The sequence below is a fragment of the Micromys minutus genome, assembly GCF_963924665.1.
Source record: "Micromys minutus genome assembly, chromosome: 11".
NCBI classification, from domain to species: Eukaryota; Metazoa; Chordata; class Mammalia; order Rodentia; family Muridae; genus Micromys; species Micromys minutus.
This window is the reverse complement of record NC_137980.1, coordinates 35,599,653-35,664,161: the sequence shown is the minus strand read 5'-3', so window position 1 is coordinate 35,664,161 and position 64,509 is coordinate 35,599,653. Positions and strand designations below refer to the sequence as shown.

At 46.5% G+C, this 64,509-nt stretch overlaps 1 protein-coding gene across 1 annotated transcript; it reads right to left on the bottom strand.

The window, feature by feature from the left end:
• Window positions 1-6,185: 6,185 nt before the first annotated feature.
• On the bottom strand, window positions 6,186-57,100 carry APCDD1L (APC down-regulated 1 like; the record flags this gene model as incomplete). Its single annotated transcript, XM_080925532.1, has 5 exons — window positions 56,999-57,100; window positions 56,687-56,839; window positions 14,792-14,930; window positions 11,236-11,788; window positions 6,186-6,950 (listed from the first exon to the last, which is right to left on the bottom strand). Exons 2-5 carry the CDS (start codon window positions 56,721-56,723, stop codon window positions 6,186-6,188), a joined length of 1,494 nt encoding a protein of 497 aa, XP_080781658.1. The 5' UTR covers window positions 56,724-56,839; window positions 56,999-57,100.
• Between the last annotated feature and the right edge of the window lie 7,409 nt (window positions 57,101-64,509).

The window sequence follows — 64,509 nt, the reverse complement described above, 5'->3', positions numbered from 1 at the left end:
TTGCTGTCATTAGTAAATCTCCTTTGCTTTCTTTCTATTTGGATTTCTTCTTTTTTAGGTCTTCTCTTCATTCTCCTTTTCTAACTTATTTAATATTTCCTTACTGTATTTTTTGAAAAATAAAATGGCTTTATTCTAATCGACTAAATGAAAACAGTGCCCAGTAGGTCTAAGGAATCCTCTCAAACATTTTCCCAAGCTCCATGCTTCTTAGCGAATTTCTGGACAATTATCACAGCCATTCTGAAGCCAGGAGCTTCACTTGGGGTTTTACACTTCCAATATCAATTACATTTTTATTCATTTATGCAACACATGCACGTGCACACACACACACACACACACACACACACACACACGAGTGTATTAACTGAATTGAGATGAGAAAAAAATAGCTTATATTGTCTATCAGAACACATGTGTCCATTTTTTATACTCTGTCCTTTCTCATCTCTTGTTATTAGCCCCTTGGTCTCCTTTCTAATTTTTGAAGTATTTCCATACTTGTACCCATTTACATATAAACATATATACAATTTAGGTTAGGATTTGCATAAGAGGGAGACCATACATTTCTTTCACCTTGGTTAATGAGCTTTCTAGGTCCATTCATTTTCCTGTAGACTTCACAATTTCATTTTTCTTTACAGCTGAACAATATTCCACTGCATATATACACCATGTTTTTATTATCTATTCATCTGTCGATGAACATGTAAGTTGATGACATTTTAAAACTATTTAATTAATTAATTAGTTAATTTTTGTATAGTAAATAATACAGCAGTAAATATGGATGTGCAAATTTTCCCAACACACAATATGAAGTTCTTTGGGTAAGTGCCAAGGAGTGGAATAGCTAGGTCTTTCTTCTTTTACTCCTTTTGTAAAAGCACATCCCTTACCAGGTCTTTTTGAAAGGCATATGTAGGACATAATTTTTCTGAGAAAAATACAGGGAACTGTCCCATTCTGTCCTCACACTTGATTGGATAGTTGTACTAGGTATAAAACTTCCTGTGGGGATTTTGAAGATATCATTTCTTTCTAATGGTCCCCTTAAAAATATGTCACCCCAAATTCTGCTGTTTATTTCTGAGGAACTTTTCAACTCTAATTTACAATCTTTTGACTTTTCTGCTTTTTTTTTTTTTTTTTTTTTTTTTTTTTTTTTTTTGAGAAAAGTCTCACAATATAACCATGGCTGGCCTGGATCCCTCTGTATAGACCAGATTGGTCTCCTACTCAGATATCCACCTGCCTCTGCCTCCTACGTATTATAATTTTCAAGATTTCTTTCCCACTTTGTATTTGTGAATGGCAACTGCTTCTTGAACAGTCTCTCTCTCTCTCTCTCTCTCTCTCTCTCTCTCTCTCTCTCTCACACACACACACACACACACACACACACACACACATCATTAGCTATAGTATATACATTTGAGTTGTGTGTGTGTGTTTAGTGTTTTGGAATTATTTATAGAGATAGCATCTCCTGTGATCCAAGTTAATATCCAATTTACTGCAAGGTTGAGGCTGGCCTTGAACTCCTGCCCCTCCTCTTAGCAGATGTATATCATTTTTCCTCTAGGGATATAATTGTTCTTTGTTACTGTTACATGTTCATTTGTTTTTTCCTGCCAAAGGAACTGGGAAAGGCAGTGGGTTTTTTGTTTTCCCCTGTTTTATGTGGTGCTTAGGGTCAAACACGAAGTTTTGTGTGGTCTAGCAGACCTGTGCATATTTAAAGGGTTAAAATCTTCTACCTGCTACCTGGCTGCATGCTCTTGCTCATTTCCCCTACGGAAGCCATGAACAGCAGGATGTGGAGCACCTTCTAACACTAGGGTTTTAGTCACAGCCCGTGTGTTTTTCAGCATGATATTTATTCTGTTCCTGGTTGTCACTGAATCCAAAGTATTGAATGTTTGGTTCTCTGGCTCTAGTGGGTGCAGCTCCTTTTCCACAGGTAGAAGCACTGCAAAGGTGCCCTGTGCCTAGTGATGGGCAGGCAGCCAGATCTCTAAGCCAGACCTGTGACACATGAGTTTGCTCCTGGGCCTCACCCTGACCACCTAGGAACTCAACTCTCCAGGGCCTACTGTGGGGGGGGGGGGGGGACTATCCCAGGCACAGTCTCAATCCCACCTTGCTGGCCACAGTCTCTTCTCTGTTTTTATGGAGGGAGAGAAACATGGCCACGACTCTCTTCAGCTCAGAGTCAGAGAGCCGGACTTCCTCCTGAGGTGCCTTGCATTTCTTTTAACAAACAAGGCCTCCTTTGCTTGTTATTTTCCCCCTTCAGCTAAGAGATTAAAAAGATACCCCAGGACAAAAGTATTGATTACTAAATGCCCCTAGGAAGTGCCACACACTAGGAGGAGGCCCTCTTCAACAGGTCTGCACATAGTTGGTAAGTGCTTTGTAGGTCATTTTCTAACTGGGGACTGGATGGCCCTCTGCCAGTCACCTGCTGTGGGGCGGGGCTTCAGGGCCAGTTAGGAGGCTTGTTGGACCTATGGCTCCTTCATAGGGCTCAGGGCCTCTCAGTCCCTTGGAGTGCCTGAGACAGTGCCAGATCCCGTGGCCTCTCGATCTGAGGCAGGAATTACCCTCAATGCTCTAAAAACAACTACCTCAAGAGAGCCAAGTGTGACACCATGTCTGGGTTTGGCTCTGTCCATTCTTTGTGAAAAAGAAGTATGAAGACTTCTTGAAGCCAGCGTGTGGAGAGGCCTAGATAGAGGCGTGGATACTTAATAGCTACATCCTGAGCATCCAGACTGGACACCGCATTTACCCTTTCAGTCTGGGTTTGGCAAGCTCCCGCCTGCAGGGCCAGGTGACACTGCACACCGGAGGCCCAGCAGGGACCCTGACGGGAGGTCTGCTGTTCTGTAGCTCGGCTGTGAATAAACAGGATGTTGTTGATGATGGAGATGTAGGGGGCGAACACCCAACTGGGCAGGGGCTGGAGGAGCCGGAAGGTGTGGGCTGAACGCGGTGGGGGAAACAGGGGTGGCCACAGAACTGGCTGTCTGGACGGTAGGAAAGTTCCCCAGTGTGGAAGGATGGTTTCTGTCCTTTGTGGAAGTGGGTCTTCCATCTCTTCAGGTAGTCACCTGAGCAGACGGCAGGTGGATGTCTGCCACCCAAAACCCACCTCTGTAAGTGGGAATAACCCCTGCCTTCAGCCCTCATCAGTGACTAATGGCCCTGCACCGGCCCCTGCTAGGGCCCTAATGCAATTCCACCTGCGTCAGAGGCTCCAGCCAGCGCCTGAGTCACCCTGGCTCCCAGGAGAGGACACACCGAGAGGCCGCGCGTCAGCAGCACACGCTGCTTCTCGGCTGGGTGGTACCGCTGGGAGATTAAACACATTCGCTTAGAGAAAAGCAAAGAAACAACGTCTTCTGCTAGGCAGAGTCTGGTAGCTAATGGGCCTCCGAGAGCTGTGTACAATCTAAACTTTTTATTAAAAAGAAAAAAAAAAGCTCTTTTGCTCTCCTGGGACTTGCACTGTGAAATTATCAACCGCACGAGCTTTGCCGCCCTTTCAACGTGACTGCACATACAGTGGAGAACATTAATTTTATTTTGTTTTGCTCACAGCCAAGACTAGGCTCTTCCCTTCTGCCAAGGAGAATGCTCCTGGGTCTCTCTCTGCCAGGGTGGCAGGGCCTGGGGGTTCTGAGTCTCTGGCCTATGCCCACCGCTCCTCTCCTCGCTGAAAGAGACATTTTTTTTTCAGTCGGGTACCTCCATAGTGGGCATAGCTAATGCAGCCCAGTGCAAAAACACCCTCTGATTCACCTAATCCGGTGGCTCAGGACCTGCTGAGACATTTCAAATGACCTTCCTTCCCCATTACAGCAACAGACCCCTTATATTTCCCCCCTAGAAACCTCTGACCTCTGGATCCAGCTGACCCATGCCTTTGCTTATCCTGAAACCTCATGCCAACCCCCTCTATCTGCTCCCATGTCTCCATGTGGAAGCTCCAGAGAAACTGCTTCGATTTTCCCTGCCCAGGGAGGCCACAAGTGGCCTTTGGCTTTTCCCAGTCTCTGTACCCTCAAGAGTCATGTTGGTTCTGAGGCTCTCTCCACTAGGCACGAGGTACTCCCAACCCCACAGGGAGATGTCGGGCTGGGTTTACATTCTCTAGAGAATAGACGTAAATGCACTGAAAGCTTTTCTAACACTGATCAACATATGACAGTGGCAGATAGAGGAGAGAAAGGGGTGATGGGTTTTTGGGGGGGCACTAATGCTGGTCTTCTGGAGATGATGTTCAGTCTGAGACATGAATGGAAGGAAGAGCTTAAGGGAGAACGTGTAGCAAACCTCTCCAGCCAGCCAGCCCCCACCCCACCCCCCTTAATCAAGAAACAGAGGCAGATGCAGCTGGGGTGTGGGGGAGCTGTGACTGAACTCTGCGGAGAGCCTGAGCAGCAGCTCCGAGCACAGGAGACACAAAGGAGGGGTGAGGGGGCAGGCATTGGGAGGGCATAGCAGGCTGGGCCTCACCTCTGCTTTGTTCTTCTCTCCCACGTGTCTTTTCTTTGGAACTATAGTCCCGTTGGTTGACTTTAATAACCAGTGAGAACATTTTTCAGGCTGTTTAACTTTATTAAAAGATTTAAATTTGATGATGAATGTCGGCATGGTTGCTTCAAGCCTCAGATAGAGGCTCGCTCAGCCGTGGCTGTGTCCTCGACACCTACTGCCATCCTCACAGGGATAACCTCCCTCCCCACTGCCATGTAGTCCAAGACTGTAAATAATCTAATTATTTCTTGTACTTTGGTAAATATGCCAGGAACACTCGTAGCTGTCTGAGACCCGCAGAGAATATTAACTTGGTGCCTTTTTTTTTTTTTCCTCAAGAAGAATGGATAATAAGTTAGAGCAGTCTCCTTGGGTCTGATTGAACTCTAGTCTCGGAGAGGCCAAGGGCTTTCCTCTGCATGCATCATTAGCCTCATATAGGATTGTTCAAGATCTGTGATAAGAGACATGGGTGGGAGGAGGCAGAGGGGCTGGGAACAAGTGTCTCACAGTCCTGAAAACCCTTGAGCCCACTAGGACACCAGTTAATCTCGCAGTGTGCAGATGAGGCCTAAACCTACGAGCAGGGTCCCCACCGTGATGACAGCCCCCTGAGTGGATGAGAACTCGACATATTAGTATTGCAGTGTGGGGACTTTGGGAGGCCAGGCTTACTGGGTCCTGCCTCCAGATGTTGCTAGGCAGCCTTTGTGGCCCTGACCTCCCGCTGGGGCAGTCCGGAAGATGCTTGCTGTGTTCCTCCTGTCTGTTGACAGCAGCAGATTCTGGAAGAAGATGCGGGGCTAATTACAGGGCACATTGTGCTGCAGCTATCATCAGTATTAATTAGTTTCCAAAGGCAGAAATGCACTTTCCTCCGTGGACCATGCCCCGCTTGGCTAGCCCTAAGCCTGTGAGCGCTAAGCGTGGGCGAGGGAGACTTCGAGGCCTCAGCCTGCGGGGAGAGGCCAAGGTATCAGCTCAGATCAAGCCCTCTTTCCATGCTCTGTGGCCCTGGAGGACCGGATTTATCCATGTGCCGTGTTACCAGCTTAGGGTCTGACTTACAGAAGCAAAGCCAGATGCCTAAAGATGCCAACAGGCAGAACCCCGAGAAAGCTGGCTGGCCCCAGAGAGACAAGCCCTTTGCCAGAGATCGAGAGGTACTGAAAGACCCAAGTGGCATCTTTAATTCATGCCCTGGCTGAGTTTGTATTGCTAAATTCAAATTAATGATCTCTACACCGCAATCCGGAACCTGGCCAAGCGGCAGAAAGCACTTTGGGTACCTCATAGGATGCTCTCTAGGTCTCAGTACCCAAGGCGAGGAAGGGCCAGGAGAGTGACACCAACCACAACGACGGGATTAAAACTAGCAGTAGGGTTTTAGAAACAGCGTTTAACAGCCATATCCGTGTCTGTGGCCTGCACCCCGGGCTTTGCTAGTGCTTTTGAGCCCTGTGGGATTATAGGCTAGACTAGAGGTGGCAGAGCCATATGTTCATCCAAGACAGAGCAATGGAAAAGAGCTGTGTTTCCCCCATAATGCTCTGACAACACAGAGCCAGGTGGGTATCTATCTGTAGGAGGACCACACAGTGTTCAAGGGGCCACCCGGAAGTTAAAGGCTGATATCATAGCCATTCAGAGAAGGCCAGTCCTTGAGTCAGGAGTACCACTGGGAGAGAGATGTCAGGAAGATATGGTGCTCGCCCAATGGGGAGCCTCTGCATTGGAGGCCTTGAAGGCCTAGGGGCTCCTTGGGCCTGCCTCTTGCAGAGCAGCAGGGGGGCCTGGAAGCTGGTAGGACGTTTCTCAGGAGTGTCAGGACTGGACCCATCTGTGGGCCTCTGTCCAACGAAGAGCAGGCTTTGCCCGTGGGGGTCTTGTTCTATCTTGAACAGTTCATACTCTACATGTGGGACCCTGATGCCCAAGGGCAGGCACCCGTTGGTGGCAGTGACATCCCTCTCAGTACCTACTGACCAGACTCCCGGGCCACCGCAGCTGCTTGGTCTGGAGAAGTTGAGTATTTCTGTAGTGACCTGGTCCATGGGGGTCACATGGGCCCGTGTAACCTCAAACATCAGCTCAGTGCTTCCGTGGACTCTAGAGGATGGGGTGCCTCTAGAGTAGTGGCCAGCTGCAAACACGGTGAAGGTAGGCTGGCGGCAGGCAGGGTCTGAGAAATGGTGGTAGTACCCTTCCCAGGAGCGTTTGTGGTCATCAAAGCTGAAGTGCCGTGTGAGGAACAGCACCGCAGGCCTTGCTTCACAGTCCACGCTGACCCAGTGGCCACTGAGGCACAGCGGTAGGGTTGGCCGGGATGGCAGCACAGGTGGGTGGTGCTCGTCGGAGTGGGCGATCAGACTGCAAGCCCGGCAGGGACGAGTGTGGTGCTGCCAAAGTTGAAAGAGTGATCAGGCAGAAGGGAGAGACAGGCGTCAGCTGGAATGATCTCCCAGTCTAGGGACCCATGACTGGTCAGGTGCACGTGAGACCCACTTACGTCATGAGTGTTCTTGGACTTAGTAAAGTTACCCTCTTCCCTGGAGGCCTGAACCCAACAAAGGCCTGAAGTTTATAAAGCAGCCTCAAGACCTGTCCCTTCACCTCCTCATATATGCCTTTCCCTCCCTCTTTCCCTTCTGCACTGGACAGGAAGTGGCAAAAACTCTCTAGGCTGAGGTGCTGACATCCCCAATCCCCAGGTTTCTCCATAAACACACACTTTCTGAATGAACAGGAAACCTGCTGAAGTCTAGGTGGGATAGGGCCCCAGATTTAGAAGACGCCTTGCCCAGGTTGTTTGCCGAGGTTATGCTGAGCCCCTCCTGCAGCCGTTCGACAGAGTACAGTGGAACTCAGAGGCTGGGTGGCCTGCCACAGTTGTCTACAGTTGCACACATCCCTGCAGGACCTGTCACAGAGCTGCACTACAGTTTGCACATCCTCCGTAAAGAGGACACCAGTGCAGGCATGATTGATTTTATGTATGACATATGTGTGTGTGGGGGGGGGGTGAGGGTTTATGTTCCTATGTGTGCAGGCACATGTGGAGGCTTCACGTTGACAAGGGGAGTCTTCCTCTCATCAAGTATCACCTTATTGTGCGGCAAAGTCTCTTAGTTGAACCCCATCTCGTCAACAGGACTCATCTTCCTGGCCTGCCGGCCCTGACCTCTGCTTGACCTTGCTTTGTAGCTCAAGCTAGCCATATACTCCTGATTCTTCTTCTAGCTCTCTGGTGTGCTGCATTTAAGAGCACGTACCACCATGCCCTGCCTCTAACATCATCACAGCAGACAAAACCAGTTGCACTGAAGGCCTGGGGTTTGCAGGACCTCTCCCTTCTGGCTTTTGATTACTTTAAGTCAGCCCTGGCTTGGCTTTGCTGAGGTGAGTAAACTCCCATCAACAAGAAATACTAAATCGAATGGCGTGGAAGTGGCCGTCTATATTCTGGAGTGGAAAAGTTTAGTAGAGGCTGAAAAGGAACCAGACAGAGCATCCCATCTCCCCCACCCCTTCACTTCTTCTTCAGAAATCAGTGCAGAGCCTTCTCTGAAAACGTGATGTCCTGGGACAGTCACTACTCAGTGCTGACACGAGAGCTGGCAGACAACCCTCTTGCCGACGTTCTTGGAGGAACAGAACCGAGGCCTGAGCAGGAAAGGCAAGAGGGAGGACTTTTTTTTTTTTTTTTTTTTTTTTTTTTTTCTTGGATTGCTACCCTTTCAAAGCTCTTACTATTAATATCTGTTCCTTCGAGGGGGCTGAAGTTCTATTTCTGTAGCACATGACCCTATATGAAGTCTTATTTCTGGATATTATTCTTATTCTTATTGTCTCTCATTATTATTTTGAGAAGCCTTGCTGTGTAGTTGAGGCTGAGTTCAAACTCCAGATGGTCCTTTCTGCCTCAGCTTCCGCAGGGCTCGGATAACGAGTGAGCACCATCAGGTTTAGCTGCTATTTGGGGGATTCTGACCCGGAGGACGGGAAGGCACTTTGAAACACAGGTAAATGGTGACAGACTTGTTTGTGACGGAGGAGGCAATGGCAGTTAGCCAGAGTGTTGGTAATTGGGAGGCTGGCTGATAAGAGTTCCCTCTAATTTAGGCCTTTTAACCTACATTCTGAACTGTGCTCACACTAATGTGTATTGACAGGGCCAAATGCACAGCATTGGAATAATACAGAGTAGCTCTTTCCTGCCACACTCATGGGGACACATACGTGACCTCACATGTGCATGATCCCTGTGCAGAGGGACATTGCAGGGGCTGACTGGTCATTTGGAACAAGTGATTTGGGACAGAGCAGGTGGGTGAGGGGACAGGGAAGGCATTTCCTGTTCAGAGGCAGTTAAAGAACACAGCACAATGCTCCTGTCCCCCATGGAACATCTCTAGGGTGTCCTCAACAGAGGCCTATGTGTTAACAGACAAAGCCCCCTGTCTCACACTTGCCAACTTCACACTGATGTGGGCCCATTCCACCAAGCCATTGCTCCTATAGCACGTACCACTTTCTAATTAAGCCCCAGAGGTGATGCCTGCCTTGATGGCTGTGGTGGAGCACAGGCTGATTGATTAGTATTCTATATCCAGGCGATAAATTTGGGGATCAAATTGGTTTTAAATTAACTTCTAAAAATGTTCAGTGTTTACCATCTGGTTTGGGTCGTGGGCAAGGCTCAGGCCCCCGAGAGCAGAGGCGCTATTTGGGGATTTGACTGCAGCATTTCCTTTTCTCAAACGATCTTCCCCCCCTCTCCCCAGGAGGGGGGTTGCCGAGCAGACCTTTAATTTAATGTCTCTGCATCTGGCGCTGGTCTTCAATGACATCTTTCTATGTGTCTTGTTTCTCAATCACTTTTCCAGCTTGTGGAGGCCACCGGGACTGGCCAGGTGGCAGGAAGGGAAGGGTTAGTGGCCCCTGAGTTCCTCCTAGGAGAGAGGAACTGGTCAGCCTTCACTGTGTCTCTTGGAAAAAGGAGGTGGGGGCTGGTAATCAACTCACCTCCTCTGGACTAAGGCCTAGAAGCATTGGCAAATGTTGAAAGGGATTCATTTTGAAAGAACCTTGAGTGTCTCTTTCTGCTCAGGAGTGTGTTCCTTCTCTGCCTCCAGATCCTGGGTTTTGGGGACACTTAGAAAGTGTAAGGAAGGCAGGTGGGTTTGTATTCTTCTCACTAATGCTCACCCCCTGGGATTCTGACAAGCAGTTACCATGGGGGATTAGAAGTTGCCCCAGCTGGCTTTGTAACCTTGTACAGTACACAGTAGGCACTCAATATATGCTTCATGATGGCTGGATAGCTCTTGAGAGATGGCTGAATTCATTCTCCCTCTGTCCATTTGTTTGTGCTTTGTTGTTCTGTTGGATTTTGAGAACTCCCAGCCTCTGTCTCCGAAGCGCTAAGGTTACAGATGTGAGCTGTAATCTGATTACCAGGAAAGAAATTCGAGCTACACTGGTCAGGAGCTCCTGACCCAGAATCCTAACCTGCCTTCATCTCCACTCAGAATAAGCAGTGCTCTCCCGGGGTTCCAGACACTGCTTGGACTTGGGAGTGAAGAAAGAATTCCTGTTCCCGGTCACCTGATGTCACAGCTTCATTTCTGAAAGCTATCTTAGCAGGAGCGGCTCCCATTTTATATTTTAGTTTTGTTTTCTTTCATTTCCTTCTCCTCTTTCTCCTCTACCTTCTCCCTCCCCACTCTCCTCCCCTCCTCTTCTTTTGTTTTTTTCCCTCCCCCCTGCTTTGGTTTCTTTGAGATCGAGTTTCTCTGTGTAGCCTTGGCTGTCCTAGAACTCACTCTCTAGACCAGGTTAGCCTCAAACCAAAGATCCTCCTGCCTCTGTCCCGAGTGCTGGATTTAAAGGCCCGCATCACCACTGCCTGGTGCCTCTTAAAATTTTAAAAAGATTTTTCTCAGTGTTTTTCTGAGGAGGATACTCAGGCATTACCAGCTACCAGAGAGGGTCTCGGCATTGAAAACTCTACCAATCCCACTCTTAAACTGACAGCCCCATCCTTTTAAAGTCTAGGGACAGCATGGTGCTTCCTTACAGCTGAAATTGTATGGCTGTCATAGGGTTGCTTTGGTCCCCCTAGGCTCCTGAAGGATGTCACTAAGAGAATACCACAGCCCCAACAGTGTTTTCAATGCACGTGCCAACACTATGCTGCCTTTATCCAGTTGTGAGATCCCCATGCTGGGTAGTGCCACAGAACTCCCTTGAAGAAGTGCTTTGTGCCTGGAAGGAGGAGACAGGCAAGGTCCCTGACAGCAGGGTATGCAGGGTGTTAGGAAAGTATGCAGAGTAGGGAACAGAGGGAGCAGCTAAACAGGACCAAACAAGGAGAAACCTGCTTGAGCCATTTTGCCCTGTGGGGACAGGTATGGGGTCTTGCAAGAATCATGCAGACCAAATCCAGGAGATGCATGCTGAGAATGACTAGGCTAGGGAGGGTAAACTATGTTGTTCTTGATGAAATGAATCTAGCCTTTTAGAAGCTGAGATGAGAAGGCTCGGGCAGAGGTAACAGAATGTGCTAATGTCCTGAGGTTAGCTGGCCAGGGCTTAGGGGAGTGGGACAGACCCATAGCAGGACCAAACTATTGGACCTGCTGGGTTGGGTACCAGAGCATCATCCCAAGGCTCCATACTCACCAGAACACTTTGCAGGGATCTCTGGTAGCCGGTGGGACGGTAATGCTGTCTCTCTGCCCAGTCAGTGTGGACATCCCCAAGGAACAACTCCTTGACCAGATGAGGTGCCATTCCAGGCTGCTGTTGAATGTGACGTTTCAGGTGCAGCAGGCTGAGTTCGTGCATGCTGAAGCCTAGTGCCACCATGCAGTCACTTGGGACCCGGGAGCTCAGCAGCTCATATAGTGTCTCTGGCAACCAGACCTGGCCCGGGGGTAGCCGTCCTATACAGTCCTGGCCAGCCTGCGTCTGGTTGAGGCGCCTGGTAATGCCAAGCAGGGCATGGTGGCTGTGAAAGACTATACCCACCTTGTGCAGATGGTAGTCAGCCTCGGTGGCACCCTGGGTGACCCAGGAGGCCTGGCGCAAATGAACCTTGCCCTTGATGAGCAGTGAGTGGGTAGGGTCCTGGCAGGAGGAGTCCCTGTAGTAAAACTGGTAGGCTCGGAAGAGATGGTTGGAGTAGAAGGTGTAGGAGCGGGTGAGGAATTCTGGTCCTGGACGGACCTCGCAGCTGCCAGGGAGGAGATGTGTGTTGAACAGAGAAATGAAAACCTACCTGGGTGCTCCCCTTTCTGAGCTGAGTTTTCACTCAAGCCTGGGCCCTGTAGCCTGTTTCCCCAGAAGGTTGTTGGTGGGAAGACTTCTCCATCTTGTGATCTTCATGAAAGCTCTCCAGTTCTCCTTCTGGTCAATCCCGATGGTCCTAACTATTTTTGCTTTTGCCACTGTCTACCACTCGATGTACGTACTCTCTTCCCCACTGAGTGCCAGGCCCTGGTTCTGACCTGTATTTCCTACTGAGGGAAGGGCAGAGAAGTTGAGCGGAGGGATATCTCCCAAGTGTCTCCCCCTGACAAGCTGCCCCCTCTTCCTGGTTCATTCCTCCAATAACCAGCTGTTTCCAGGGTGCAACAACATATACTCTAGGGGTTGCAGGCTACTGGGGGATCTGTGCCAGCCACCCTGCATTGCTGTAGGGTGGAAATGACCGCACCAAAACAAGACTAGAAAGATAGCTCAGTGGATCCAGTAATGCCCCCGAGTTTCAACTTCATTGTCTATGCAGTGAAAATCAATTGTGGTGTGTGCCTACAATCCTAGCTCTGGGATAGAGACAGGAGGATCGCTAAGGCTGGAGAGTCCCAGGTCCCAGTGAGACACTGTATGTCAAAATTAAGATTGAGAATGATTGAGGAAGACAACTTACCTCTATACCACACACATACCCTCATACACACATACACATACACACTCATACACATACATAAACTCACACACACACTCACACACTCACTCATACACACACACACTCATACACACACTCACATACACTCATGCACACACACTCATACATTCACACACATTCATACACACACACTCATACACACTCATACATACTCACATATATACTCACACACATACACACACTCATACACTCACACACATTCATGCACACACTCACTCACATGCACAAACTCACACACTCATACACACATACACACTCACATACACTCACACACATTCATACACACATTCACACAAACTCATATACTCATACACTCGCACACACTCATACACACACTCACTCACATGCACAAACTCACACACTCATACACACATACACACTCACACACACACATTCATACACACATTCACACAAACTCACACACTCATACACAAACACACACACATTCATACAAACTCAGAAATTCATATACAAACACACACACATACTCACACAGAGACAGAGACAGAGAGACACAAAGAGACAGAGAGAGAGGTGGTCAGCTGACCTGGTCTCAGGCTCTTGTCTGTCAACAGTGTAGACAGGTCCTGGGGTGTACAGAAGGAAAGGAACAAACTGACCCCTGGCCCCAGCCATGGATAGAAAACATTCCCAAGGGCTCATTGTTGGGGAGGGCACTCCCCCTTTCCCTGGTGCCCACCTGGATTGCCATCTTAATATGGATTTCATACTTAAGTTGATATCATCCAAGCAAAAAATGGCTCTCATTTTTCCTTCAGGCTCTCTGCTAACATGAAGGAGAAAGCCTCCGCCGAGACCTAATGAGTCTTAAGCCCCAGCTCCCCTTTCTCCCAGAGAGAGCAGACGCTGAGGCTGAGATGGGCCGTGAATCTAGAGAGAACCCAATTATGTGGTTTTGTTTCACTGGGTCTCCTCACAGTTACTTCTTATTTATGGCGAGTGGCTGTTCTCCGCATCCACAGCGGTGTTAGGCATCCTTTAAAAATAATTATATTACACTATAAACGTGTACTGTTTACTGCCTGCCAATTATACCCCAATAAGGCTGTAAAAATGCATGAATATGTTTAAGTAAATAAAAGTAAGTTGGTCCAAAGAAGAATCGTAAGTGGCTAATAGGCCAGGTGGTGGTTGCAGTGAGGGAAGTCACCCTGTACACTTGAGAACCTCAGAGGAGGACTGCAGTATGAAATGGCTGTCCTTAGGCATCCCACAGTCGGAACCTACTGACCCCTTTCTACACGCCTCTCAGAAAGCAGCAAGGCCTACTTGGAGAGTACAGTGGGAATTTCTAGGAAGAAAGTTCTAGAAATTTCTTAGAACTGCTTTGGAAGTGTTACTGCAGGCAGGAGCGGACAACACAGCGTTCCCTCTCTGTGCCCTCAGTGACCCTGCTAGGAGCTGCCTAGGTCCCAGTTGGGCTGCATGAGGTAGGGCTGCAGCCCAGAGCCTGGGAAAAGTGCTAGGAACAATTTGGAGAGCCAGCGCCCACCCCCTCCCGGCACCCAAAGCGCTAGCAGATGTTTGGCAGGCAGATTTCTTCATGAGCTCAGGAGGCATGTGGAGGACAGGGAAAGTTCAGTCCTTGACCCCAGAATGGAATGGGCTGAGAAGGAGATGAGGGTGGGGGGTTGAGGTTGGGGGGAGCAAGAGAAGCCACACTCCCCCTCAGCTCCCATCCAAGGTGACCATAGACGAGGGTCTCAGCTGCCCCTGCAGGGACTTGGCTACAAGGTTAGAACTGGGTGGGAACCTTGGGTTCTCTCTGCCCAGTTACTTCCTGTCTCTGTTCTTTAAACCAGTTGTACTCTCTGCTTGACCCATCTTCCTGTGGATCTCAGAATGGGGACTTCTCTCAACCAGATGTCACCATCTTCTGGAACGCTCCAGGACGTTCATTGTCATACCCTGGGTTTCTGCTTCACAGCACAGTTCAGTGTCATGTTAAACACTTCTACATTACACACATCCCCATTTTCCTCTTTAGCACACACACCCTACTGTGCGCCCAGTGTACCAGCTCACAAGAAGCAAGCCTGAGAATGTGTGTGCGTGCACGTGTGTGTGTGTGTGTGTGTGTGTGTGTGTGATTCAGTTTATCCTTGTTGGCTGGACCTGATGCTTGACAGTTCCCAGCTCTAGATGCCACTTCCAGAGGGAAGGCTGTCAGGCAGCCTTCGGGACCCAGGAGCATTGTATCAACTTCACAGAGGTCAGCGTATAGTTGGGAGCTTAAGAGAGACTTACCCAGTTGAGATCCAAGGTCCAGTGAGGTGTGAGAGTGGGACTATAGTGATGGGCATGTCATTCGGCACTGGCTGCTGACACTGGGGCTCCCTGTGTAGACAGCCACCTCTTGAAGTCCCAGCTGTTTCTGTGGTGCTAGCTGTAAAGGAAAAAGAACATGGTCAGAGACCCACAGGCACCATGTGCACTGTCTGGCCCAGCTGCTCTCCCTGTATTGGGGGGGGGGCGGTTCATAGCCCACCTTAGGCTCCAGAAACCCAGATGTTTGTTGACTGCATACAGCAGACTTGCCATTGTCCCCTTCTCTGTACTGGGACACAGACCAGCATCTAACCCAGTTAGTACCCAGTCAGCGTTCACTGAGTGCATGGCAGGAGACAAGAACCTTAACAGGAGAGCAGCACATAGACCGTATCCCACCAGACCCTCCTACGTAAGCCTGGCCAGGAACCAGCGCCACATGGAGTGAGGTGTCTGAGGATGAACTAAGCAATACGGGTTCTTCCGGTGACCCCAGGATAGGCTGGCAAGGGTGTGGGGCAGCTCCCCCACAGCTCCTAGCTGCTGCTCAGAATTGAGTAGTAAGACTTCAAATAAGGAGCTGTAATCCCCTCAGGGCTGTCATCTCCAACTTAGGACAACTGATAGAGCCCAGATGGCAGGATGCTAGTGTGAGCAGCGTCCAAGTCTTACAGCAGTGACTGTCCTCACAGTGGCCTCTGACCCTGACTGCTAGCCACAGTATCAGGCTTGCCAACCCAGCCCTTCCCACTGAGCCTGGGGCCCAAGTGGATCGGGAGGGGCTCAGAGAGCCTTGGCCAGCCAGGGCCTCCAGGGAAGGCTGCGGATGGGGTAGAGAAACTCTCCCACGGTATGTTCCCATCCCTTCTCCACTGCAGGTTTACAGGTTCCCAGCTGGGCTCTGCGGGAAGGCCAGGGGTACCCCATTTTACTCCTCAGAGCTCTATCTGCTATAGATAGACTTGGACCCCACATTCTCTGTGCCCAGCAGTCTCTCAGGAAAGCTGTGTTCCTGGGATTCTGGAGTCACATGCAGAGTCTCTGGGGACCCTCTCGCTAACTGAGAAGGCCGAGTGGAGTAGTCGGTGGTGATGGTAATGGTACCATGGATCTAGGAGGGTCCAGGTGGTTTTATGGTATGTCCTGCAATCTGTGTCACTTTACTAAGAAAAGCCAGAACTGGAGTCCAGTTTGTCAGATTCAAGTCTGACAGGGTGATTGTTCCTTATCTGGGTCACCAGTGAGTGTGATTTGGAGACACAGGGTCACCAGTGAGGGAAGTGGGAGCCGGTTTGGAGACACAGAGTGCAGGAAACACGTGCGAAGAGTAAAGATCCAAGTGTGGCCATTGGTCCTACAGATCAATCAATTTGTTGATCATGGTCAGACAAGTAGGAGAAACGAAACCAAACAGCTAACCGAGGCAAGGTGTCTTAATGTGGGCATACCGTCACTTGGGAAAGCAGGGGATGGGGTTTTCAGAATTAACCTGGTACATTATCCATATGACCTGAACCCAGATCACTGTGGTCAGTACATGGGCATCCCCATTGAGCCCACCAGTCCCGAACTGACACAGACTTGTCTAAGCTGTCAAGTCAGAGCAGACTGTGGCGCTTCTGAGCTACAGTCATGGTCGGAAGCTGCTGGATTCTCTGGATTCAATTCTGCAGGTTAATTTGAACATCACCGGTGTCAATGAAACCTGTCGCCAAGTGTTGATTTGGTGGACAGATGGGAGCAGAGAAGAATCCGGAGGGGTCAGCCTTATTTGCCTGGTTGGGAAATGAAGCTTACATTTCACAGTGAAATAGCACACGGGCTCTGAAAATTAGAGAGTTGTTGTCTCCATGAATCTCTGGTCCTTGAAGAGATGCTGTCTCTGGTGGGAAGGAAGCCATCACACCCTCCCTGAAGGCACGGAGAAGAGATGTCACGCTCTGTCACAGAGCTTCAGATGCTATTTCTTCTAAGTGTGTTCTCATTTATGTTATTTTTCTGTGAGAAGTTGGGATTTAATTATGTTAGAAGACTATAATATATAGTCAGACCTCTTTGTCTTCAGAACACGAATACACGCACAAAGCCCAGCACAATGGAGGCCTTTGTGAAGAAAGCCCCAGAGGCCAGCCATGTTAGTTTCCCATAACCTCAATGTAAAGGTTGTTAAAAAAAATCAACCACCAACCCAACTAATAGTTAAAAAAAAAGTCTCACGATGTTGCCCCTTCACAGCTTTGGGACAGACCTCGATTTTCTTTTCTTTCTACACCCCGTTTTTTCTTCTCCCCACAGGAAAGTCTTAACTAGATGAACCACTACTGGCAGATGGGGCCATGGCTGGGTCATGTAACTCTTTGCAGGGACCCAAATGCAAGGACCAAATTGATTTTTATCAACCATGGATTTTTAATTAACAGTGGTGTCCACTTTACCGCCATTCAGTATTTACTGTTTACCCCACTAATTAAAAATTATGCTGCTTTTGCATGCATAAGAGGGGGGACATTTGAAATTAGATAGCATCGTTCAAATTACCTACAGAATTAAATTTACAGTACCCAATTGCTCGGACCAGACTCCCAGAGCTGAAAATATGATCTGCCGTGGCCCGATGTGTTAACAGGAGCTAGAACACTAGGGACAGACCACATGCACAGACACCATATGGGGTATGTTTGTGCCTGTGGATGCTGTTGAGTTCCTGACTGTGGGGCTCTAGAGATGACCTGAGGTCCTCACATCCACAGAGCCCATTCCTTGGGAGCTGCCTTGGTTGGAGGTTAGATCTATGTCATGCTGTGTGGCACTCCAAAGCCCTGGCGGACACATCTTCTGCCTGTCCATAGCTGGGGACTGCCCCCTTGCAGTCTGCATGGCCATTTGGAGTTCAGGACCATCCTCTTCCCCATCCTATAGTTGAGTATATAGAGATTCAGAGTGGTAGAGAGATTTAGCTTCTGTCAGTAACAGGATCTTGATTTTTTAAAGAAGCTTGCTTTTTCTTCGTTCTTTCTTTCCTTTTCTCCTTCTTCTTGTTCTTGTTCTTGTTCTTCTTGTTCTCCTCCTCCTTCTTTTTTTTTTTTTTTTTTTTTTTTTTTTTTGTAGTACCAATTCACACATGCTAAGAGCCCAGACTCACAATCCACTTTCTTAAGCCTCCTAAGTGTTGGGTAGGTAGACGTGTATTAACAAGCCAGTTTTTAGTTGTGGTATGTACATACCTGTGCAAGACAGAGGACACCTTGGCTGTAATTCTTTAGGTATTTTTCATCTTTTTCTGTTTAATTTTATTTTTGAGGCAGGTCTCTTTGTAGCTTGGAATTGACCACGTAGTTAGGCTTTTTTTTTTTTTTTTTTTAAATGGGTACTAAGGAATTAAACTCATTTAGACAACTTTAAAAATGCATAAAACATATCTAATACAATAATCAGGGCTGCGTACAGTGGCATATATACTTCTCATCACAGGTTCAAGGCCAGCCTGGACCACAGAGACTCTGCCTCAACAAACAAACAAAACCCAAGCATCCTATTCCTAATGCATCCATTTGGTATTTTAAAGCACCTGATTTGGCGGCCTTTAGAATGATCACAGTCCCAGACAGCTGTCATCTCTGTCTAGTCCCTGACTCTTCAGTCACCATGTAAGGAAGCTTGCTCTCCACATCCACCACGCCCCTTTTCTCAGAGCCTGCAACTGGCAATCGCACGGCTACTATGAATGGCCATCATCTGTATATATTTCCCATGGATGGAATCCGCTGTGCTTGTCTGCTTCTCACCAAAGTCAGCCCTAGGACCTCGAGGGTATTAACATTTTTCAGATAAGCAGTGGAGGCCTGAAGAGCCTGTATGCCCAGCCCTGAGATGGGGAGGACGGGAGGTGATGATGATAGGAGTGTGTGTGTGTGTGTGTGTCTGTGTGTGTGAGTGTTTGTGTGTGTGTGCGTGTGTAGGAGAGTGGAGACCTCTTCTGCTCTGGCTGCTTGATCCCCAGAGAAGCAAGAGTAGAAGACCAAAGTGAGGGCTGAGCAAGTTAAGTGCACTTAAAAATCTGAGTTTGAATTTCCAGCACCTATGTGGAGAGCCAGATGTGACCAGGTATTTCATTAACCCAGAGCTGGTGGGAAGAGTGGCGGAGACAGGAAGTTGGCTCAAGTTCATTGGCCAGCCAGTCTAGTAAAAATTTAGTGAGCTCTGGGTTCCGTGAGAGACAGGCTTTTTTTTTTTTTTTTTTTTTTTTTTTTTTTTTTTTGTATTTTTTTGTATTTGCTTTTGTATTTTGAGCTTTCCTTTTTTGGGGGGGAACAATTGTAGACAATGTTGCAGAAATAGTAGAGCTCTGGTATACTCTCTGTCTAGCTACTATGAGGGTTCCCATCTACTCAGACACCCAACTATGATCAAAACCAGGAAGTAGAATGCAGACAACAGCTTCTTTCAGGGTTGGGTGCTGTGTGTTTCACAACCACAGATCCATTTAGGTTTAGGTTGGTTACCTCCCAGCGATGGATGGGCCATTGCATAGGACAGAACCCCAGCTAAGGAATGGAGTATGGGTCCAGTAGGTTTAGTTTTCTATGCAGACTCTGGTCCTGCAGCCCAACTCTGTGCTCTGTGTATAAATCAGGTTTCCCTCCCTCCTTTCTTTCCTTCTTTCCTTCCTTTTTTTTGTGGTTCCTTTTTGTTTTTGTTTTTTGTTTTTTTGTTTTGTTTTTAAAGCAGGGTATCTTGTATCTCAGGCTGACCTTGAACACATTTTGTAGCCAAGGTTGCCCTTGAACTGTTAATCCTCCTGCCTCCACTTCTTAAATGCTGATTTGCTTAAAAAAAAAAAAAAAAAGTACTTGATTTAAAAGGAAACAAACAAAAAGTTAGAACATCTCTGGTTTATTTCAGACCCTCAGCCTGAGGTAGTTCACCTGGAACGCTTGGGCTTGGAGGAAGGCTTGAGCACATTTTAAATCAAAGTGTCAACCACAGGTCCCACCCAAACAATAAGCTCTTGATTAGCAGAGGCCTCTCTATGCACACTGGGATGTGCTAGCTGATGAGGCTCAGAAAGCCCCAGAAACTGGCTGTCAGAGGAGCGGCCCTCACCACTGCTACAGAAAACATGTGCTTTGGGATGAGATCATCATACATCAGGCACCAGATCGTCCAGTAGATCTCCCCAGAGAAGGTCTTAGATTGGCATGTCATGAAAACCTAACAAATCACGGAAGAGCGAAGACAAAATTGGACGCCCCAGATCCTTTGGGCCCCTCTGCAGTGCTTGGCTTGGCTTCAGCCATTTCACGTGTCTTGCATTTGGCCATATCTTAAAGCCTTGTAATCCATCGAATTCAAGGCCTCTGTGCCTAGGGAGTATGTGTGTGTGTACATTTCAACCCTGGGAAACTCAGAAATAGCAAGTTCTAGAATGAGCATGTCCCAGTTCCCACTCCTGGCAGTTTCTCAGGCCTTTTGGAATGTGTTCTCTGCTGGGTGACCTCAGAGAGGACAATTGCCCTGAGGACCCCGGGAAGCATAGGACACCTGCAACAGTTGATTCCCAGATAAAAATGCAGAGGGGTCTTGGAAGGCCCACATGAGAAGGCTAACAAGGAACAGCAGGGCTCCCCAATGGCCTCCCTGCCTTCTATACACTCCCAGAACCCAGGCATCCGTGATGTAGTTTGGCTTTGCCATTGGTGTGGCTCCACGGTCATGAGCTCCTGTGCGTGGGAAGCTTTTTGTCGAGGGGAGAGGTTTGCCGCTGGGACATCTTTCCCGAGGTCCGAGTTTAGCATTTCCTGCTGAAGGAAGAGGAAGCCCACTACTCCTGGGATGGGAAAGGAATGAGGGGGCTTGGGGAGACAAGATTTGGCCCACTCAGCTGGCCCATCCGCCAGGTTTTTCTGTTTGTTTGTTTAAGAATGTTCCAGCACAAAACTTCCCATCAAAATCCTCTCTGGGGCCCCCATGGTAATGCTAATTACTCTGCTCTGGGCTGGGGCTTCCCCCCAGATGAAAACTGAAAAATTCTAGCTAGAGCACAGATGTTTCAAAATAGCCCAGGCATCTTGGTGATTGATAGGAGCTCTTCCCTCTCTACCCAGATGTAGTATCTAACAGACAAGGTTTCCTCTGCTTCCTCAGCACCACATTCCCACATCTCTAGGTTGGTCTTTAGATGTCCATAATCTCCCCTGCCCCAAACCATCCTCCATTGTGGACATAGAGTGGTTGGGGGCCGGTTGGTTGAACGCTTGGTGGTTCTGGATGGCCATGCTTGGTGGACACTGTGTCTGCCCTGTGGGGTGAGGGTCTGAAACAGTGTTTGATGAACAGATCTATGTCTGGAAGTCTCCTTTGTACCAACAAATCCTTGTTGGATCTCTTGGCAGAAGACCCACGTTTCATTGTTCTGTAGAAAAGGAATTTGACATGAGTGTCACAAGATGGTAGTGTATTCTGAAAGAAACAGGACATATCTCTGAGAAAATAGTGGACTTCCTGATGAACTATGAGATGGGTGCTTGAAGAAGAAACCTAAGGCAAGCACCTCAAAGAACTGGATTCTTCTTGGAGACTTGAGAACCTGGTGGCCCTCAGGTCTTCTCCTAAAGGACCAAGAACCTTCTCATCTATCAGAAATAGTTAGAAGGCTGAAGACCATCATAAGAACATGGAGATTGAAGGTCTTCATGAGGCATCTTGGGTTCATAGAGCTCTCAAAGATGTAGGGGGCGACTGGAAGCCACCCCAGCACTGGGGGAGACACACCACAGGCTGGGCTGTTCTTGGGAGTCCCCACAAGGGGGACCTCTTGAGCTTCAGTTGGGGTGGTTGGGAGTCTGGGTGGAATCCCAGCACAGGCCTCTTCAAGAGTTGGCCTCCAGCCGAGGGCCACGGGCCTCCCTTTCTTCCTCTTTCTAGGTCTTTGGACAAGACAGAGTCCATAGAAGGTCAGTTTTGGGGGTCTCTGCTCTCTCCCATGGTTAGGGTCATCATGTTGGGTCATAACGAGGACATATTTGGGTACCAAAGTGGAAGGGTAATGGGATCACCCATCATTGTCTCTTTTTTAGACACTTGGGCAAGGATAAGAGCCATAAATGGACCGAGAGATGGCACTCAGAAAGGTCCATAACAGTGAAACAAACCAGCTCCTCCCTGGGTCTTTACCCAAAGATTTGTAGAGAGGGAAAACTTTGGGTCAGAAAGCACAGAGATTTTAAATGCAAGAAAATTATGGTGATTCTAACAAATCAATTTTTCTTGCATTGTGTTGAGATTAAGTTCATGGTCTCTTTCATGTCTTCAAAATAAAGACTGTCCCCAGAGTCTGAACTTGTGGGAAACCCTAAGTCATGCTTGAAAACCCCATTTTGCTAGGAGCCACCAGATTTTAAGAGACATAGTAATATTTAATTACGGTATTATTTCACCATCTAGAAAATTAATACAGTTTTCAATTTCAGGGGAGTGCCTGAGTCTTGTTTTTTAAATTACCATACAAATAGAATCCTAAAGGCACAGATATTGGCTTAAGTGTTGCAGACAAGGTACCGGAAAATACATTGGCTTCCTAAATATTCAATAAACGGCCTTTCACTCTTGCCTTCCCTTGTGATTTCCTGATGTTTGTCATCCTGGAGAACAGAACTCGTGGCTGCTCAGGGGACATCATGCGATGATTAGATAACCTTGGCTAGTCATCAGGGATAGAATGGCTGCCATCACAGGAAAATGGTGTGTGTTTCTAGAAAGCTCTATTCTGCCGGCCCTGGTTGACTTATCCACTCTGTCTGCTACTGTGTTACAGATAGGGAATACAAAACCTGATGGGGTCTGACTTATCTTATGTCAACAGAAAGACCTTAACTCAAACCCAGGCGCCTGGAAACCACAGCCTCTTCCTCCTTGTGCTTGCTGACCTGGCTTCCCTATTACGTGTGTGTCTATGATGTGGACATATTTCTGCCGGGGTTTGGGGTTCCCGGTCAGTTGGTAGACCGTTGCTTGGTACATTCTGTCCAGCACAAGTCCAGTTTGCCACAGGGAAACAGAGAAGGGGCAGGAGCGGGGCAGGCGCTGTGTGGGTCTAGATTCAGTGACTACATGTTCTTTCAGGGTCTTACGTAAACAGAAACAGCGTGACAGAGAGAAGACCAGGTAATGGGCTCTCGGGGCAAAGCTGTGAAGGTGGCAGAAAGGTGTGAAGCACACAGGAACAGAGGACAATGTAATTAGTTCTGAGCTGGGTACAGCTCTGGGTGTTGTCATGGGGGAGGGCACAGACATAAACAGCTGTAGGGGGCCCAGGCTCTGGAGTGCTCCCGGGCAGAGGCTCTACAGTACAGAAGGATCAGTGTGTTCTTAGACACCTTGTGTTTTGAAAAACATTGTGCCTATGGGCCTACGGTGTGTATACATGTAGGGAATGTGTGTGTTTGTGTATGTGTGTGTGTGTGTGTGTATGTGTGTGTGTGTGTGCACGCGCGCGCATACATGCGCACACACCTATGACTCCAGGGAGTCAGGATGGATATTGTACGTTTGATTACTTTCATGTCTATTTTGACTTCAATTTAATAACTGCCACCTCCAAGCCTTGGGTGGTGTTAGGACGTAAGTAAAGGCAGAGACTGATAGATTATTTTTAAAAATAAGTTAAGTGAAAATGAGTTCTTTGATTGAAAGAGAAATGTTGATTCAATTTTAGGACAGCAATGATCATCAGAAAGGATCAAATTGGCTTGATGGCCCACAGTCACAGGTGTCTAGAGGCCAAGGCTCTGAGCCCCCCGTTGCTTTTGTTATTGATGACGTGGTTACCTGTCGGGGTCCAGGCTATCATAGGATGGAGAGGCAGAGGCTACAGATGAGAAAACAACCCGAGGAATGGTGTGGGGCGCTCGTGGGTCCTTAGCCAGGGAACATTGAGTACTGCTCCTGAGATGAACTGGGAATGAGTTCTGTTTTGGGGTGTGCTATTTGAGAAGGCACAGGCTGGAGCCAGACTTTACCCCAAGGCACACACAACTGAGACTAAAGTGTGGGGAGGTAGCTGGAGACTGCCCTAGGCTAAAACCTCTGAAGGGAGGTCAAGAAGGGGGAGCAGGCCCAGGCTTCAGTAGGGAGGACTGCAGCCTGCACACAGGGTGACTATTTAAGCCTAATTAGAAAATCTTCTTTGCCCCAAATGTTACCTAGGTGAACGCTGCAGTGTCCTGAGAGACAGAGAAGCTTGGCCAGAGCAGAGATACGTGACAGACACATTGTGTCCTGTGGCTTGTTATTTTCATTGAAGCTATTTTATGTCCAAGGGCACTCTGAAAATATAGGAAAAAAAAATAACATGTGGGCCTGTTCCCCTAGAGCCCGTGGTGGGGAACGTGAGCCATCTTGGAGTCATGTTTCTGCAATAATGCTCTTGGAAAGGGAGCCATTTGTTTCCTTGAATAAATAAATCTTTCTAGACTTTTCTTTTCTGTATACATATAATGCACTTAATTTTTTTTCTTTTTACAAAACGGATCATTCTGAAATCTACTATTTTGATCTAATAATAGGTTTTAGAGTTCTTTGTGTAAGTTCTTTTTTTTTTAAGGCTAGAGGGACTAATGCATATTTATTTACGGTCTGTAGGGAAGAATCTGAGGTGATGAAGTGGCAGAAATGGGAGGGGGGAATAAACGAGGGAGCAGGAACCCTCATCAAGAAGAGCCCAATAAAAAAATGGATGGAAGTCTCCAAACAAAAGCAACCCCTGCTTTGCAGTGGGATTTTCAGAGCGCATGGCATCAGGGTAACGGGTATAGTGAGAATGCTGCTTTCCACTCCCCACCTGCCCCCCGAAGCCCTGCTGGCTTTGTGCACAGTGAATCTCGTTCATGGCCTTCTCATTCATCCTCTCTGGAAACACCTCCCAGCCCAACCTTGCCTAGATACACGTATGTGTTTTTTATTTGGCTGTTAAAATATTTTTATGCATGCAATCTTTTCACACACATCGTTCCACCCTTTGCTTTTTATCCTTAAATTATCAGAGACAGCTTTTCCTTTTAGACCCACCTGTTTACAGGAAAAGCAGAATTTTCGCATCTGGGTGAGTCTTGATTCAGTGAACTGTTTCCCTGTTGGTGACTATGAGATCATGGGCTGTTCCTACCCCTGCCTCTTGCTTTTTTTTCCTATTATAAAAAACAATACATTGGATAGTCTTTTCAGTGTTTCTTGGTATAAAATTTGTGTATGTCAATAAAAAGGGTGTCCTAACAAAGACGTTGCATATGCAATGGACATTTATGAGTATAATCACATTGTCCTCCAAAAATCCCTTTTGAATGTCTTCTCCATTGGAGATGTATAAGAACTACCCACATCCATCCAACCTCTGGCCACACTAGATTGTACCAAATGTAGACATGATACACACATGTTTTTGAGATAAGAGCTCAGTGAGTTGCTGGGGCTGGCCTCGAACTCACTGTCTTCCTGCTTCAGTTCCCCAGGTACCCTGATGACAGGTGTATGCCATCACAAGTTTTCTCTGAGAACAGAGCTTTGGTTTCTGCCAATCTAACAGTTGAAGGTGGAAAAGAAGTTGAAGTCCCTGGTTAGCCATATGTTTTGTGTCTACAACCATGTAAGGGCAGCAGTTAATAAAAAGAGCAGCTGTTTTATCTCTCCGGGGGGCCCATTCCTCTGTGTATCTTCATAGACACCACATTTACTCATGGCCATATTGTGTCCCAGCAGGAGGATTATGATGACCTCTTGCTGCCCTGTAGGCATGCATACAAATTCGATCTCTCGAGCACACACACACACACACACACTTGTAATTCATTCTCTTAGAGTGCTAAGAAGTGAGAGTTGGCATTCTGTCTCTGCAAAAGTAATATGAATTTTCAGAGGAATTTTACTGTACACATGTAGATTTTTTTTTAAGAAAGAGATTTATTTATTAAGTGTATATGAGTACACTGAAGCTATCCTCAGACACACCAGAAGAGGGCATCAGATCCCATTATAGATAGTTGTGGGCCACCATGTGGTTGCTGGGAATCGAACTCAGGACCTCTGGAAGAACAGTTAGTGCTCTTAACCACTGAACCATCTCTCCAGTCCTAAATGATTCTTTTCAAAAAGAGTGTGTGAACACTCTAGACCCCAAAGACTACTGAAATGGGACCTATGGAAACCTTCCTGAATATAAATAGAAATGCTGGTCTTGCCCATGTTGTAATGGTGGTGTATAGGGCTAGACTAATCTTAGGTTTCTGATGCCTCTTGGCTTCTAGAAGAAGCAAAGATAAATGGCCCTGTAGGAGAAAGCATTGTCACTTTAGAGTCTGAGATTTTCCAAGAAAATCAGAAACTGTGAATTCCCAGTTAAGGATCACCAAAGACACAGGTCAACAGAAACCAAAGGCTCATATCCAAGGAACATCAGCTACTGGAATACCTGCTATTGGAATTCTATGTTATAAAACACACACACACACACACACACACACACACACACACACATGCTCGAATAAAACTCCTAATGAAATATTGTATGAAAAATTTAAAACTAAGCAAGCAATACAAGACTATAAAAATCACCCAGAAACTATGAAAAGCATCTAATGATCTAGAATAAGTAAAAGTATGATGGTCAGAATAAAAATGCAACTGAAGGTTGCAGCAGATTAGACAGACACTGTTGAAAAGGAGATCATTGGAGTGGAAGATTGGTACAGAGAAATGATCTCAAAGTCAGAAAAAAAAAAAACCCAGAAGGACAGAAAAATTAAACAAAGAGAGTGAAAGATACAGTAACATAATAAGGAAGATTAATTTCTCTGGGTCGGGGCGGAGGGCAGAAGGAAGGGAAAGGTAGAGGAGCAACAGATGAAGGACAAGTCTGATAAATTTCCAGAAGTATCAAAGGACATCAGCCACTGGTAACACAAAGCTCAATGAGCACCAAGCAAGATTAATAAAAAGAAATCAACCTGCAAAACGCCAAGAGCAAAAGGAAGAAATAGACACTTTCACTTGCATGCCCACCAATCTTCCCATGGACAGGGGCTAATATAGGGACCATTTCTAATCACCAAGAACTTATCACCTTGCCTCTAGACTAGTGGTTCTCAGCCTCCCTCTCATACAGTTCTTCATGTTGTGATGACCTTCAACTAAAATTATTTTCATTGTTACTTTGTAACTGTAATGGCAAGCACTTTGTTACTGTTATGGATTTTTATGTAAATATCTGCTATGCAGGATATCTAATGTTTGGCCCCTGTGAAAGTGTTGCTAGACTACCTAAGAAGTCACATCCTACAGGTTGAGACCGCTGCTCTATACAAAGGAACTCATGATGAAAGAAAGTATACTTGAAGAAAGGTCTGATTTAAAATTAAAAACAAAACAAAACAAACCTTTTTGTTTCCTCTCTCTCCCCTCTCCCACCTCTTTCTTTCTTTTATCTTTCTTCCTTCCTTTTTTTCTTTCTTTTTCTTTCTTTTTTCCTTTTCTTTTTCAAGGTCTCAGATATCAGACATCTCAGGCTGGTCTCCAGCCAGTATAACTGAGACTGGCCTTGAACTCATAACCTACTTGTCTTTGTCTCTCAAATGTTCAAACCATGTATGTTTTGAATGGTCTGATATTTTGTGTTGGTTAGGGGGTGGAGTCATGTGTGTGGAACCCACAGGTTGCTGCTGAGTGTCACCTTTGGTTGTTCTTCAGCTTATGATAATTTTTGTAAGCATGTATTTCTGTATGTATGTATGTGTGTACACATGCATGGGGGCCAGCCGTTGATGTCTGGTGCTTTCTTATTCATTCTTCACCTTGTTTTTTTAAAAATTATTTATTTTATGTATATGAATACACTGTAGCTGTCTTCAGACACATCAGAAGAGAGCGTCAGATCCCATTACAGATGGTTGTGAGCCACCATGTGGTTGATGGGAATTGAACTCAGGACCTCTAGTAGAGCAGACAGTGCTCCTTACTGCTGAACCATCTCTTTAGCCCTTCACCTTGGTTTTTAAGACAAAGTTTGTTTTTGATTTGTTTTTCTTCCCAATCCTGGAGCTTGCCAATTCAGCCAGGCAGGCCAGCCAGTGAGCCCTAGGGATCCTTCTTCTCCGTGACCCCAATGCTAAGACTGTAGGTATGTGCCATCATGCCCAGCATTTATGTGGGTGATGGAGACAGAGCTTAGGTCTTTATGCTTTTACGGCAAGCACTTTAACAACTGGGCCATCTTCCTAGTACCCCGAAAGGTCTGATTATTGTGTGTGTTTCTTTTAAAAATATTTTAATTAGTTGTTTGCAAAATTTGTACAATGTATTTGACCACATTCACTCCTCCCCCAGGTCCCCCACCCGATTTTGTGTTCTATTTTTTCTTGATAGGTTAAAAAAAAATCTATCAAGTTCAATTGGTGTTGTTCATATACTCTTGGGTGTGTGGCCTTCCATTAGAGTATGGTCAATCCAAACTTTCTCTCTACCAGCAGTTGTCAATGGTCAATCATCCACAGCTGGGTACCGGTAAGACCTTGTGCCCCACCCCCTATACTGGGATTTGGTCTGATCTGAGTTTGCACAGATCTTGTGCAGTTGTCACACCTGCTGTCTGTTCACATGTGCAGCTGCCCTTCAGTGTCTGAAAGACACTATTTCCTTGTGGTCATTCACTGCCTCTGGCTCTTTACTCTTTCCACTCCCTCTTCTGCTGTGATCTCTGAGCCTTGGGTGGAGGAAGTGTGATACAGATGTCCCATTTAGAGATGAGCGCTCCACAGGCTAGTCTTTTCTACACCTAGACATGTTGTGGGACTCTGCATTAATTGCCATCTTCCGAAAACAGAAACCTCTTTGATATGGGGTGAGCAATGTACTTATCTTTGGGTACCACAGCAAGTAGACAAGAGTCAATATAATATTGTTTACTTGCCAGAGTAGTAGTAACAGGCTCACCCTCAGGAACTATGGCTTGTTTAGTTCCAGGTTCTTGGCTCAGTAGTGGTGCAGGTCATGGGTTTCAGCTTGTGGAGTGGGACTTCAATCCAATTAGAAGCGGTTGGTTACATCAATGACATTCATGCCACTATTGCACAAACAAATGTATCTTGTCAAACCAGTCATTATTGTCATTTACAAGATCCATAGCTGGACAAGATTAATGATTGATGAGTGATTGCTTTTCTCTTCATGCATAGCACCTTACATCATTGAAAGCTTGCCAGTTGAAAAGGAAGCTTCCAGGTCAATACCAGTTTGACGTATTCATGTTCTTATGACCCAAGAACATGGTGCCTTCAGCAGTAGGGTCCCACCATAAAGTTTTGGGAGGTCCCACCACAAAGTTTTGGGAGGTAACCAAGAGCATTGGCAATAGCCGGAAATGTTTGAGAGTCTGTGGAGCCTCAGTGGCTAACAACTGAAAAGGAGGTAGTCCAATCCTGACCCTGGACTTTTTATTGTTACCCTGTGTTGTCTAATATATTTTATATATGTGTGTATTTTAGGAAGCTTCTTCTGTAGAAGGCTTTCATATGAGTTTCTAGAATGATCTTTAGTGCTATTTACCACTCTCCTTATTTCCTCCTCTACCCTGCCTGCTCATTCATCATCCAAGTTAACCCTTTATGATCCATCATTCTCCTTTAACCCTTAGCTACATGTAGAAGAATGAAACTGGATCCAACTGGGCTCCAAATGAATCAAAGACCTCAACATAACACCCAACTCTCTGAATCTGATAGACAAGAGAGCGGGAATATGCTTAAACTCTTTGGCACAGGAAAGAACCTTCTAAACAGGACTTGATAGCATAGGCATTAAAATCAACAGATAATAAATGGGATATCATTCAGGTGTAATATCAGCTTACAGAACAGGGAAAGTTACTAGTTATCCCCCTGATGGAGGGTCAGTATGTAGAATACGCAGAAATAGACCCGTCAAACACCATGAAAACAAACTGCCCAGTTAAAACATGGAGCTTGGCACTACACAGAGGGTTCTTAAGAGATGAAATACAAATGGTTGAGGACCACCTTTAAAAGTTTCCAATATCCTTAGCAGTGAGGGAAATGCAAATTAAAGGAAAAATTTGGTTTTTTTCCCCAGTCAGAATGGATAAGATATAAATCAAACCAAACCAATCGATTCTCCCAATAACAAATGCTGGGGTAGATGTGGGGAAAGGAGAATGCACAGGTAAGGAAGTGAAAACTGGTGTATCCACAGTGGGATGTTTCTTAAAATTCAAAAACAGACCTACCATGAAATGCAGCTCTCTCACTCTTGAGCATATATCCAAAGGATTCTTTATCTCACTACAGGGACACTTGTTCATCCGTGTTCCTTTCTGCTCTACTCATAATAGCCAGAGATTGGAAACAGCCTGAGTGTCCGTCAACTGGTGAACGGATAATAGAAATGTGATGCAATTGTAGTTATTAAGAACAATAAAGTTAGGGCTGGAGAGATGGCTCAGGAATAAGAGCACCCACTCTTGCAGAGAACCTGGATTTGATTCCCAGCACCCACATCGTGGCTTATAACTATCTGTAACTCTACTCTCAGGGCTTCAACACTCTCTTGTGACCTTTGCAGGCACTAGACACACATATGGTGCACCTACATGCATTCAGGCAAAACACCCATACACATAAAACAAAAGATGTCAAAATATAAACAATAAAGACAAAATTATCACATTCCCAAATAAATGGATAGATCAGGAAACAGTCCTTCTGATTGACATAACTCAGACCCAGACAGACAGGTGTCATTTCCTTTCTCTCCTGTGTCAATGTCAGCTGTGAATCTTCAGATGTGTGTGTTTCATTTGCAATAGCACAGAGGTCAGGAAATTCGAGCTTGACAGAGGGGAGACATAGAATACAGTGAAAAGACAGACTTTGAAGGTAAGGGAATTTTGAAATGCTGTAAGTCAACATTTTAAACAACAGGATATTGTGGTGCATGACTAATTTCAGCACTCAGGAGACAGAGGCAGGAGAATCTCTGTGAACTAGAGGACAGCCTGGTCTACACAGCAAGCTTTAGGCCAGGCAGGATTGTACAGTAAAATGAAGTCTAGAAACAAACAAACAAACTACCCACAAACATTGTATCAATTATAAACCATCTACAAGCATTGTATCAACTGCAACCTACTCACAAACATTGTATCAACTGCATACCACCTACAACACATTCCATCAGAAGAAAGAAGACAAACAGGATGCTTCTAATGGTGTGGGCAGCTGAGCCTCCTAGTTGCTTAGGAGGCAGAGTCAGAGGCAGGAAGATACAAGGCTGGCTTTAGCAACTTGGTGAGATCTGGTCTCAAAACAAAAGGTAAAAAGATGGTCCAGGGATACAGCTTGGTGGAGAACTCTTGCTGCCGGTGCATGAGCCCTTCACAAAAAGAGTATGTATGTATATATATAAGAGAAAATATATATGGAAGAAGAGAACCATTTGAGCTGCTCTGAAAGGTCCAACCTTTCATCACAGCTACCTGGGCAGCTGAGGTGGAGGATTTCAGGTTTAAGGTCAGTTTGGGGCATAGAATGAGTTTCAGGTCAGCCTGGACAATGTAGTGGGATCTTGTCCCAAAATAAAACATAAAAGGAGGTTGGAAAGGCAGCCCTTAAAACCAGGAGAAAGGTGTAAGTTATATAAGGTACAATTTGTATAAGATAAGTGATGTGTGGAAACAAATCTGAATAAACGAGAATGGTTTGGATCACCTAGTAATGATATGATGAGATTGGATTTACTCCCTCTTCCTCCTTACATCATCATGTGATGTTTACAGCACAGGCACATGAGACAGGGAGCCTGGAACGGCAGACCATAAAGAAATGCATGGGTGGCTTTGTCAACACGAGAGGAAGTTAGAGGTACCACTGGAAGCTTTATTGGGCATGAGATGATCACTGTACTAAAGGTCCAATTTACCAGGAAGATAAAGACACAAACAGCATCAGAATATACAATGCAGAGTTCACTACAGGTATAGGAGACCTTAACAAGTCTATTACAGTAAAGGAAGATTTTAGTACAAATCTTTAATTTTAAGGGGGTGGGAGGTGTACCAGGAATTTAACCCAGGGCTTTATACAAGCCAGGCACTTACTTCGCATAGAACTACAAAGCTGGCTTCTCAATTATGTGTACAACAAGTAAAGAAAAGATTGATAACAATATAAAAGGTGTTAACACACAAGAAAAGAAAATGTCTCTGCACGCATCTCTATGCACTGTGCGTGTGTGATGCTGTCAATTTGACAACATCTAGAATCATGGAGGACATAGCCTACAGCCACACCTATGAGAGACTAGTGAGATGAAAGTTAGGCCCTGAGAAAAATCTGTGAAGGTTCAACTTGACTGGGATTACCGAGGGAAGAAGACTCTCCCACTATGGGTGGGACCATTCCCTAGGTGGAGTTCTGAGACTGCATACCAAGGAGAAAGTAAGTTTTGAGCACCATCACTCCTCTCTCTGTCTCCTGACTGTGGATGCCACGTGACCTGCTGCCTCAGGATCTTGTGGCCATGCCTTTTCACTAAAAAGGGTTGTAACCCAGATCTGATACCCTGTGTATATCCTCATCTTTGTCAGGATAGTCTATTACAGAGAAAGGGAAAAAAAGACAACCTGTGTAGACAGGTGCATATATTTAGCCCTCTACTCAGAGCATGCATATTTTTCATACATTTGAAACTGTGCAACATTTACAAACAACCCCACTAAAGGCCATAAAAGAAATCTCAACATGCTTGAAGACCTGGTAGACTCAGGCAGGATAATTTTTTGGCCACAGTACATACCAATGGAAAAATCAGTAAAGACATTTTAATTGTTTGTTTTTTACATGAACAGGAGAGATGACTCAGTGGTTAAGACCCTTGGCTGCTCTTTCTGAAGACATTGATTTGTTTTCTAGAACCAATATGGCTGCTTATAACCCTTAGTAACCCTAGTTCCAGGGGATCAGGCACTCGTCTGACCTCCATGAGCACCAGGCACACATATTGTGCAAATACATACATGTGGGCAAAGACACAAATACGAATAAACAATACAAAATTAAGTTAAAATATTTAAACTCTTTATGTGATTTGAAATGAAAGTGTTCAGAATACAAAGAGCATCAATGAAGAAATCAAAATCCAAGGATTCAATTTTGATTTTAGAGGGATGAAAGAACTCAGCGGTCACAAACACTTACCAGATACAGAGAGAGAGCGCGCTGCATTTTCAAGTGAGCGTGTGGGCTGAGGCACTTATGTTTACAAGGAGGAAGCCTGACAATTATCATCACTATAAAGAGTTTAGGGGAAGGGAGTACACACAAAGAAAGCGGAAATGAAAAAGATACTAAGAGCCAAACCAGTTACTGGTAAAGTGAAAAACACAGTTTTGAAGAGCGAAGGGTGAATCACTGTTGACTCTCTGACAAGATAAGGAATCAGACTGAGCTCGGGTGGGTCTCAGCAAAAATAACAGAAGGAACATAGAGTGGGTGAGGAGGACTGGGGGACAGGAGGAACATTGGAGTGACAGAGGCATCAAACAACAGATCAAGAGGGAATCAAAAACAGTTCATAATTAATATCTGTTTACATCTATTTTAAGTCATTCCATAGCTGCTAAAGAGTCAGAAAGACGTCAAATCTCTCTCCTACCCCAAATAGCAAAACAACAGCAAAACCAGGCCAGGGATTTATTGTTATTAGCATTTATGTATTTTCATTTTTGAGACAGTTTCTCTATGTAGCTCTAGCTGTCTTGCGACTCACTCTGTAGGCCAGGCTGGCTCTGACCTCAGAGATCAGCCTGCCTCTGTCTTCTGAGTACTGGGATTAAAAATGTGCGCCACCACCACCCAGCAAGGTCAAGGGACGTTCACAGATGTCCTCTATGGAGGTACAGACTCAGAACACCTCGATTTTGATGTGATCTTTTTCCAAGAACTAGAGGAAGGAAGAACCCGCCATTGGGTCTGGGGTCTTGTGACCAAAGGCAAGTGTGGAAGATATGAAACCTCAGGTTGATTCAGTTTTGTGGGGGAACCCTTCCACCAGAAAGAGTGTGTGTATATATATATATATATAAAAACACTCAAACTTGGACACAGTTCATTCGATTTAAGATATTTTGTTTTTACTGACGATTGAGCCGGCTGTCTAAGACAGGGTTCATTATGATGTGATGCTATGGTAAGATTCTCCTCACAGCCTGCAAAGCCACGGCCCAGTTTCTCTCACCAGGAGCTGTGAGTAGAAACTTAGCCAGCACTGCCTTTCAGTTCAGTGTATTCTCGGGCATCTCCACCAACCATGCTTCTGTGTCCAGAACTAAAGGCTGAGCTCCTCGGTACCATCTAGCATGATAGAAGGGGGCAGCCAGCCTTCGCTACCACAGATTCAGCCTAGGCCAAGAGTGGCTGCCAAACACAGCAGCAAATCCTGCTAGCAGATTCCCACCCCATCACCTCCTTGCACAGGATTACCCTCTCCTTGGTGTCAGTTCACCAACCTACAGCAGTCCCTTAGTGCCTGACATCACACTACTGACCCATAGTTATCCCACCAACTTAGAGCAACCCGGGGATGCTTGAGGTCACTCAACAAACCTGTAGCAAAAAGGCGAGGCTGTTTGCAATGAGGTCAGAGCATAGTAAGGGGGTCGTGGTGAGTAATGGGCGTGGCTAGTGGATCCCACAGCTTCAGCACTGTCCAAGCTTCGACACCACAGCACACGAGTCATCTACAAAGCTCATGCTTCAGACCTGTGCATATCTATATTTATATCTGTATCTGTCTGTCTGTCTTGACGTATATATTGATATATGTTGCATGCTGTGTACTCCAGGCTAGTTGTCCCGTGAGCTTCTGGGAGCCTCCCCTGTCTCAGCCTCTCATATTGGAATAGCCCACTCTAGGGCAGGAATTACAGATGCTCACCACCACACTTAGCTTTTAAAAATGTTCATTTGAGGAACTCGTGCATGACTGCACTTTGTCTCATTCAATCTCCTCTCCCCTTTCTCCCCTCCCCCACCAATGCCTCCTTGAGTCATGGGCTGTGGAGACATCCCAGCTGGGAGAAGGGCTTGCCGCACAAGGCTGACGACCTGAGTTGGTCCCTGGAAGCCACATAAAAACACTGGGTGCAAGACAAGACTGGTAAGCTACCTCCAGTTCTACAATAGCGGTACGTACATCTTGGGGGTAACCAAGAACTGTCTAATCTGACCTAAAGCTCACTCAGTTAGAAGGAACTCACACCAGACACTGTAATTCTACACACGAGCCTGTAGCTGGAAAGGTCGTAGAGCCTAGAGGAGAACACACCGCTACCATGTTATTAAAGCGCTATAGGAACGTTCTAAATACTGCTTCCCAAACTTATTTTTCTGCTCAGAAGTGAGAGGCCCGACAGCAGTCCTCACCAAGGAAGGTGCTCTTTTGCTGCCTGCATACAGAGGTTACTAAAGAGATCCAAGAATGTGACATTGGGAACCTGGGTGTAATGGGACCTCTCTAGAGTCCCTGCTCCTAAGGCTCAGGGAACCTCACAGAACAGAGAATGGGAAGACTCTGACTAAGAGTCTGAACACAGGATAGTTGTGTAGCAGTGTCTTTTGGAAACATGGCTGCCTGCACAAGCCTTGCAAAGCTACACTGACGCCTAAGTGGTCGGCTCGAAACACGTGCAAATGAAAGCAACACTCACTGGACTCAGTTGGCCTGTGAAAACGCAAATACCCGTGCACATATGTAGCAAAATATTGTAGAGGAGATCGTGAATTCAGGGGGCAATGGTTGGAAGGACACAGAGAAATCGAAGGGGAGAGGTCAGGGCAGAAAGGAGGCGAATGAAGCCATGTTTCCAGATGAACGTTTCTAAAAGCTGGGTGTGGTGATGAGCATCTGTAATTTCTGCCCTAGAGTGGGCTATTCCAATACAATGATATGAGGAATCTGAGACAGGGGAGGCTCCCAGAAGCTCAGGGCACAGCTAGATTGCACATGCACACATTTTAGAACAATTTTATGATATTTTAAAAGTAAATGATGCTTTTTGTGTTGGAAGGCATTCATAGCTATTTTGGCCACGTGTAGCCATTGGGCCACCACAGGTTGGATGCTCCTGTATTATCCAAGTGAACAGGTCGTCAGGGGTTTCATAGGCCTGCCCTGCTGCTTTGGAAGGGACACTGGGAAAAGAGAGAGCCTGAAGCCACTGGGGGAGTGACAAGGAAGCACAAAGGAGATTCTGAAAGAAGGATGTTCTGCATGGAGGAGGCTGCCAAACACCTTACATAAAGTACCAGTTTGCAGAGCCCAATTCGGTAGAGAAAAGACGACATGCCGTTTCTGTGTCGGGGGTTAAGTGTTGGCGACAGAGAAACCGGTGAGCGCACTCACCCCATGTCCAGACTCAAAGGCTCCTTCGAAAATGCAGGGAGAGAGGCTGGTAAAATTCCACAGGCATTCACAATCAAAGGCCCTTGTCACAGAAAAGAGTTCGCTGTGTCCTTAGGCTGATTAGGGACATTATCAAAAATCCCCACACTGAATGCTGTTTTTTAATGGTAAAATCCTGGACTTTGGAGAGCAAGAGCAGGACGGGGGAGGCTATATGCCCGAAATGAATGCCAATTACATTAGATGTCTCGGGGATGGTCCCCACAGCAGAGCGAGGACAGGAAACCAGAGGCATAAAGATTAGAAAAGAATGGAATTGACACTATTTCGAGATGATATGATTGTCTGTGTAAAAATTCAGCATATATAGGCAAATTATTAGAAATAATAGGAGTTTAGCAAGATAGACAGATGAAGAAGAGCAGCGTACAAAAATCAATTACATTCCATAACAGCAACAAATAGTTAGGAGGGAAAGACATTTACAGCAGCAGTAAAAGGTTCCAGACACCTAGGAATACATTTCGGGGAAATATGCAAGATGTAGTTGGAGGAGATTATAAAAATTTATTGAAAGACATTAAAGAAGATATAAATAAATGAAAGATATATTCATAAACACGGAAAATAAAATGCCAAGAGACATGTCTGTTCTCTACCAGGATACAATATTTCCCGGTTTAAAAAAAAAATCACCAAAGATTGTCTTGTTGTGATTATTATTATTGTTGTTGTTGTTGTTATTTTAGGATTCTGACAAGATAATTATAAAACACGAAAGAGCAAGGATGTCCACAACTGAAGAGAAATAAGATGCAGAACCTGTTGTGCGTCTGACCAGGAGCACCTGGAAAACGTGATGGCTGTTACAGTGTGGAGCCTGCAAAGGCAGAAACAAAGGAACCAGCAAATTCCAGGCTCCCATACCCACTCAGCTTCCGTGACCAATGTGTGTGTGTGTGTTTGTGTGTGTGTGTGTGTGTGTGTGTGTGTGCACCCAAGGAGCGCCAGGACACCTGGCTATCTACATGGGAAGATAAAGAAAGGAAGGGAGGGGGGAGGAGGAATAAATCTATTCCCTTCTCACATTCCATATCGATTTCCAAAGGATCAAAGAAGGAAATGGAAAAGGCAAAACACCTAAGCAGATGATGTTAATCTGACCTCAGGGTGGCAAAGACTTAGTAAACAAACCATACCAAGTACCTAGGTGTTGAAGAAGAATTGCTTTGCCCCAAACTTGTTATTATTATTATTATTACTATTTCTTTTAGACAAGGTCTCATGTATCCAGCCTGACTTTGAAATCTCTATGTAGCTGGGGATGACCTTGAATTCCTGACCCCTTGCTTCTACATCCTGAGAGCTGGGGACCCCGGGGAGAACCACCACACTTAGCTAGGGTTGTGTGGTACTGAGGATCAAACCCGGGGCTTAGTGACTGCTGTCCAAGCCCTCCACGGACTGATCCACACCACCAGTCCCAACTACAGGATTTCTACAACCTACGGTGGCCGAGAACAGACACTTTACAGGACTCAGACAGAAGCCCTCTAGGACTTAAGGGGAAGCCTACAACAGAAAAACAGGCCCAAGACAGGCCTCCGACTGCACAGAGGAAGTGGGAAGGTAGAATGTAGACACCTTTGTGCTTCTAACACATGCAGCCTAATCAGTGATGGCATGCTTCATGCTCATTGGATAAACAAAGCTTCAGAATTCCCAAAATAGGATGTGTGTGGAGGACAGACATGGGCCCTGCTGCTGACGGCCTGTTGGGCAATGACGTTGAAAAACAACTTCTGTCAACTTATGTTCATTCACAGCTCGAGACTAGAGGCTCGGAAGCCTCTCGGCTGTAAGCAGGTTCTGTGTCACAGCTGTATGAATATTTTCATACTGGCACAATCTTGTGTGGGCACACTCACATGCATGTGCATGTGCACACATACAAGTACACACACATGTACATGCATACAGCATACCATGTAGGGACACTCTTGTGTACTCATACATCCACATGCATACCATGTAGGAACATTCTTTCACATTCATACACACACATACTCGAAATACATACTCATACACTCATATGCATAACACATTCATACACTTTCACATAATCACACTCAAAACACACTCACAGCACATACTTATACACACTCATACACTCACACACACAACACACTCACATACTCACAACATACACACACACACAACACACATGCTCAAACACACATATACTCACACAACACACATGCTCAAAGACACACGTATTCACACACACACTCATACACTCATACATGAACATACATAAGATGGCAGCAAAAACTTCAGGAAAAATATTAGCTCTCACTAGGAGCTAGCTAATCATGCTCAAGGGTACTTTGTCTCTACTTAAAAAAGGAAAAAGATCCTTAGCCCTGCTAATGTAATTTCATACCTCCTTAATAGATAGTGATTTAGATTATGGTAACTCGCCTGTGTGCAGCCTGCAGCAAGCATGGGGGGCTCCTGATGGCCTTGCTTATAATCATAGCAGAAATTAGAAGGACACAGAACGCTTGTGGAGTGAAAAACAAAAAGCAATTTAGAATACTACTCAGCAGTGAAAAGTGGGTAAACAGTCACACCTAGTAATAGTTTACCTCTTAGACAGACTATATGGAGCAAGATCAAGCTCTGGAAAGCAACGCATGCTGTAAGCACTGATGTTTCCATGGTTACAAAGCTCAAAGCTCAAGAGCTTGTACAACTAGGGAGAGAGAGAGAGAGAGGGAGGGAGGGAGGGAGGGAGGGAGGGAGGGAGGGAGAGAGGGAGGGAGGGAGGGAGAGGGAGAAAACCTCAAAGCACTGTATGAGACTGGGGGCTACGGGGAGGGTCAGCAGGAGTTCAGGAAGGAAGGCTATAGCTTCAGGTGACCAAAGCCCAAATAGAGTGGGGGTCTAGGGGTGAGTGTGTGTGTGTGTGGGGGGGGGACTCCCAAGTCTTCCCATGCTGTATTGCAGAGCTTATATTGTTGTAGTTAGTGAATACATATGTATATATTTAGATTTACTTACTTTTTTCTATACGTATGACTGTTTTTCCTGAATGTGTATCTGTGTACTGCATGAATGTCTGCTGTTCAGAGAGGACAGAGGACGTGTCGGATCCCCTTGAGTTGGTTATGAATCAGCATGTCTGGGCTGGGAATTGAACCCAGGTCCTCTCTACAAGATCAGCAAGTGCTCTACACCACTGCGCCATCTCTCTGGACCCAGCAAACAAATATTTGAAAATCCACTCAATGCCCATCTGATCAGCACTAATTATTAGACTCAGTGGCTTGCTTAAGAGAAAAAAATATAATGGAGGATGTGAAGTTGGGAGTGAAGGGTATGGCGTGGCATTCGGAGAGAACTGGAGCTAGGGCCGAGGATGAATACAGTCACGGCACATAGAGAGATTCGGGGAGACCTGGGGCTCAGGGTGGGGATGAACACGGTCTCAGTACCCGGTACGCACGTGAAATTCTCTAACAATGAGATTATTTGATTAAAGAAAGATGATTTGATTCTGCAGCTCCTCTCTTGTCCCAAGCATCTGGGAAGTTGGGAACTATTGTCCGTTTGGATTCATGCGCAGGTGGTTCATTGCAGAGCCTTGGCACCTGTGCCCGACATTCTCCTCCCTGGGCTCAAGTGTTAGCCACTCAGAGACCTTTCTCTTGGCCTTGTTCACAGGAGGTGGGTACCCTGGTAATCCCTGGAGCCTGCTGCCCCTTACGTAGAAAAAGCCAAGAGACTAGTCACTTTCTACTTTTCCTCCAGCCACCAGTGCTGATGGCTCGCTCCCTCACCCCTGTCACTCATGATGTTCCATGTCAAGCATCCTTCCCATCTCTAGAGTCCCAGGGCCAACCGCATGCTTCTGGAAGCCAGTGCACACTGAGCACCCCGGCCTTGGCTCAGAGTGTGTTAGGGATGTCATGGCAGCACAGAGAGCCCTTCTTGGGCCATAGACAGTGTGAGCACAGGAAGGAGGCATAAGCTTCCAGCTTAAAGGCTTGCTAACTCCCCATACTCAACTCACCCCACCCCTGTCTGCCTGCCATCCTCTCTGTGCCTTAGTTTTCTTTAGGATCTAGGAATTGGCTATAGGGTCCTGTGACTGGTTTTAGTCCAGGTGGGAAGCTGCCTTGCAGAACTCTGGGTAACATGCCAGTGCCCAGCCTCGCAACCCACACTCACCCTCTGTTTCCTTCTCTGTAGACTTGGGCTCACAGGTTTGATGTGAGAAGACCCAACAGGTAGCAGAGAAGCTCACTTCCATTCTCTAATTAGAATAAGAAACACAGGCATCTGTCCCCTGGTGTGTGCCTTTCTGCCTTAGTCTGGGTCCCCACATCCCAGTAGGCCAGCCACTTAGAGAGTTTCCCTGTGCCCACCCCCCACCCCCGCTCCAGTCTGCACTATGGCTACCTTGACCTCATCTCTCTAGGCTTCTGGATCCTCAGCTTTGGGTTTGTCTAATGCACCTGGCTCCCCCACCCAGCCCCTCAGAACTACAGAGTGCTGGGTGAGGAGGGGCGAGATCCCCGCACTGTGTTCACATCATTTGTATGAGCAGAGGAGGGCAGGGCACACTTCTATTAGCCCGGCTTCCCCAGGGTTAATGAGTGCAGGTTGGTTTTCTGAATCCTGAAAGAGAACTCTAGTAGATGCAATTAGTGCTTTTATCTAGCAATAACCTCCGCAGAGCCCAGGGGCAGGTGTGGGAGGGCCACACAGAGGCAGTGTGAGTGTGGGGCTGCAAGCATCCGTGCAGCCCAGGTTGGTTTCAGAGCCCCAAGTGCACAGTCACTATGCAGTGGGTACCTTGATGTATTATATTCCAGGGCAGCCCCTGTCACAACATGTTGGGTGTGGAGATGTTGCTAAGCAAGAGAGCCCAGTTTCTGACCTCAGTCTAACATCTTGCGGCTGAAAATAGAGTGGGTCCTTTGAGATAACTTGTAAGGTGGTTTCTTAGGGTGACGATCTTGGAGACCTGGTGTGGGAAGTGACAGGTGAGGGTGACAGGCCTCACTCAGGGCTGGGAGTCAGCTCAGAGGCTGTGCACTCCTAAGGACCTGAGTTTGATCTGTAATGTGAAAACAAAACAAAAAACCAAAACAAAACAAACAAAAAAAAAGCAAAAACAAAACCACAAAAACAGGCAGAGATGGCAGTGTTTATCTGTAATGCCAGTGCTGGGAGATGAAGTCAGGGAGAAGCTGGGAGCTCACTGGTCAGCCAGTCTCTCATTCTGTGAGATTCAGGTTCAGTGAGCCACCCTTTCTCCCCCCCCCAAAAAAAGGTAGAGAGCAATTGAAGAAGCCACTGATGTCCACCTCTGGCCTTAGGATGCACAACACACACACACACACACACACACACACATACACACACACACATGCATATACATAGAGAGAGAGAGAGATGATTGTAATGGGTCTTGGGGTCTAAGAAGCAACTGATGCAAAAGTCCCAGGAAGAGGAGAGCTCAGTAGCTCAGAGGCAGGACATGAACCTGGTGGACCACTCACCTGGGTCCTAGTGATAGTGGGGAAATTTAGGCTTTATTCAGGGAGACTCGGAGTATTGAAACTAGGAAGAGATATAGACTCCGGTGATAGGCAGGAGTGGAGAGTCAGGGACCCTTAGAGTCTGCTTGTGGACACACATGTATTTGAGAGGTCTGGCCTGAGATCAAGGAAGAAGATATTGGCAGTGAAGAGGAAGGAGCCTTGCCCTTACATTTAGTAAAATTTAGAGCCAGGTTTCTAAACCATACCAGAGAGGAAGGCCACTGTGGATATTCGGGTGTCTGAAATCACAGTGTTAACCTGGTCCCATGGGTCCTTCTAGAGGGGGGAGATTGAGCAGGTAGAGGGAGGAGGGAGCTGGTGACTGCAGGTGGGATGAACCTGGACCACCTGGTAGAAGGATGGAGGTAGAAGGTAGTGTGGTTGAGGGATGTTGAGCCTAAGAGCCACTCTGGGATGCCTGCCCTACCCCAAGTTAATCCACAGCTGGGGATGGGGCTAGCTAGACTTGGGCAATCAGTTTCTTACCTGGCATCCCCAGAACAATGGAAAGGTCTCTTCTTCTTCTTTGGGGGCCAGTGGTGAGAGGTGAGGTCAAGGGGTCAGCAGTGGGCTGGAATCATTCAGAGCTTCCGAGTGACATCTCCGGCAACTGTGGCTTGAACAAAGCCACCTGCTCTTTGTATCCTTCCACACAGAATCCCATTCTCATGTCCTTGTCCAAATGTCCCCTCTGTATGGACAGCAGTCACCTCAGATTAGGGATCCTAATGACCTCTCTTTTGTAGCCTCAGACAGTACCATTCTTTAACAATGTCATTTCCAGTAGTCCCACGGGTCAAAACCTTTACCTGTGAGTCCTAGGTCAGGGACAGCTCTGTTGACAGCACTCAGTAAAGGACACGGGGCTGATGGGGAGCAGGCTCCACAAAACCTCTTTTGTCACCCAGTGACACAAACAATGTCTCTGGTGACCAAAGGGCCACAAATTCCATGATAGTGCCATGAAATTGTAACATCCAGTGAGATCACACCCCATTGGTTTGGAAGGGACCATGGGACATTTTTACCAACTATGGTACCACCTCAGTGTGTACCCATTAAATTGGCTATCTTCCCTGACTCTCCATAGCTCTTTTCTCTGAGACAAAGCCCTGCTCTGTAGCCCAGGCTGGCCTTGAATCTGCTTCAGTCTGTAGCCTAATGTGAACTCTTGGTCACCCTATGTCAGCCTCTCAACTACTACGATTTTAGACATGTGCCACAAGACCCAGGGACAGTTATAATACTGAAAAACAAGCCACCACGCAGAAACAGTGTTTCTCCCTTTCATCAGAGCCACCACTATGGTATGTGTGCATATCTTTCTAGATAGTTTTCTTTGAAAGAGTACACATGACTACATGCACATGCAGGGAGATGGCAGGCTGTTTTTAAAATAAAATTTAAATCTCTGTTACGGTGAGAAGTCTAGCTAATGAAAAATGTTCCAAAACAGACTGAGGCATTCTCCATGCTAAATACGGAGTTCAGTGTCTCATTTGCAATGGAAAAGTCTCTTGTTTTTTTTTTTTTTTTTTTTTAAATACATTATTAAGAGGCCTTACAATACAAACCACATTTTCCAATTCAATAGCATACAAGGTCAGCCAAGCAAAGACAATGTAAACCAGCTTCAAACGCGCTCACTCAGCGAGGAAATTTGTTCAGCACTTGCATTGCAATCAGAGCCACGGGGTGGGCTGCTGGCCTGATGCTGAACTGTTAGCCTCCAAAACCGGACCCTCTGGGCTCTGGGAAGCCAGGAGATGTTTCACTAGGGGCAGAGGGAGGTTTGATGTCATGTTTTCTAATTAATGAGGATATAATTTTTTAAAGCAGGAAAGAAGAAATTTTGTTTCTATCCTTGGCTTTCTTGAGCTGGCTCTTGCATGTACACACACACACACACACACACACACACACACACACACACACACACACACACACGTTGCTGGCTTAGGGGGAAGCTGATGGAGATGTATGTGGTGGAAAAGGGGTGTGGTAGGGCTGGAGGGGGTTGAAGTAGGTGTGTCTAAACTGGCCACTGAGTTCTATCGGGCCCTAAACAGTCCTGGAAACCATGATTTCCAATGGCACACCAACCTCCATGTCAGACCAGCTGAGGCAGGACTGCTTCTGCACTGTGACTGTTCTTTCCTTGTGTCTCAGGCCCTCTGAGTTCCATCCACTGCTTCCCCCGGGGGACATCACATCTGGCCCACTGGTACTACTCAGAACCCGCAGCGGCTCCTCTCTGTGCTCTCTTTCTTGGAGTCTTGCCACTGCCCATGGCCACCCGAGTGTCCTGTCACCACTTCAGCTGTGGGGCTCTCCTATCCCCTCTTCCTTCAGTTAATTAGGAATGTCTCTGAATGTGGTGACAGGGCTTCACACAGCGCTCTGACAAGAGCTCTCTCCCCAGGAGCCTTCTGTCCCTTCTGTCTGATGGCTTTGCTCCAACCCTAGTCTTCAATTCTAAGGCTCAGCTGGGTTCACATCTTCACACTTCTCCCAGGGGGGAGCAGCGTGTAGTCCTGTCTGTACCATGGGGCCTCTGGTTGTGATGGAGGCTCTGTAGCTGCTGGATAACCAAACACAGGGCTCTTAGAACCCTGGCACAGGACAGAAGCAGACCATGGGAGGACTCTCTCAGTGTCTGTGCCTTTATCCTGGTCTACTGTGTCCAGAAGAGTCTATGTCAAGAGAAACTCTACAGTAATGCTTCTGTCTCTCTGCCTCTTCTCCTGCTGGTCTCTTATAGCTGCTGTCTCTGTGGTTCCAGTGTCCTACCCACTTTCCTTAACTCAGTGAGCCTTAAGCTGCACTGTCCTTACCTTGTGATGGAACTGGATGAGGCACTTCTGCATCCCATCCCATCATTGACATAATTGACACCCTTGCTCCCTAGACCCTTCCTTTTGCTCTGTTCCAGCTCTTAGCCTCTTGCCCTCGGGTCCTGTTGCTCATGAACTTTCCCTTCTTCCTCCGACCTGTTTGTTCATTAGTTCTTCTGTGTGTGTATGTATATGTGTATGTGTGCATCTTTGTATATGTGTGTGTGTGATATGTGTATGTATTTGTGTGTGTTTGTGTGAATGTGTAGGACAAAGGAAAACCTCAAATGTCATTCCTCATGCATTATCCACTTTTTTTTAAAGGGTCTCTTACTGGCCTGGTAATTGCCAACTAGGTTAGGCCAGCTGGGAAAGCCTAGGGATAGACATGACTCTACCTCCCCAGTGTAGAGATTACAAGTACATGCCCCCAATGCCTAGGTTCTGATTAAACTATGGTCTTCAAGCTACGCAAGCACATTACTGAGCTATCTCCCCAGGCCCCACTAGATGATTCAACAAGTGAAAATTAATATTTTTATAATTATAATCTACCAGGGCCAGATCCCTTCAACTGATACTAATTAAAAAATAAAACAGTTTGGGAGGGGTGGCATTTCACTCCTTGAATCCCAGTACTCATGAGGCAGAGGCAGGCTGATCTCTGAGTTTGAGGTCAGCCTGGTCTACAGAGTGAGTTTCAGAACAGCCAGGTCTACACAGAGAAACCCAGTCTGGAAAACTAACAACAACAGAATAAACTAAACCAAACCAAACAACAGACACTGGTTTGTGTAGGGGCCTTCCATTCAATTCCATTGATTGGTGTGTCTGCTTTCTGCCAATACCAGGATGTTCTCTTCCTACAGCTTTGTCATGTAAGTGGGGATCCGAAATGGTGCAGCTTCCCAGGGTTCTGTCATTGTACAGGATTTTTTTGTCTGTCATGGGTGTCCTGTGTTTCCAAATGGAGATGAACACTGTTCCTTCAAGGTCTGTGTAGAATTGAGTTGGAATTTTAATGGGGACTGTGTTGAATTTGTAGATTGCTTTTCGGTAGGATGGTGATTTTTCCCCCTAGGTCAATCCTACCGATCCATGAGTGTGGGAGATCTTTCCATCTTCTGATGTCTTCTTCAATTTCGTTCTTCAAATTGTTGAAGTTTTTATCATGATGGTCTTTCCCTTGCTTAGTTAGAGTTACCCCCCAAGATATTTTACATTATTTGAGGCTACTTTTCCTAACGTCTTTCTCTCTCTGTCTGTCATTTGTATATAGGAGGGCTACTGATTTTTTGCAAGTTAATTTTGTGTCCAGCCACTCTGCTGAAAATGTTATCAGCTGTGGAGCTCCCCACACTTTTAGGCCACCTGTGTGTGCCACTATCATAATCATTTGCAAATAAAGATACTTTGATTTCTTTTTTTCCAATTTTTGTTCCCTTGATATCCTTAAGTTGTCTTGTTGTTCTAGTTAAGACTTTGAGTGCTGTGTTGAATAGATGTGAAGAGGACAGACAGCCTTGTCTTGTTCCTTATTTCACTGGACCGTTTTGAGAGTCTCTCCACTTAAGTTGATATTGGCTATAGGCTTGCTGTAAACTGCCTTTATCATGTTGATTTATTGTCTCTTGCATTCTTTCATCATGATGGGTTGTTGAATTTTGTCAAAGCCTTTTCTACATCTAATAAGATGATCATGTGTTTTTATTTTTTTTTCATTTTGTTTATATGGTGGATTATACTTACTGCTTTTTGTATACTGAACCCTCCCTGCATCTCTGGGATGAAGCCTGCTTGATAGTGGTAAATGTTGTCTTTGATGTGATCTTGGATTCAGGTTGCAAGTGTTTTACTGATAATTTTTGCATCTATACTCATAAGCGAGATTGGTCTATAATTTTGACCCTTTGTTGAGTCTTTGTGTGGTTTTGCTATCAGGATAATGTATCCTCATAGGATGAATTGGGCACCATTCCTTCTGTTCCTATTTTGTGAAATAATTTGAGGAATATTGGTATTATCTCCTGTTTTTTGAGAATCCAGTAGAATTCTAGGTTAAACCATCTGGCCCTGGGCTTTTTCTGGTTGGGAGACTTTTAATGATTGCTTCTATTTCACTGGGAGTTGTAGGTCTGTTTAAGTTGGTTATCTGAACTTGATTTAACTTTGGCAAAGGGTATCTATTGAGAAAAATATCCATTTCTTTTAGATTCCAATTTGGTGGAGTACAGGTTTTTAAACTCTGTGCTTCTGATTTCCTTGATGTTTGCTGTTATGTTTCCCTTTCAATTCTGCTTTTATTAGCGTAGATATTCTTCCTCTGCCTTTAATTAATTTGAATAAGGATTTGTCTAGCTTATTGATTTTCTCAAAAACCCAACTCTTTATTTTATTGATTCTTTGAATTATTCTGTTTCTATTTTATTGATTTCAACCCTCTTTCTTGCCATCTACTCCTTTTGGGTGTTATTTAATTTTTTTGTAGCTCTTTCAGGTGTGCTGTTTAGTTGCTAATATGAGATCTTGCCAGTTTTTTATTTTTATTTTCTTAATGCAGGCACTTAGTGCTATGAAATTGTCTCTTGGAACTGCCTTTATTGTGTCCCATGAGTTTGGGTATGTTGTCTATTCATTTTTATTCAATTCTAGGAAGTCTTTAGTTTCTTTATTTCTGTCTTGACCAATTTCCCATTTAGTATAGAGTTGTTCAGTGTCTGTGAGTGTGTAAGTCTTCTGTCATTTCTGTTGCTGTTGATATGGCTTTAACCCATGGTGGCCTGACAGCATGCTCCTTCCATCTTTGTGTTTGAGAATGTGGTCAATTTTGGAGAAAGTTCTCTGGGGTGCTAAGAAGGTATGTTCTCTTTTGTTTGGGTGATATGTTCTATAAATATCTCTTAGGTTCATTTGGTTTATGTCTGTTAGCTCCAGCATTTCTCTGTTGAGTTTTTGTCTGGATGACCTGTCTGTTGATGAGAGTGGAGTATTGATGTCTCCTACTATCAGTGTGTGAGGATCAATATGTGATTTGTGCTGCAGTATTGTTTCTTTTATAAACATGGGTGCTCTTGTGTGATGTTAAGAATTGAAATGTCATCTTGGTGGAATTTTCCTTTCATGAATATGCAGTATTATTCTTCAGACATAAATCCAAAACACCTATGGACACCTATTGAAGCCAGAAATACACACCGGAAAAAGAACAGAATCTTCAACAAATGGTGCTGGTCAAACTGGATGGCTGCATGTATAAAAATGCAAATAGATCCATACCTATCACCCTGCACAAAACTGAACTCCAAATGGATGAAAGACCTTAACATAAAGTCAAGTACACTGTACCTGACAGGAGAGAAAGTGGGGAATAGCCTTGAACTCATCGGCACAGAAGAAGACTCTCTGAACACAGCACTACTAATGCAGGCACTAAAATAAACATTTAATAAATGGGACCTCATGCTTCTGCATGGCAAAAGACACTGTCATTTGGACAAAGTGACAGCTTACAGAGTGGGAAAAGATTTCTTTAAACCAAGTCCATATCCAGTAGAGGGCTAATGTTCAAAATATATAAAGAACTCAAGAAACTACATATCAAAAACCAACCAACCAAACAATCCAATTTAAAAATGGCATACATATCTAAACAAAGAATTTTCGAGAGAGGAATCTCAGATTACTGAGAAACACAAAGTGTTCAACATCCTTAGCCATTAGGGAAATACTTTGAGATTCCATTGCACACCTGTCAGAATGGTTAAGATCAACGGTACATGTGACAATAGCTCATGATGATGAGGATGTGGCTCAAGGGGAGAAGTCCTCCATTGCTTTTGGGAGTGCAAACTTGTACAGCCACTATGGAAATCAGTGTGGTGGCTCCTCAGAAAGATGGGAATAAATCTACCTCAAGACCCAGCTGTACCAAAGGACTTTTCACCCTACCACAAGGACATTTGCTCAACTGTGTTCATTGCTTCTCTGTTCAAAATAGTCAGAAACTGGGGAGAAAAAAAACCAAGGTTTCCCTTGATGGAAATATTCAAGAGCAATGGATAAAGGAAGTGTGGTATTCTTACATATTGGAATGATGGATCAGCGATTAAGAAGCATGTGTTTTTCTAGGAGATTTGGGTTTAGTTCCTGGCACTCACATGGAGATCACAACTGTCTGTGACTCCAGCTCTAAAAGATAAGACTCCCTCTTCTGATGTCTGAGGGTGTCAGATGAACATGCACTACACAGACTGAGTTGGGAGGATCTGCCCACTGTTGGTGTCACCATTCCCTGTGTTGGGGTCCTGGTTTCCATAAAAGGAGAGAGTAAGCTGAGAACTATCACCCCCTCCCCCGTTTCCTAACTGTGGACACAATGTGATTAGCTGCTTCAAGCTTCTGCTGCCCTGACTTCCCTGCCATGGACTGTACCTTGTGCTGTGAACCAAACCAACTTTTCTTTAAGTTGCTTTTGTTAAGGTATTTTATCTCAGCAACAGAAAAGTAACTAAGACACAGCCCCAGTAAATCCAACCCCAACTTACAGCCAATGTCCAGGTATCCTTGCCTATGCGTAGGAGGCTTCAGTCTCAGGAGCTTCAATTACTGTGGAGGAAGTCAGAGCCTGTCAGACCTTCATCAAAGCTGACAGGCTCATCGGTAGACCAGTTTTCCACCTGTCTATCAACTACTCCCAGCCACCAAAGGCACATGCTAAGACAGCTCTGACTTTACATGCCAAAAAACAAGCCATTCCAATCATTGTGATCACTAGTGGTTCCAAGTTAAACACACCCATGTCTTGCTCTGGATTTGCACATGCTTGGGAGAGAGTTGGGCTGGTCGTAAACTATTACTTCCTGCTCCTCTTCCTATGAAATAATGGAGCCTCTGGGATGGAAGCTTAGATATACAATTTTTATCTCTCTCTTTCTTTCTCTCTTTGTGTGTGTGTGTGCACATGTGTGTATGATGCGTGTGCTTGTATGTGTATGTATAATGCGTGTGCTGTCCCTGTATATGAGGTATGCATTTGTATGTGTGTATGTATGTATATATATGTATGTATATATATATATATATATATATATATATATATATATATAATATGTATGTATGTGTGTGTATGTGTGTGTGTGTGCACCTTCACGTATGAGAATGCAAGTCACACTCACGCCATGGTATCTGTGCAGAGGTCAGAGGACAACCTCAGGTGTTGAGTCTTGCCTTCCATTTTGTTCGAGATAGATTCACTATTTATGCCAGGATGGCTGGTCTGTGAACTCTTGAGGATTCCTCCTGTCTCCAATTCCCATTTCCCTACAAGACTGTTGGGATTCTAGTCATACGCTACTGTGGCCAGCTATACCTGGGAACCTGAACTCAGGTCTTCATGCTTGCCCAGCGAGCATTTTGTATGCTCTCCGATCTCCTCGGTCCTTAGATGTGTATTCTCAAATGTCTGCTATGCTCCTGTGATGGCTATAACGAGTGCTTGCGGGGGTGGGGGGTATCCTATTTAGCTCACTCCCCTGAGAGCATGGTCCTCAAAAGACATTTGAAACATATGGGTGCTTTGGTTGCAACCAGAAGAAGCCAGGTGGAACTTGTGCAAGCTGAGGAGTACCACTTTGGCAGAGCATAGGTGCTTCTGAATCCAAAGGAAGTCTTTGGAATCCAGCTGGAGAAATCCACTCTGCAGCTTTCCAGCATGGTGGAAGTGTGCATGGAGCAGGACTTGAGATGGGGGTGGGATGGTAGGCGATCCCTTCACAGCCATTGTAGCCCAGGGTCTATTAGCATTTCAGAGCTACCCAGGAGCACTGAGCTCTGTGCTGATTGGCTGAAGGTTGTCACAACCCCAGAGGTTCCTACCAGGTTGCAATCTCACCAGGCATCTGCCCTTTGACTACACTTTAGCGCAGATGCTCACTGGCTCAAGTATCCACTGTAGATACTGATAAAACCCACATCACAGACTCCTTCCTGAGAGCTGGTGTTCAGTAAGGTTGACAGACTGAGTTTTTCTTGTCATGTGGCAGAGGAGGAAATAGGCAAGAAGGGGGTAGGATCCCAGTGAAGGAGTCTCTAGAGACTCCGATGTGATGTGTTTGGGATCCAGGAACTCTAGGACACCTCAGTCGTCAAACCTAAGCTGAGAGTATCTCAGGTGCCAAGAAGGACGCAGAGAAGGATCAAGGCCTTGTATATGGGGAGAAATGCAATTCGTGATCAATCCCAGTTTGATTTTCACTGTAGGTGTAAAAGTAACTTCTTCAAATAATGGGATCAGTGTTCAAGGGCAGAAAGCTTGGGGTTTTCCTGGCTATAATGTCTTCAAAAGTACATGTGTAGATCATGAAGAGAAAATGGCAGTTAGAAGTTTGAGGGTAGGCAAGCAAAAGTGTAGCCCTCCTTGGGTGCACAAGAAAAACTTGGAGAGAGAGAGAGAGAGAGAGAGAGAGAGAGAGAGAGAGAGAGAGAGAGAGAGAGAGAGAGAGAGAACTTCTAGACTGCAGATGTGATTTGACCTCTCTCTCCTGCTGCTGTGACTTTTTCCTCATAATGGACTGGACAAACCCTCAACTGTGAACCAGAACAAACCCTCCTCTCCTGAGGTTGCTTTTGTTAGGTGTATCCTCACAGCAACAAGGCAAGTGACAAACACGCTTCCCTAACCCAATAGAGCACTTCTTCATACTCATGACTGACATCGTGTCGTGATGACATCAGGAACATCAATATTAGGGAGAGAGGAAGGATACTGGTTGGGTAAGGACAAGAGCAGATGCTGTCATGGGCATCAGATGCACAACTCTGGAAGGAAGGAAGATGAGGGACATATTTAACAAGGGACATATTTACCTTTTGTTACAGCAATTCTATTGCCAGGACATCACAGAAATCTACAGGTGAATGAGGATCAGGAGGCTGGATGACTCAGGAGGTAAAGGAGCCCATGACCACACTTGAGAACCTGAGTTCAATCTCCAGAACCCATATGGTAGAAGGAGAGAACACAATCCTGAGTGTTGTCCTCTGACCACACATGGGCTATGTGTTCTTTCTGAGTGAGTGAAGCCAAGTTTCTAGACAGGGCCAGGTCCCTGGGAGTTCTGGACTGTGTCTGTTTGGTGCTATGATTTTTCCAAGAAGGATCCTCAGCGTTGGTGGTAATTCAGCTTCATCTGTGCACAGTCATTCTGTGCCTTGCTTTTTCCCTCTGTCAAGCGAGGCTGAGGACCATAAGACCCAACCTCTTTCTGACTCCCATGATTCTCTGGGACTTAGGTCCTGCTAACTGCTCACTTCTTCCAGTCCTTGACCATCACCCTTCACATCTTTCCTCACCAGCTCCACAGCCTTCTCTCTCCCCACACTCACTGTGGCAACTAGGTCTTTGTTCATCCCAGCCTTACGGTCTCACGCTCACCACCCTTGTTGTTCCTTGCTCCCTGAATGTCTTTGCCCGACTGGTCCCTCCACATTACCCCAGGGACGGCACCTACCAAAGAGGGCACCTAGCCTATGTCCTCTGGTTTGTAACCCATCCGGCACCATTCTGCCATAGAATTATTTATTTTTAAACATTTATTTTATTTTAAATTATGTCTTTGTGCTTGTATAAGGGTATGTGCCCATGAGTGCCGGAGGCCAGAGGAATCAGATCCCAGCCCCCACCCTGTGAGGCTGGAGTTACAGGCACTTGCTTCCCATGGGCAGTGGGGTCTGAACTCTGGAGTGCACAATACTCATAACTGCTGAGCCCTCTCTTCAGCCGTGACAATTAGCTTAATAGCCACCCACATCCCCATTGAACAACTAAGAACACTCATAATGGAGGCTCCCATCGTGGGCCAGAGACACTCTAGGAGATGGCATACAGGAGAGGCTGGGTGTGGGTGTGCAGTGGGAGGAGTTGTTGAGCTCTGATGGGCATCAGGGTGGGTGGAAAACAACACTCAGTGGTGTTGGAGTGGCAACAGCCACCCGTCCTTTTCTGCACTCAGGGTCTCTGGGGAAGGCGCAGCAATCTAGTGTAGCTCTGGAGTTGCCTGGATCTTAGTCTAAGGACTAAGCACACATCCTATTATCCTGCTGGAGTCCAGCATCCTGAGGCCTCAGCTATCACTGTCCCTAACCCACTGATGGAGACACAGGTCTAGGTGAAGGGTTCCATGACAGCAAAGAGGGTATAAAGCCAGGGTGAGACCCAGGCTGATGTCCACAGTTGGGACATAGGCAGATGTCATGGTGGACACCAGTCTACCTCCTCCAACTGTCCCAGGATCACTTGACCATGGGTCACAGCTCCAAACAACAGGTTTGACATTTTTTTACATTTTTGCTGCCTCCTTCCTTGCTGAGTTTCCAGACATGGCTTGCTTTCTGATCCAGGGTCTTTTGGAAACAGTCTGAAAACTCAAGATTTACGATCAGGGGTGAGCTTTGCACAGAGGCCTCATGTCAGGAACCTATCTGCCCAACTGCCCATGCCAACTTAAGACCATCCTTTGTGCCAACTTTGGAATTTCGTTCTTTCCCTAGAGTCCCCCGAGCTCAGCCTAGACGCTCTCGAGTTCAAGTTGATTTTAATAGCCTCCCTTCCCCTTTGTATTGGGCTATTGATCTTCATTTTGCAGACTGACTTTGGCGGTGTACCGCTGAGTCTTGGAAGGCTTGTCAGGGGCTCATTTAGGCTTACAGCTTTCATTAGCAGAGTTAACGTCCTGTGTGTCGCACACATATTTCTTCACGTGTAGCCTCTCTCTGGTTTGCCAACCAGATGGTTTTAAAATCAAGGAAGCTGCCTCGTTTGCCTCGAGCTGGTTTATTTTGAATTTCAAGATTGCAGCTCCGGTCAGAAGAGAAGGGAAGCAGCTGGCCAAGATGATTTGCCTGCGACTCGCCAAGTACAGAATGAAGTCTCTGTTGATAATTTTCTTTGTTTTAAATAATTAACACAATTACCAATTTCTATTCCCCTTGGAGTGCCACAGAAGTGTATTTAAGTTAATTTCCTCCCCTGCTTTCTCCGTCTCCCTCCCCCCATGTATGTGTGTGTGTGTGTGTGTGTGTGTGTGTGTGTGTGTATGCACAGTGTGCATGTGCAGGCACATGTGTGCACATTTATGTGGAGGCCAGAGGTTAACACCCATCTTCCCCAATCACCTTCTACCTTATTCTTTGAAATATGATCTCTTACCGACCCGGGTCACTGGTTTGGCAAGACCAGCCAACAGGCCCCGATCAGCCCCCTGTCCTCACCTTTCAGGCACTGGGGTCAGCTATGTGGCACTGTACTAGGGGTTGGAACTCAGGACCCCACACTACAAGGCTGAGTCGTCTCTTCAGCCACTCTCTGTTCTCATACCAGGTTTCTGAAATGGTGCCCTCCAACTGAGCTAACCTATCAGAGAATGACCATGCTCTTTTTCTGGTTAATCTGTACCTAAATGGTGACTTGCCATCACAAGGCCTATAGATAAAAGCAAGACCTAAATTAAACAACCCCATGCACACAAAATAAGTAAGAGCAAAACAAGGAAAAAAAAAAAAAAAGACCCAAGGCAAGTGGTTCCTTATTGCCTACCTCAAGCATAAACTGTTGAATAAGGGGATTTTGTTTTTTAAGTCAGAAATTGCTGAGGAGGGAACTGGTCTCAGCAGTAGGAGGCTGGCCCAGGACTGCGTCTGGCACCGTGTATACCATAACCTCACTCCTGTCATCCTTTGGCGAAGACATTTTCAAATACAGACCCAGGCAGAACAAATGGGGGAAAAAATCAACGTTCCGATTAGAAACCACCTTGGCTGTGTTGTTTTTCTTGGGCCCCTTCTGTGCCCTTAGTTTCCTGATTGCTCAGAGCAAGAATAACAAGATCCATCCAACCCAGTAATTTGGACAAATGTTCCTGTGGAAATCTACCCGATGGGGCTGAACCAGCCAGACCAGTGGTTCTCAGCAGCGGCTATTTTGCTCCCGATAGACACCTAGCAATGTCTGGAGACACTTGAGGAGTTCTGTGTGCTGGGGGTGGGGGAGGGATGCTGGCAATGCTACAAGCAGCCACTAAGTGTAGGGCAACCCCTCCCCAGACAAAGGAACTTGTTCCAAATGTTAATAGTGCTGAGGATGAGAAACCTGGGTAGGGGTTGGGGTGGTGACACATGTGGGATCCGTCGCACAACCTGAGCTTCCTTGGCAGAGGGGTTGTCCATTCTACTCAATGTTTCCAGAACCTGGAGATGGACTCAGGCTGCAGCTTGGGTACTGGCTGTAAGTAACGAACGACTAACTGGGCTCTGTTCCCTCTCAGCAATACCGAGGACCTCGCCGTCTGAACACGGTGCCAATGGTACAGTGGACTTCGATGAAAGCACTGTGCAGAACGTGCTGCGGGGCATGGGGTTAGCTTTTCGAGCCTCAGGCAGCTTCAGCTGAGTAGTTTCCACTCTCTTGATGTTGGGTCTGACCAAAGGGCTGCCCTGTTGTAGAGATGATCCCTACTAGTCACCGCAGTGGGGAATCTTTTCTTTTGTGGAGTTTGGCTTGCTGTGGTAACAGGTCACAAGAAAAGAAGCAACAAGACTCTGTGTGCAACCTTGGTGCTAATGGGCACCGATTTTATGGACATGGTGAGGACCTTGTGGCTTGCCAAAGATAATTACTGTAGGCTATAGGTTTCTAGGGTATTATGTCCCTTACTCTGGCCTGCCCAGAGCCCCAGGAGAGCCAGAATGAAGAAGCTGCAGAATTGTCCATCACACCTACCATAGCTCCCTCAGCTGCTCCTGTTCTTAATTGCTAGCATGTTGACAAGGAGGACTTAGTTGATTTCTTGCTAGGATGGCTCAGTGCTGAGGGCTAGCTAGCTAGCTGTATGACCTCTGATTTCCACTCAGCCAGAGAAAGTAGTTTCTGTTGGATGCACGCATCTGCATGTCTTCAAATTGATAGCACCCCACCCCGGCCCCTGGCTTCCCTTCAGGCCCCTTTATCTTTTCTCAAAATATCTTGTACAGAAAGATGGGACTAGCAAGTTAAGGCTGTGTTGAAGAGCTACGGTGCACAAACCCACCTGTGTAAGGGGCTGAGGGTGCATAGGTCCTTCCATAGGACACCAGGGCCTGGGATACTGGCTGCTGTGCCCAGGAGAGTTTCTAGGTTCTAGGCAGTATCTGGTAGCAACCTAGGAACATTGTGGCTCAACCCTCTGCTCTTCCCAGTAACCCTAGACAAAGATGGGCTTGCATGTCCATCTTACAAGGGAGAAAGTTGAGGCCAAGAGCCCTGAAGAGTAGGCACACAGCCACATGCAGAGTTGATCTGTGCTTCCTAGCCACAAAATTAGACCGGGGCCAGAATTATTAGCTCGTGCTTGGGGGCAAGCCCTGGGTCTGACACATTCAACAACTGTAATTATTCTCCTTCTCACCACTAGCCCCTGGGACTGTCACAGTTGGCATTTGTAGAGCCCTTAGCACAGGCATCAGGAGAGCATTCGTGCTAGAGAAGAGCCTCTTCAACCCCTATTTCCCAAGGTTCTCTATCCCCCGCCTCCCACTGTCGGGTCTCCTGGGTTTCATTGCAGTATACAGCCTTGCACATTTATGGGTTTGACCGGCATGACTAATCTAACAGCCCGGTCTAAACAACCTGGAGGTTTGTCCCTTACCTGGGTAACTCAGATAGTCCTGTACCTTCTTGGAGACCCAACACAAAGGGTATTAATGCCCTGTGTACTTGGAAGTCAGGCTCCAAGGGTGAAATCCACACACTGCCTAGTTGCCTACCTCCTCCCTCAGAGCCTAGAAAGGTCTTGGAGATGCCATAGGTGCCCATCAGGTGAATCTGGAAAAGGGATACAGAACATAGCAGCACAGGGCAGGTACCCAGGCCCTGTGTGACCATTCCCAAGGGCCCTTGGGAACATTAGAAGTTGAGTTGATGAGAGAGTGGCACCTACCTCCCAAGAGCACCAGGATGCATGCATAAGGGAGCATGGCTGCAGGTATCTTGAAGAGGCTTGCTGGAAGACAAGGCACCAAGAGGAGGCTCCGGCAGCTGCGGGCTGGGGCAGATGGGTCAGATGCCCCTTGCCTGGGCTGTGCTCCGGTTCCTAGGACGGAGATCCGGGGGAGCTGAGCTGTGCACTCACAGGTTTAAGTTGGCAGAAGAGGTGGAGACCTGTGTAGTGCACAGCCCCGCGGTGCGGCACCTCCTGCCACTCACATTCACAGGTGACCCTCATGTGCCCTCCTGCTTCCAGGATCCTCACCTCCCCAAGAGCTCAGTCCAGGGCAAGGAGACCTCCTCACAAAGCCAGAGCACCGAGGCCAGAGCTGTTCCTGGAAAGGGCAAGGGTCTAGGGATGCAGAAAGTTTTTTTCTTAGAGTTTCTGGGCCCTGGACCCCAGAAATTTCTATTGAGGTCTTCCAGATACTCAGCGTAGTACCACAGTGAAACTGCCCAACCCTGGATCCAGTCTGCAAGACTCTCTGTAATTAGGCAAAGCCTGGAGCCAGCTGGGACGGGCTTCCTCCTCCACCCCAACTCCTCCTCCTGCCCCTACCCCACCAGACTCATCCGAGTGAGTCCAGTGAGTCGGTTTTGGGTGGCAGCTCAGAGGCAAAGCAGCTGTGAAGACAGGAAAATGCCTCCAAGTCCCTCCCCCATGTCAAGCTTTGAAAGGGGCATCCTGTGTGGTAAAACAATCCTTGTGGCCACCTGGGAAGGAGCTACGAAGAAGTTGAGATTTCATAAAGGATGTGAAAGGTGGGCTGGGGGAAGTGGCTCTGGTTTATTCTCCTCAGTGAGCATTGGGGACATCAAAACAGAAGCAGAGGTGAGTGCTAGGCTGGTGCTGTGTGCATCCCAAGGAACACTGTGTTGTGAGCTGGGAGAAGATTTAAGAAGGGGAGAGGAAGAGAAAGAGAGAGAGATGGGGAGAAGACAAAGAAAAGGGAGAGAGGAAGGACGGAGGGAGAGAACTAGCAGAGAAGAGGAGAGGAGAAAAGAGAAGGGAGAGGTTGCAAGGGATGGAGATGAAGGAGGAATGGCAGGAGACAGCCTAGAAAAGCAAAGGAGGAAGAGGAAAAGGACACAGCCTTCCCAAGGCAGATCTGTGTTTAGGCACCTGTTGGGGCAGTCAGCTTGGCCCTCAGAAGGCTTCACTGGTCCAACTGCTCCCACTGAGCATCCCCTAAGGGACCTAAGACACCTCTACTCTTTAACCTACAAGGAACTGGGATTCCTTGGACTCAGGAACTCCAAGATCCCTTCACCTCCACCCCGAGGACCCCCAACTTTGGCAGTCTACTATTCTCCTTCCCAGAGACAAAAAGGCAAGGCAAGGAGCCTAGTGGGTCTTTGGTAATCTACACAGCAAGGCAGGAGTGGATCGATTGGCCTCCTCCCAGAGGGTGACATTTCTGTTAGTGTCTGTAGGTTACTGAGCATTGCATTGAGGCCCACGGTGGGCTTCTGAACCCCACACCAAGCAAGCCCTGCTGGCCGACAGCTGTCCCAGTTACAGGAAGTTTGCAGGCATTGACTTCAGGGCCAGAGGAGAGCTATGAACGATGACTGTTTATAATTTGCATAATTGTGATGATTTGTGGTAATTATGTGTCCATAAATCTGTAAAATTTGCCATCGCAGATTAGCACTATGTATACTTCTGCCCATCAGTGGGTGACTGGCCTCCCTGGGGCCTTCTGAATTCAGCCATTGGCAAGTCTGGGATGTAGACAGTAGTTCAAATATTAGTGCCCCCCTTTTTTGTTTGTTTGAAAGGAGGTTTTGCATGGCTGTCCCAGGTGGGGTTATGATTTGATCTTTTTAAACTTACCGTGCTGCTGTTAAAAGTAGAAGCTCCCCCACAGAGGGTGGCAGGCGCAATGGCTGTATTGGCTGATTTCCCCGCTAGAACTGTTGATTGCTGAGAACACAGGGTGGCCACCTGTTGTGTCCCTCACATCCAAATGAGCCAGTAGTTCTCGTTAGCTCCATGTGAGCTCCAGCCATCTCTCCAGCCCCAGCATGAGAAAAATGAGTTTTTGAGTTTAGACCATTGTCCCTGAACCACCCAGGGGACTATCAGGAGGTGGAGGGGACAACATTCAGGACAGCAGGGGAAGGCTGGGTGCCTGGGTAATGGGTCCACACTCCTTACCCTATAGGTGTAGAGGCAGAAGTAGATGAGTTACCTGAAATGTAGCTGCTTGGGGATAGTACAGGCTTCATGTCAACACAGTATACAGCTAAAAGGAGATTAGAAAGGTCCCAGGAGAGGTTTTTCCTGTAACAGTGCATGCTGTGCAAACCCAGTCAGTGACTTGCATTCGAACTCCAGAAACCACGGGAAGGCAGAAGGTGTCAGATGACTTGCCCAAGTTGATCTTTGACCTCCTCCATACATACCCCATGGCACAGTCATCCATGTGCCACCGTACCAATAAAAAGAGAAAGAGAATAGACTAGTGCAGTACCCTAGAAACTTCCTACTAACAGACTGAAGAAAGAACTCCATCCAACCCCAGCTTGGGGAACCCAGTGAGCTTAGGGGAGTCACAGGAGAGTGAACAACTTGTAGCTAGCTATACTACCCCTGTGTGGCTTATGTACGCCACCGAAGAGTCCCATCTGCAGCATGAACCGCTCACAAAATGTTGTTCTGGATAACTATGGGCAGACATCCTAGTAAAGTGTCTCTCACCCCAGTCGGTTGTTGGGGAAGGGAAGGTCTGTGAGGTTCACTCCTGTCTCTACTGGTGAATGTCAACAGTGGAGACCCCCTGAGAGTGTGACATTGGTGCTCACTGTTGCTTCATCTCATGGCGCTGATGACCATGTCTAGTCCAGAAAACAGACAGGCAACACAGTATCCGAACCAGGTTCTTCTGGAGATCTGGGGAGGCCTAGTGAGGGTGGGAGAAAGGGGACTGACATTAGGTTTGCCTATGGCTTGAAACTTCATATGACTTAAGGAAGAGGTGAGAAAGGGGAGAGGAAAGGTGGAAGGAAGGATGGCATGGAAGGAGGGAAGGAGGAAAATAGAATGACAGAAAGGTGCACTGCATCAGCCTTTGCTTTTGTGGGAGGAAGGGTGCCACACTGGGCCTCTGGCCTCTATTTTAGTTCTAGAAGATCCAGAGTGGCTGAGACATAAAGTTATCTGGGGGAGAAGCCCCCATGCTATGTGGGTCACACCCCGCCAGGGGACCATTGCTTTTGAGTCTGCAGAGCTCTGCTTTCTGAACTGGTAATCAATCACAAAGGGTTTCCTCGGGGTGTCAGAACTCTTTAGAGTTTCGGGTAGATACAGGGGGTTCTGACAGACACAGGGGTGCTGGGGTCCATCATGAGTCAGGCCCTTTGTCTCTTCCCTTCCTTCTAAATACCTCCTTTCCTGTCCTTGCCTATGCTGAAAGCACCATGGGAAGATAAGATCGGCCAACATTTTGCTGTGAAACGCTCTGTTTCCTCTGTTTGCTATCAGGGTGTCTGATCAAAAAAAAAAAAAAAAAAAAAAAAAAAAACAGTGACCAGCTTAGTTATCTAACAACCAAATAAACATTCAGGTGGCCTCCTGGGCTGCTCTGGATGAATGAAGGCCAGAGCATAGCAGGACCCAAGCCTTCTCAGACCCAAAAACTCCCTGGGAAGGAACAGACTTCCTGTTCTGGAAGGAACTGGCTTGTGTGCAGTGGAGAGTAGCCAGGGAAGGCCTGGGGCTTGGACACCTGCTTTCTTAGCCTGCCTGTGTCCTTCTGGATCCCAAGTAGCTCCTGGTCTACTTGATTCTTGGGAGGTACCATCTGGAAACCCCTTGGGCTTCTTCCTAAGACTCCCCCCCCCCCCACCGAGCTTTGTATCTATGCTAGGCATTATTTCTTCTTGCTGCATGTGAATGTTGTGTGTGGGGCTGTGGGGAAGCAGTGGTATTGGGGGGCTTATCTTAGTAGATATGTTTGAGGGAATAGATGGGGGAGAAATGACAGAATGGATGGATGGATGTTCTGGGACTTAGATGTGTGAATGCACGGAAGAAGTGAGTGATGGATAGACAAGGGCTTAGACGGTGGATTGAAGATAGATGGATGGATGAGTGGATGGATTGAGGTTTAGATGGATGGATAGATGGATAGATGAGTGGGTGGATGGACTGGGGCTTAGATGGATGAGTTGATAGTTGAATCAGAACTTAGAGGGATGAGTGGATGATACGTAGATGGGATGTAAGAGATAGTGGATGTTGGCTAGCACATTGAGAGTGTCACAATTGTTGGCTGAACGGTGTTATTTGTCCTCACGTTCACTGACTTGGTAGTAACCATTCATTCATGACCCCCTTGACTCATTCACTCACCGTTGAATTACCAGTCCCTAAACTTCAGAGACACAGCACGGATCTGGTTCTCAAGGGACACTTTTCCACAGAGGCAGGTCTATGTTCTTAATAGGGAGTAGCAGCAGGGTCAGGAAGGTGGGTGGACATTTCTACAAAGTTGGAACTTGTGACCCATGGAGGCCCTCCTTGGAATCCACTCTGCCTAGACGTCAGAACACAGGCCAGGCCCCATATTCTCAGACCTTTGCATCCTTACAGAATGGCTGCTCAAGGCAGAGTCCCCCTGCCTACCCCCTTTTCCATCTACCAGCTGGTGCCAAGAAAAGGAACACCTACTGAGGCAGATTCTTCTGCTTTGTGGGAGGGGGAAAAAAACAAAGCCTAGTCAGATAGTGTCCTTCATACCGCTGGTTATAAAGTGCGCAGTCGTCCTCCCATGTAAAAATCAATACGGACTCCTAATACACTACCTTAAAAGCACAAAGCTTATTATTTTTCTTCCATTATGAAATTAGCAGTGCTCCCAATACACTATTTGGAGAATACAGAGAAAGAAGAATGGAGAAGAAATTGACAGTCATATACTCCCACGAGCCAGGGCCAGCCACAGCTGACTCCGGACATTCGAGTCTCTTCTTAGTGTTTCTCGGTGAGCCTCTCTCTCCTAATGCATCTGTATCTCTATGTCCTCTTAAAACCAGCCCATTTATCTCTAAGCGGTGATTAAATCTCACGTCGAAATAAACTATTAGTGCTCCAACTTTGTCTTTTGGGTTACTTTCCCAGCTCTTATGAGATCGTTACGGGCAAGGTCGTGAGGAGGGTAGGGATAAGGGACAAAAGAAAATCATGCGCTTTAAATGTTTGTGTTTATTTTGTATCTGAGGTGTACGTCCGTGCCACGGCGTCCCTATGGAGGTCAGCAGATAACTACTGGGAGTTGCTTTTCTTCCTCCATCGTGGAGCCCCCAACTATCCAACTCAAGGGGTCAGGTTTGGTGGAAAGCATATGTGCCTACTGAGCCACCCCACTGAATGCTTAAAATAGTTCCGATACTAGAGATAGAAACCTGGGCCCTGTACCCACTATTGCATCCCTACTGAGCTGTATCCAGTCCTCTTTTAATTTATCTTTTAAATTTTTATTTATTTTTGTTTATAAGTGTTCTGTCTGATGTATGCATGTGAACCGTATGCTTGCTTGGTATCCTTAGAGGTCAGAAAAGGGTGTCATGGAACTGGGGTTCTGGGTGGTTGTGAGCAACTATGTGGATACTGGGACCCTAGCCCAGGACTTCTGGAAGAGCAGCCAGTGCTCTTAGCTGCTGAGCCACCTCCTTCCAGGCTCCTCTTATTAGTTCTTATTTTCAGACAGGGTCCTAATGAATTGCCCAAGCTGATCTTGAGCTCACCCTAGCTCAGGAGAGCCCTGAACTTTTGACCCCACTGCCTCAGCCTCCTGGGTAGCTGCAGTGACAGGCTTGTGCTTTTGGACCTGGGAAAATGTCATTATTTTGGCCAAAGTATTCTTCTGGTTGGATACTATTTTGCTTGGACCACAGAGCTGGGGCAGGCAGAACCCCGCCGTCTTCGGCTTGCTGCTAGTTTTGCTTGCAGCCTTGCTGGGCAGCTCTTTGAAACTGTCTTTTGCTTAGGATTTGGATCTGGAGGAGAACATCTGTAGCCCCAAACACCTGGGAGGTTGCAGGGAGACGAGTGTTGCCTATCAAACCATCTTCCATCACCAGCTCCTGAGATGTGGAGGGGCCATGGCTGGAGGGAGCCTATCAGTTATCCGTGGTCTGAATGAAGAAAGGGTGTGGTTTCCTGTTCATCCGGCAGCCTGGTTTGAGGGTCTTAGAAATAATGAAAACAATTCTGGAAGCAGGATAGAGGGAATGCTGCGAATGTTCGGAGCAGGACAAAGGCAAAAGCGCTATACAGTCCTCCCCACCCCTACCCCACCCCCACCCCCACCCCCATTTCTTCCTTTTCAATTTACAATTAACATTCAGGGATTAGTTTCCACGTACACACCCCTCTTGAAATGGAATTTTTATCTCTTGATTCATGCTACAAGATAAAAAAATCCCTGTTTATCCAGTCACATGAATAATTGATAAGCGTTCTCCAACTAGCCAGAAGCAACTTAGCAGTCTCGCCCAAAGGCCTGGAGCCCCCAGCAATTTCCGGAGTACCAGAGCCCTTCGGGTTCTGCTAGGAGCACACCGCTGTCTGTACCGGCAGTGCAAGGTACGGCTTATCTCTTGATCCAAATACGTGAGCTACAGATTAGGCATCCACAGAGGCAGAGCAGGGCGGGCAGAGGCTGTCAGTGTCTACCTTGGCTCTCTGGACTGCAGCCTAGCACAGGTGTGAACTTCGGTTCTCTCTAGTCTCCCTAGCCTTGCAGGGTTTAGAGAATTAATTAACTCTAATCTGGTCCCCGAGAGCTTCAACTAGGCCCAAAATGTAAAGGCGTTCTTCTTTCCTCCACACATAATGGGCTTACCATCATAACAACAAGAACCCCGAGTTTTGGCTCTATGCTCTTGGCTCCCTGGTTCAGCTCATGTGATAAAAGCAACAAGGGTGACTTTTTTTGTTTTGTTTTGTTTGCTTGTTCTTTTCTTTTTTTCTTAGTAGAGCTGTTTTTTCTTTCTTTCTCTCTCTTTTTTTAAAAGCAGGTCTGGACAGCTACCCGTTATGTTTTGTTCTTGTTGGCTTTGGGGAAAAAAAAAGATTTATATTCTGTGCTGTACAGGGCCTCAGCTCTTCAAGGCTAAAGTAAATGCAACACGAGGTGTCCGCAAGCGGGCAGAATGTCCCTAGGAGGAAAGGTTAACAAGATATTGTTTCTCTAGTCCTGTGCTCGCCCCCAGAGTCTTCCAGGTGACAAACACTTGGCTTTGATGTGGCTGAGATATACTCAGCCTGTGGCTGGCACAGGGGCTTATTGAGGCCTGGCAGAAGCTACTGGCTTCCCAGGTTCTTGGGAGCTCAGGGCTGCATCTCACCACAGGGGACATGGGACTTTGATTGAAGCCACCAGCATTTATTTCTCAGCTGCAGGCACCCATCCATTCTCCTTCTTTCTTTGGGAGGAAGAAGGGAGAAAATGTACTGGAAGCTTTTTTTTCCTCCCTTAAAACCCTGGTTTGTTTTCCCAAAGCTCCAGGAAATTAAGAACCACACCATTAGGTTTAGCAAACAATTTAAGCAAATTAAAAGATCTGCCCACATCCCTGAGGGTGGGTGATCTTCGATCTTGGTTTTGTGGTCAGGGCTCTCCCTCTGAACACATGAGCCAGAGGATGAGTAGAGATGTGTGGGCAACACATGCAGCCATATATATATATCCTCGTATTATCGTGGCCCTACTAAAAGGGGGACAGCGACATTTCTGGAGGTGTGGGGAGGAGCTGCTGTGAGACCCA